Here is a 72,089-nt window from a genome sequence, read left to right as displayed (position 1 = left end):
GTAGAATGATGGTAAACAAGTACAGCTACCTCTCACAAGTAATTGGAGAAGGATTAGCAACATAGGAACAAGATACATAATTTGTAACTAAATAAAACCTCATGTTTTATTTCACTTATAGATTACCAAGACAGAGGCATTGTGGGGAAGGATGAAGAAAGAGGGAACTTATGTGAATTTGTTTGAGAAATGACCTTCCAATTAAGGAAATTTCCAGACAATGAATATAACATTGTGATTCAGGGAAAGAATATGGAAAATTGGGCTTCCAAAAGCATGACACATAGAAGGGAGTAAGGGCATGAAAGGCTGACCCATTCAAGAAGCTAAGGCATGATTGATGACTTCCATTTCCGATGGAGGATGCCTAAAGCATCTTAAATCTCTAGAGTCTAATTATAGGAGAAGATGAACCATAGTCATAATCCAATGTAGGCATTGTCAAAGAAACACACATCACAGCCAGCCCCCAGGGCTTCAAAGCCTAGCTTAAGGAACCTGATATATGGGCCTTATTGGAGTTGAGATGCTACTAAAATAGTTCCCAACAGTGGTAAGGAGGAGAGGTGCAAATTGGCCTCATCACTCTCACCCAATCTAGGCCTCCTCATTCCTATTCCCTGGGTAATTCTCCCTAGATCCATATAAATTTTCCAGCTAAGAAATTTCCCCTCTTCCCTGTGTCTTGGAGTTCTATGGGGAAAGGTCTACTTCTCTCCTGTGAGCTGATAAAGAATATGCATATAATAAAGGGAAGGGGAGGTAATCTAGAAGAGAGGAAGACAGGAAGAAGGAAAGAGGAAAATAGTATAGAAGGAAGGAGAATTAAGTAAGTGAACAGAAAATAAGATAAATATAGACTTAAAACTAGAAGAAAACTTACAGGTTATCTAGTCTAAACAATTCATTCTAAATGATTGTCTGAGACCCAGAGATTTTAAATGGCTTATCAGCACATGAGATTTTAAAAATAGAACCAGAAGGGATTATAGAGATCATCAATATTCCATTCCATCATTTTAAAGTTGAGGAAACTAAAGATCAATGACATAAATGATTTATGCAAGATGAAATAGTGACAGTGACAGGATTTGAACCCTTTTGGGCCCTTGGAATTTAAAAATCAGGATTCTTACCCCTGAATTAAATGTACTTGCCCATGGTTACACAGATGTCAAAGATATTCACTAAATTAATAATGAAAATAATAATTAATTATTGTAATAGTGACATAAAGTGGTTAATGATTCTTATGAAAACTATTATCAGTGATAGTTTATGAGAAAATTCTATTAAAATTATTATAAAGTGTTATGAAGAAATGTGAGGAGCTAAGAGTATAGCATATTTGGAGAAAGAGTAATGATTATGTTTATTTTAAAAAGGGCAAAGAGAAAGGCATTATCCTGAAGAGAAATGTTTTTTAAAATGTTTAATAGACTTTAGTCAGTGATCTGGAATGAGTTGAGTATATGCATATTTTTATTATTGCTTTCATTTCTTAATATTCTTTGTATAGTAATTTTAATATATTTTTAAATATAGCTAAATAAGGATGGTTACTACTAGAAAAGATGTGTTCTATAATTTATGTATAGGGAATTTTTAATGAGAAGATATTGAAATGTATCATTAAGAAATAAATTATCCAACATATTCCTATCTCACTATAGAGCTTGGAATTAACAAATTTAATATACAGCAATGAGTCCAGTGACAGGTTGAAATTTAATAAGTTACAGAGAGGTTGATTATATTCCTGTTTTAACCTGGTATGTGTTCAAAGCAGAGAAAGCTGAGATTTAAAACTTATTTAACATTTTAAAATCAAATTTTTGACTGAATTGCAAAGTCTTAGTGACATGCCACTTTTGTTTGTAAAATTGAGTTTTATTCTACTGGTTTTTTTTTGTATGCAAGAGAGTTACTTTGTTTTATTAAATGGTAAATAAAGTGGAAAAAAACCCCAGAAACTATGAGAAACAAATGAAGTAATGGAATATTTTCAGTCTGGGGTAGAAAAGGTTTAGGGAAGACGTTATCATTGCCTGAAACATTTAAAGAACTAACATGCAGAAAAGATGATTCTTCTCTATGTTTGAAAAATGGAAATAATTGTAAATTAAAGGAAGATCTTATTAGACCTTCAAAGAAAAGAGTTATTTTAAAAATGGAATAGATTGCCTTAGGAAGTAATTGCTTCTTTGGACACTGGAAGTATTTAAACAGAAGTTGGTAGAATGATTGTCATCTTAGGGATCATGCAAAAAAGATGGATGAAATTCTAAGCTCATTATAAAATCTAATATTCTTAGAAATACTAAGTGCAGATTGGAACACTTATTGTTCTTGATTTTTTTTGTGTTGGCTTTTGCAACATGGTTAAACTGGAAATATGTTTTGCATGACTTCACATATATCATTGATACGATATTGCTTGTTTTCTGAAAGGGTGAGGGAGGAGAAAGGAGAATCAGAGGGAATTTAGAGCTCAAAAATTTAAAAGATGAATGTTAAAAATTTTTGAATGTGATTGGAAAGTATATAACAAAAAGAGGTATAAATATGTACATAATTAAGCATTTTGTAAACACAATAGTTAGAGATAATAAGTATAACCAGGAATGAAGAAAATACATAATTAAGCATTTTGTAAACACAATAGTTAGAGATAATAAGTATAACCAGGAAAAAGAACATCATCCAGATGTTCTTCCTCCATCTCTTCTCTTTTCTGGAGTCTTCCCTGCTTTTAACAATGGCCTTTGATCATTTCATGGTCATTTGTGACACATTAAGGTATGCAGCAATTCTCACTAATTCAACCATAATGTTTATTGGTTTGGTGATCTTCATGAAGCAAATAGTCTCCATAATTCCAATTGCCTTGACCTTGAAAGAATTGTCCTTCCATAGAGGACATGAACTTTCCCACCCACTACTACTACCACTCTGAGATCATGTATCCCTGGCTTAGCAGTCTGATTGGCTTATATTTTCTCCTCTCCAACTCCGGCATGGACTTGCTTTTTATCCTCTTCTCCTTCATCCTGATCCTTTGCACCATCCTGAACATCACCTCGCCCAAGGAGTAACAAAAGGCCTTCAGTACTTGTTTTTTTTTCACATTGTTGCTATTGCCATAATTTTTGTGCTCATAATTAGTGTTTCAGTTACACATCATCTATTTGTTACTGCCCCATGAATTGTTTTAGTTATAATGGCCTACAGCTACCTGTTACTCCCACTTGTCCTGAACCCTATTATCTATAATTTCAAAACCAAACTGATTTGACAAGCTGTGCTTAGTATGCTTCAAAATAAAGAAGCCTTGAAGTGTTATGTCTTTGGAGGGACCAATATGTGTTAAAGGCGTGGATAGGAGCAAAGAGTGAGAACAAAAATATGAAGTTTCTTGTCTTAAATTAAAAGATGCCTCATTGTCGCTTAAATAAACAGCTAATTTACAGTTGATTGATCCTAGTCACATCCCAGCAGAATTTATTTAATCCATCTTCTAAATAAGAGTCCTTAAATATTTAAAGATAAAGATCATATAATTACTAAGTGTTTTATTATTATGTCATATATAGCTAATCACAAAAAGTCCTTTGAGTTGATTTTGTTACAGAATCCCTTATATTCATCTCCCCTTCCATCAATATTTTCTTTTCAATGTGTTCCATCTTGTTCTGGTGGATAGAGTGCTGGACAGGGTCAGGAAGATCTTGATTTAAGTTCAACCTCTGCTACGTATTATTTGTGTGTGAACAATATACTTAATCTCTAAAACTCTCTAAATAGGAATAAATTGGTTTGCTAGAGGCACCTGATGTCACTGTGGGTTGTGCACTGAGTAGAGTCAAGAAGTTCTCAGTTCAATTCTATGCTCAGATGTTTCCTAGCTGTATGAACCTTGGAAATTCACTTAACTGCTGCCTGTCTCAGTTTCCTGAAATGCAAAATGGGGATAATAGTGCCTACCATACGGTTGTTATGAGTCTCAAAATAATGTATTTTTAAAATGCTAAGGATAGTGCCTTGATCATAGCAGGTGATTAATAAAAGCTTATTTCCTTCCATCCAGTTCCCTCTTCTATGAAATAGGGACAATATTTATGATTTCTATCTGAAAGAGTTGTTTTTAAATGTGTAGAATATTCTGCAGAATTTAAAGTGTTATATAAATTTCAGTTTTCCTCATATCATTGTCAATAATCTAACAATTGTGTGGCCTTCAGAACTGAATGAAATGCTTCCTATGTGATCTGCATAAGACAGACATATAATTTTGGACACATAGATAGTTGTCAGTCTCATTGTAAACAAAACAAGAAACTGCTTAAACTGTAGTAGCATCTGAGTGAAGTTCTAGTTTTTGTTTTATTATATGTCTTCCTAAAATTAAAAAAATAAACATTTAATTTGGTAATTTAATAGGTGAACCCCTAAGGGGAAAAGAAGGAGTTGAGGGACTTACAGAGGTTTAGTTGTCAGTATCTGTTAGAGGAGGCAATTTAAACTAAGTGTACCTGATTCTGGGGCTCACCATGCTGCCTAGCTGACACTACTCACATATTACATTGAGTTTGTGGTCTCATTTATTTTAAACTTTTTTTTCCAATCCATTTATACTTATTCACTTTATGGGACTCTTGTCTATGTTCTTCCAAAAGTTTAGCACAGAAGATTCACTCAATATATTGGAAGCCTTCCTCATTTTGTTGACATTGAGAGGGTAATAGTTTAACACTCAAGACTATCTGGTAATGAGTTCTCATTCTTGCACATGACCAGCCCATCTTCTTTGCCTATAATAAAATCCCTTGAATTCATCTCTCTACTTCATGTATCATCCTTAATATTTTATGGTGGCTGACTCATATTGATTGTATCTTCATTGCCCTCCATAAAATACTCACCCTTAGTTTTCATACATAATTGATTTTCCATACTTCACTATGAGGAGATGATGTAATAAATTGTTAAAAAGTGTGCTTTGTGAGCACTTAGAAAAAGAAGTGGTGATCACTATAAGTTAACTTGTGATCATCAACAGAAAGTTATGCTCAACATCTCACTTCTTTGTTTCTACCCTCAAGATGATTAGACAATCAGATCAGAAAAATATATGAAATGTAACATGTATGAATTCCAACAAATCAACCAATATTTATGAAGAATTTACTAATGTATAAAATATTGTGACTAGGTACCAAGTATACCTAGGGAGGGAAAAGGTAGAATAGCTGATCTCAAGGAGTTCCATTCTAATGAGAGAGAGAAAAAAACATTTTTGGAAATCAATTCTACAAAGGAGACCAGAGAAGAAAGCCAGATACAATGCTCTAGGAACATTTGAGGAAAGGCAAAAAAATATATCCTTTAGTATATTACAGAATAGGGTGGAACCTTAACTGACCTATGAAGGTAGCTTGAAATAAGGATTATGAAAGGTAAAAATGATCATGGAGTGGTTCTAGACAGAAGAGTAGTTTTTGTGAATGCCTGGAAGTGGAAAGAGGAATCACATCTGGAGAACAGCTATTATTTCAGTTTTGCTGGAACAGATAATATCAGTCTGAATCAACAAAAAAGTTATTAAATAGAGTACAGGTTAGTTCTTTGGAGGGCTTCAGAGTCAGCCAGAGTCAAAACAAATCAAAGTCCTTGGTCTTTAGGGGGAGAAGTGAAGGAGGCAGGCAAACTGCCACACAGCTTGGCAAAGATTTCTCCTTTATTCTGGAGTCCTGAGTCACGAGCCTCTCTCCTCCTTGTCCTGTTACCAAGTCACTCTCCCCTTTCTCCCTCCACTCCCCAATCCTTGCCTCTGATTATCTTAACACCAAACATTCAGCAAGCATCAACAATGAAAAGAGCCATTTATCCAAATATACGCTAATAGAGTCATTGTCTCATGTTAAATAGGTAATTAGCCTTAAGAACTCCCTTGTCTGATTCAAGCATACCTTTTTGGAGTTTCAGCCTTCTACAATTAAGCACAAACCAGGCACTGGGCTAAACAGATACAGAGACAGACAAAGAAACAGAGAAAAAGAGACAGAGAGACAGAGAAAAATTGAATGGAAAGAGAAAAGCATATATCTTTTTTTTTTTCTCAGCCATGCTGACACCTTCACAAAAATTCACTATGTATTCTGGCATAAAAACATTAAAAATAAATGTACAAAAACAGAAATAATAAATACATCCTTTTCAAACCATAATGCAATAAAATTATGATCAGTAAATGAACATTGAAACAGATTAAAAATTAATTGGAAACAAAATTATTCAATGAATGAGTGGTTTAAAAAGGAAATCATAGAATAAATAATTTCATTAAAGAGAATGACAACAATGAAACAGCATACCAAAGTTTGTGCAATTTTGCCAAAGTTGTACTTAAGAGAAAAAATTATACCTCTAAATACATACATTAATAAAATTGAGTAAGAGCAAATTAATAAGTTAAAAAAATAGTTAAAAAAAACTAGAAAAACAATAAATCTAAAATATCAATTCTAACTTCCAATTTAATTGGAAGTCCTGAAAATCAAATTGATTGTAAAAACTAAAGTAATAATTAAAGCAAAGACTTAGTTTTAGTTTTATGAAAAAATAAATAAGCATTGGTTAATTTGATTTTATAAAGAAAGAAGAAAAATAAATCACTAGTATCAAAAGTGAAAAAGATGAATGAATGAAGATGTAATTAATGATTAGGAGCTATTTTACCTAATTGTATGCTAATAAATCTGACAATTTAAAAAGAATAGACAAATATTTACAAAAATATAAATTTTCCAAATTAATAGAAGACTAAATAGAATGCTTAAACATCTTAAAATATCTTAGAAAAATTGAACAAATAATAAATTGGGTCTTCAAGAAAAAAATTTCCAAGACTAGATGAATTCACAAGTAAATTCCAAGTAATTCCAATACTACAAAAATTGTTTGAAAATATAGGCAAAGGAGTTCTACCAAATTCCTTTTATAACACAATTATAATGCTAATACCTCAAACAGAAGAGAGAAAACAGAGGATGAAAACTATAGATCAAGTTTCCTAAGTAATAATTTTAAGCAAATTATCAAGGAGTTTACACCAATAAATCATGATGATTATATACTCTGACTAGGTAATATTTATATTAAGAATGCAAAAATGGTTGAAAAGTAGGAAAACTAACAGCATATATAATCAATTAATTTAAAAAATCATATAATTATCTCAGTAGATGCAGAAAAACATTTTGAAAAAATACAAGACTAATTCTTATTAAAAAGCACTAGAAAACAGAGAAGCAAATGGAACTTTCCTTAAAATAATGAATAATACCAATTAAAAAAAAACTAGTTGAACCAATTAAGAACTTTGACAAAGTTTCAGGACATAAAAAACCCACACACAAATCATCAGTATTTCTACATATTACTAACAAAGTCCAGCAGTAAGAGATAAAAATAGGAATTCCATTTAAAACCACTTGAAAGTCTCTCTGCCAAGACAATCCCACACCTACCCTATCAGGTAATATGACAGAAAAAGAAGGTGATAAATATTGGATGAGGATATGGAAAAATTGGGATACTAATACATTATTGATGGAGTTGTGAACTAATCCAACCATTTTGGAGAATAATTTGCAACTATGAAAATTATAAAGAATTGGAAAGGGCTATAAAATTGTGCATACATTTTAAGTCAGCAGTATCACTGCTAAGATCTGTATGCTAAAGAGATCAAAGGAAAAACAAAAGAACCCTTGTGCATAAAAATATTTATAACAGCTTTTTTTGTGATGGCAAAGAATTGGAAATTAAGAGGATGCCCATCAATTAAAGAATAATTGAACAAGTTGTGGATATAATTGTGATGGAATGCTATTGTGCTGTAAAAAAAGTTAAAGCAGGATGCTTTCAGAAAAATCTGTGAAGATTTATAGGAACTCATGCAAAGTGCAGTCATCAAAATCATGAAAATATTGTACATAGTAAGAATGATATTATAAGATAATCAACTGTGAATGACTTGGTTATTCTCTATAATGTAATGATCTAACACAGTGCTGAAAGACATATGATGAAAAATCTTTCCACTCCCACAGAAATAACTGATAGAGTCTGAGTCCATATTGAAGCATATTTTTCCATTTTCTTTTTTTTTTTTTTGCAATAGTTAATTCGGAAATATTTTACATGATTTTGCATGCACAGTAAGTACTTTTATTGCCTTTTCAATGGGTTGGGGAGGGCTTATTAGGGAGACGGATAATTTAGAAATCATTTTTAAGTGAATGCTAAATGATATGTTTTTAAAATTAAACAGAATGTGGCAATCAAAACTGAAAGCTTAAGACATGTTCTGACCAAACACAGCAAAATTATTTCTTATTCTGGAGTTCATACTTTTTTTTATATTTTAACCTTTTATAGTATCGATTTAACATTTTAGATTACCATTTTCAATTTTCACTTATATAAAGCTTTCAATCTACCATAAGACTTAGATTCCCTCCCAACCTTGTTATATATTACATTAATTTTTCTTTTTCATATTATTCTTATTTTTTTCCTAGATTTATTCACATCATTAATATATGACCTTTGTGTAATAGCTATTTCTTTGGAATTCTTTGGACCAATATTTTAATGTTAAAATATTTTTCTATCCCCAGCCTTCAACACAATATCCTATACAAAATTAGAATTTAACAATATTTGTTGAATTGATTGCCACCTTTAAAATGTCCTATCATTTCCAACCTCTATGACTTTGTTCCAGCTTTGCTTACAGTGTTCTTCATTTCCTTTTTGTTTGCTGAATTCCTTCTGAAATAATTTCCCTCATTGTCCCCATCTTTAATTAATCCTCTTTCTTCTCTTAGAACTCAATCATAGTTGGCTAGAAATACATTTTTAGCACTTAGCACATTACTCAACACATGAGGATGATAATGAAGATGATGAAGATAAAGGTAATAATGGTGATGACAATGACAAAGCATGAAAAATAATAGCATTTATATGATACATAAAGGCTTGCTGAGCACTTTAGACATGTTACCTATCTGATCCACAAAACAGCACTAGGTGGTAATTATTGTCCTCATTTTATAGATGAGAAAAACAAGGCTTTTGTTAACAGAGGTTAAATGACTTGCACAAGATTACTCAAATAGAAAATGCCCAAGTGCAAATTAGACTTCAGATCTTCCTAATTACCCTTCTAGCTACTGTCCATTGTATCAACAAAATGTCTTTAATAAGTGTTTAATGAATTTTGTTGAATTCCATTAACTAGTTGGGATTTATGCAGATACTACATAAAACATAATAGAATAAACACAGATAAATGTGCGATATGTACACATCAGAGGAAAGAATATTTTCCAAATGATTTGTATATTTGTTTGTTTTTGGATGAGAAAATAGAAATTATCCATGGTGAGAGAAGATTGTGACTTCATAAATGGGTAAAGGTTGTGAGATTATTTTGAAGTATCTGAAATTCCTTTAATTAATCAGTACATATATGAGTTTGACTATTGCCTCCACCCCTCTCGTATATACTAGAAGAAGAAATTTCTGTAAAAAAAACAACGCATTTGTATAATAGGGATCTAGGAATCATCAGGGCTCCCTAGAGACTCAAGGTGACCCATGAGATTTAAAATGGTAGTAGAAGAGCTCAAAGTCAGCACTTTGGTCAGGGAAGAAGTGGAATCCTATCAAGAAGAGAAAGGCAGGTAAGAATAACAGAAAAAGAGCACAATACAGACTAATTATGAGTAACATGCAGTAGGAGAAGAAGATACTGAAGAAGCACCTAGGAATATGAAGTGAATTCAGTGAAATAAGAATCAAGGAAATGAGGAATAGGGAATTGAGGTTGCTTAAAACATATATCATGATTTTATTTTTATTTTCAGTCACAAACGCACATACAAATATTATTGCTAAAAGGGTATAAAGAAAAAAGAAAGAAGGAGAAAGAATTGGAAGTCAAAAAAAATAGAATGGGGTAAAAACAGACATACTTTCTGCGAGCAAAGGTATGAACTTCTGAAAAAACTGGCTATTTACAAAATATTCTTTTATTTTTCTAGGTATTTCAGGCCACAATAATCCAGTGAGAATTAGATTTCACATTGATCAAGTGCATTGAGCAGAATATTTTCCTTTGGGTATTAGATAGATAAATAGATAGATAAGTAGATAGATAGATAGATATAAGGTAATGAACAAACAAATACCTAGTTGCCTTTTGTCATCCTTTTCCTTTCAATGCCTTAAGAACTAGAACAAATAAGCAAAAGTTACAAGTGTTTTATCTAGATCAATAAACTCAATTCAACTAACTTTTTAAAATGAAATGTTAATCATCCACTCTGTGGCTAGCAATCTAACAGTAGCTAAGACAAACTGCATTTGATGGTTTAATGGGTCCTAATAATGGATCCTAATAATAATAATAAAAATAATAATAATAATAATAATTAAATAGCCAGTTAGTTTCAGAACAAAATTGACCCCAAAGGTACATTTTACTAAATTCTGAAACACTGTTGAACTTAGTTTTATCCAGGTAAGAGTTAATAACTAAAAAATGTACGTAAGTCAAGGAGACTAAGCTGGCTGAGGAAATCAAGGAATTGAAACTCTGGGGAGGAGTGATGAAGAGAAGGTAATGAAACATTTATTACTATCCAAATTTGCTCTCTTCTTTCCTTTCCTCAACAACAATTCCTTTTATCCCAGAAGATTACTTTTGCCTGTGAATTACCAAGAAAATGTCCAGGAACCGTGAAAATATGTGCTTGTATATGCACAAGCTTCTCTATGACAAAAGTAACTCATAATAGAAAATAAGTAGACAAATTGTTGAGACACATTCCTGGGCCAGCCAGTACCTGGATGAGAGTCAGGATATTGTGACTTCACTGAGAAGAATATAAAGGATAAAATATAGAGATTATAGTGGAATATCTTACTTCTTTAGGGCTCTAAGGTTGATAGAGTACTATTTTAGAGCATTATAGTTAGTTAAATGATTAAAATATCATCTTCATTTATTCCAAAGTCCTATAACTGGTCTAGGTCATAGACAGGATTCAAAATCATATCTTCTTATTCTGTGTCTAGAGCTCTTTTCCACTAATTCATCCTGCTAAGCAAATAATTAAGTCACAGAAACATAAATCACAAGGGTTGAACTAGGATTTTTGTAAGGAATTGTTTCATGGGAATACATACTTCCTACTTGCTAAATCTCATCTCAAGGCTCTCTGCTTTTTCCTCTGTCCTACAATGATGGATAATCACACTCAGAGTTTACCACATGTATATCCCACTTATTCATTTATGAAAGTATATATATATGAATGCATTTAGCTAGCTAGCTGAAGAGGGATGGGATTGATCACTCCATTGAATTTATATGAAGTTCAATAAAATTTGGGGGGGTGACTACCTAGGTATACCTAGATTTATATATGAGTAGATAAGAGTCAATGATTATTTGCTCAACAGGATACCAAAGGGAATGAAAAGTTCCTTTTCAGCTCTCAGTTTGAATCCAGCACCACCTGTCTCTTGGTTTTCTTTCAAAGGAATATAACCATCCATTCAGAAGTCAGAGATCAGACAAAAACTTAAAATCCTCTGTATAAGGAATTTCTATGGCACTTAGTAGTTTCCAATTGACTTCTAAAATGTAGTGTATCTATAAATGGATCAGAGAACCCTCAAATGGGAGGTATCATCAAAAGGAAAAAACAAATTAAAGAAGGGCATGGTCTGATAACAAACACCTAAAAAGAAAGAAACTTTTGTTGAAGGTTGGCTTGGTTGTAGAGATTAAGCTTCTTTGAATGGATAGAATATTAAAGATAAAAAAAAAACTTTTGGCAAGGTAGAGGCTTTCAATTACCTACATATTGAAAGAGCAAAAGAACCTGAAAAGCGTAATTGACAAATAACCCTCAGAGGTTTGTTTTCCATTGAGCAAATAAATAACAAAGCAATATTGCAAAGAGGAATTAGCAGGAAAGGAAAGAGGTAGAGTGTGAGAGTAAGAGGGAAAGATGTAAGGAAATATTCCTTTTATTGTAAAGGAGAGTATTTATACATAGGAGTACATAAGTCCCTTTCTGAAGAAGTGAAACAATATGTAGGCACCCAGGTGATACAGTGGATAAAGCACTAGATCTGAAGTAAGGAAGATTCAACTCCCTGAGTTCAAATCTGACCTCAGATACTTACTAGCTTTGTAACCCAGGACAAGTCACTTAATTCTGTTTGTCTCAATTTCCTCATCTATAGAATGAACTTGAAAAGGACATAGCAAACTGTTCCAGTATTTTTGTCAAGAAAATCCCAAATAGGATTGTGAAGAGATAGGCATAACTGAAGGATAACAACAAACATAAGTGATTATGTATCTCTGTACACAAGGATCAATGAGAGACAGAAACAGGGAGATACAAAGATGGGGGAAAGGCAGAGATAGACATACACGGAAAAGGACAAAAGGAGCAAATAGAAGAACAGACAAGATAGAGGAAGAAAGGGAACAAGAGAGGGAGGAAGAGAGAGAACATACTTTTCTGCATATGACAATTTCATTCAGGTACTAGTATATGTTCCTGATAAAAAATGCAGAATAGGTTTGTTTGTGCATGAAATGTAGATGAGTGTCTGAAAGTGTCCTTATAGACATAAGTATATGTCTATATGAACATTTGCATGTTTCTATGAAAGAGCAATGTGCATTTACTTGTATTTGTTTCACCAGTGAAAACTCACAGATGAAAAATCATTATCATATTCAACTGCGTCTCATCACAAAGCCATTAATAGGAATAGGGCACAGGGAGGTTGCATTAAGTAACAGTGATTCACATTCCTATAGCAATTGACATTTTATGAGATATTTTTTCTCTCAGCAATTCTGTGAGTCAACTAATCAATCTGAAAAGAATGTATGGAGCAACTACTAAGAATTAGAACTTGTGGTAGGTAGTACAAATACAAAGTAAAAGAGTCCTTACCTTCAGGAAGTTTAGTTCTAAGATGTTGGAGAGCTAGAGTAGCATGTGTTCACATAAATTTGTAAAGTATGTGCAAAATAACTGGCATGAGATGGCATGTATTTAAAATTATAGGAAATTTATTAATAATAGAACAAATATTCTAAAACAGAAGAGTAGAGAAAAGTGGGACATGGGCACTAGAAGAATGGAGATGGCACAAATGGCTTTAAGAAACTAAAAAGTGGTTTTCATGGAAGGGAGTTTTGGCCATGACAATATTTTTTGAGTAGAGTCATATACTATCAAATAGTTAAGCTTGTTAAAAAATCAATATAATTACTTTTCTATTAAAATACATCTTATTAGCACGTGTTTTAATTTGCCTAAATTTTCCTCATGTTATCCCATGTATCAAAGAATATTTTAAGAAAAAATAATGAAAACAATAAATAAAATATATCAAAACATCAAGGAAATTATGCAAAGCTTCATGTCTTTTCTTTAGCTCTTGGTTTATTCTTTGTAATCTTGCAACAGAAAATTTCAGTTTTCCATTATTTACATTGTTGTGATCATTGTGTATTTTTTTTGTTCCTGATTACTTGGAACAAAAATACTATTGATTTAAATATTAATCACTGTAAAAGAGACAGATAGGACACATCAAAAGGTCAGATTTCCAGTACCTCATCCTGCTTTATATTCAAAATTGATATGGTAGATTACTGGGTTCAAACTGTAGAAGACAGGCTTATCTGAGAACTCACTTTCACCCAGATAAATTCACCTAAATACTGAATAGATTCTCTCCCTTAGGTTACTCAGGAGGATCATCCCTTTCCTTCTTGGATTGGTGATCAAAATGGTATGAGGTACATACCAGAACACATGTCCAGTTCTGGGTCAGATAGTGAAGACAGAGATTAGCAGAATCCTGAAGTACTATAAATAATACTACTCCCATTTTATTGATAGTCGAGGTCAAAGAAGAGAAGTTAATTGTCATGTAGCAGAGTTAGTCAGAGTCAATATATTTAATCATTCTTTGTAATGTCCGGGCTAGCTTTCTGGAGGATCTTGGGATCAGCCTTGGTCTCAGCAGAATAATCAACAGGAGAATAGTCAGAAATAAAGTCCAAAGTCTTTATTGTCTCCTTCAGTCTCCCAGTCTGAACTAGTCTGCTCCATCTTCTCTTACAGCAGTCTTACTTGCAGTCTGACTGACTATCTCCAGTTACTTCCAGTAATCTGCCAGTCTGCCAGTCTCCCCGATAGTGCAGGAGGCAGGGGAACCACCATGGGGATAGTCAAAGATAGAATGTATTTCTTCCAGTCCTTGTTAGCCCTAATATAGCTTATTGTAATCACATTATTACAACATACTGATAATATGTGAACTTTAGAGAACTATTACAACACCATACTAAGTACTAAGAATATATGTGAACTAGAGAACAATCATCTCATCAATTTCACTGAGTTAACACCTTGTTTCAAGTATACTTCTCCAGAGTTCTGGCTCTCTACAATTCTTGATACCTCTGAATAGTTGTTTCCATTTCTGCAGTAATGGTAGTATGATTTATCCATATGAAAATAGGCCGGTTTCCATAAATTAGTAATGGCATTTATAGAGGAGTCACTTTGTATTTATGTTCACACATAGCAAATGCTTGGAAATGAACATATGTTGAATTATTTGAATTAATAACCATATTAACATGTATAGAATATGTTTAATAATATGTGTTTAAGTGCTTAGGAAATTTTCAAGAGTATAAAGTATATGTATGTTTTTTAGGGAGTGTTTTTAATGGGGAAGGATGTTTTGAGTTAGTATATCCTCAGTAACTTATATAGAAAGTCTGTGTGTCTGCATTCTGGTATTATTTAACTCTTAAGGATTCTGCTTTTCTATTTGTATTCTTATTTTTGCAGACAAACCAAAAAAAAAAATAGTTACCATATTTGAGAGCCCCAAGGAAATGAGACAAAACTTGTCTCTCTTTCCCCCTCTGCCTTGACTTAATTGTACCTTTCTACCTATCCCATAAGAGAATGTTCTTTCATTTCAGGAGCTGCCTCCTAAGCAAAGAAATTCCCTGCTGGTGATACCATGCATACCTGGAATGCCTCTCACATCTATCATCACAGTTTTTTGCTGACAGGGATACCTGGAATGCCAAAGAAGAACCCCTGGATGGCATTCCCATTGGGGCTCCTTTACACTCTCACTCTTCTTGGCAATGGAACCATCCTATCCATTATTAAGCTGGATAGTAGCCTCCATGAGCCCATGTACTATTTCCTCTCCATTTTGGCACTGACTGATATGGGTCTATCCATGTCCACCTTGCCCTTTATGCTCAGCATTTTCTGGTTCAATTCCCCTGAAATCCCCTTTGATGCCTGCATCACTCAGATGTTCTTTATCCACGGGTTTGGAGTGGTAGAATCTGGAGTGTTGGTGTCCATGGCCTTTGATCGCTTTGTAGCCATTCGGGATCCATTGCGTTATGCTTCCATTCTCACTTCTGGAGTCATTGGCAAGATTGGAGTAGCAGTCCTTGCCTGTGCTGTCTTTGTAGTCCTTCCTGTGCCCTTTCTTATCAAGAGACTGCCTTTCTGTCACTCTAATGTCCTCTCCCACTCTTATTGTCTTCACCAGGATGCCATGCGACTTGCCTGTGCTAGCACATGTGTCAATATTCTTTATGGCCTTATCATTGTTATTTTTACTCTGGGATTGGATGTCTTTATTATTCTTTTCTCTTATGTACTCATCTTGAAGACTGTGTTGGGCATTGCCTCATGGGCTGAGAGGCTCAAGGCCTTCAATACCTGTCTCTCTCACATCTGTGCTCTGCTACTTTTATGTACTCCTTATTGGTGTTACCATGATCCACCGCTTTGGAAAGCACTTGTCACCCATTGTACACACACTGATGGCTAATGTGTATCTGTTACTCCCACCTGTGCTTAACCCCATCATCTACAGTATAAAGACTAAGCAGATCCGTAAGAGGATAGTCCAAGTATTCTTTAGGAGAAAGAACACAATTTAGTGCATGCTTGGACTGGGAAGGAGATGAATGGTAATACTGAGTAGGGTAGACGAGTGGTTAGGGTAGGAAAAGCAATAAACCTTTATATCATGCCCACTATATGCTAGGCATTGGGATAAGAGCTTTAGAAATATTATTTTAAATAATCCTTACAGTATCCGTGGAAGGTAAGTGCTATCATAATACCCAATTTGCATTTGAGGAAATAAAAGAAACAGAAGTGCCTTGTCCATGGTCACATAGCTGGATCTGAAACCATATTTTAATTCAAGTCTTTCTGACTCCTGGCTAAGTACTCTATTTACTGGGCCATCTACTGGTTCTTATTTGTATCAAGTAAATAGTACTGAAACTACTGGTTGATCTAGACAATTAAAGGGGAATGAACAAAGAGATGGCTATCAGAATTTAGGAAGTTTTATATTTTATCCCAATATTACTGAATTTATGTATCATTTTATGATTATAAAGATCTTACATATACATGGTTCCATGTGATTTTCATAGATTTGTAGATTCCTACAGTGGAAAGGACTGTTATCTAGGTCTACCATTGAATAAAGCATAAATCCTGGCAAGAATATCTTTGAAAGGAATTTGTTCTGCATTTGAAGAACCTCAATAATATTATGAAGTAGGCAGAACAAAGATTATTATTCTATTTTTTACAAATGAACAAATGAGGAACAGAGAAATGAAATAATTGTCAAATATCACTTTTAGTAAATAGAATAACTAGGATTTACATTAAAATATTCTGACTCCACATAAAGTATAAAGATATGTACCATACTGAGATGCTCAAATGAGCTGATTTTTCTACTGGAAGATATGTGTGTATGTATGTGATATATGTGTATATAAGTAGATATATACAGACACACATATATATGTATACAGACACACATATCCAGTGTGTGTATATATGAACATATATATATATATATGTAAATGCATACATCTATGAGTATGATGTGTAGTATATGTGGATATACACAAATATCTACATAAACAACATGTATATACATACACACCTGTGCATATAAAGTTGGATGAACATCATAACTATCTTCTACATTCCCTGTTCCATTAATAAACTGCAATGTGAATTATTACTGATGCAGGGAATGTTTCCTTAGTTTGAAGTCAAAAAACCTGTATTTTACTTCTTACTGGCTTTTCATATATATATATATATATATATATATATATATATATATATATATATACACACACACACACACATACATATGCCTTCTTATATGTTACATAAATTTAGACAAGTCACTTGGGCCTTATATCCCCTGCTGTATAAAATAAAAATATTTAACTAGATAATATATAAAATGCTTTAGGGTCTGAGCCAAATTTTCTTGAGAGTCAATTAGAAAAGTCCCCAGCATACCCATAAAATGCAGCTGAAATTCATAGGCAGAAAATGGAAATATGGAGCTGAGGTGTTCAAGGATTTTTATGTAGCCTATCAGCATTAAAAGTATTCTAAAATCATGGTAAGTCTGGTGGAAAGGACTGGAGACTTGTACATGATTGATTAATACTATTGTAATACCCAGAATACCTGTCATACCAATGCCTCACACTTTGTTTCACCTTGTACCCCCTAGGCTTTACCATTGGATTGGCCTCTGTAGTGTCTTCTTTTTTAATCCCAGTTGCCCTGAAAGACAATTCATATTTGCTTTGAACTATGAGAAATATCAATAGACTGAACTGTCTTTCCACAAATATTCACTATCATTATCCTATTTCTCATGGATATTAAAACATTAGATTTTAAGAACTCTATTCTCCAGTAAGTTCATGATTTCTTTCTGTGTTATCCCTCTCAAGACATTTCTATTCAGGATTTTGTATACATCCTTAATGGTTTAGCAGCAAGAGAGTTTAAGGGATCTGGAGACAAACTCCAGCTTGCTCTCCCTTCTGTAAAGTTCCTTAGATATCCCCTTACTGCAATTATTAAGATGGATGGCGACATCCATGAGACCATGTACTACTTCCTTTCTATTTAGGCTCTGACTGATATGGATCTCTACATGTCAGCCCTGTCCTCTATGCTCAGAATTTTCTGATTCCATGCTCTGGAAATTCCTTTTGACATTTGTAACACTCAGAATATTCTTTATACATACATTTATTATCATGGAATTTGGAGTATTGGTGTACAGTCAGTAAAGCTTCTGAGACATTACCTTTCATCTGGTCATTAGTCTGCATTTAGATTACCCATTTAAGGGTTAAAACAGCCTAGACTTTGATTAAAATAAGAATTCATCTCTGACCTGAGGGCTTCAAGGAAGACTTAGAAACAGAAATATCCAGATTTTATTCAGTAAAGAAAACTATCTGTCTGATATGTCATATTATCTGACATTCTTAAGCTCTTCCTTTTATGAATAATTCCCTCCACACATCCCTCAATTCTAATTTAAGCAATTGATTTTAGAGTCTAGTGTAACAAGGCACTCACTGGCATTTTGTCTTTTTGGTTTGAGTTTACTTTTACTATGGGTAGACCTGGTTGAGAATCTCACAAAAAATATGAAAAGGATATAACTAGTGTTAGTAGAGGGAATGACTATTCTGAGGAAATCAGGGCTTTGAAATTATTTTGAAGCATATGAAATTCCTTTAATGATTTGGTAGTGTATATAAATCTGTCTTCCCATCTCCACCTCTCCCCCATATGCTAGAAGGAGAAATTTCTGTAAAAAAAATGCCCATTTTGTTTGATTGGGAGCTAGGGAATTATCAGGGCCTTCTAGACACTCAGGGTGCCCCTTGGGATTTAAAATGTTAACATAAGAGCTCAGAATCATCACCTTGGTGAAGGAAGAGGTAGAATTTGTATCAGGAAACAAAAGGCAGGTAAGGATAACAAAAAAGAGCACAATAAAAACTAATGAATGAATAACATGTGATATGGAAATGTGATGCTGAAGAAACATCCAGAAGTGTGAAACAAATTCAGCGGAGGAAGCATCAAAGAGATGAGGAGCTTCAGGAATAAGGAATTGAGGTTGGTAAGAATATACATCATGATATTTTTATTTTCATTTTCAATCACAAACATACATACAAATATGATAGGCAACAGGGAATGAACTAAGAAGAAGAAGGGAGAAGGAACTAGAAATCAAGAACAAGAAAAAATCATAATAGGGGTAAAAGTAAGCATTAATCTTCCTTTAAGCAAAGCTGAGCTCTTGGGGGCAAGCGAACAGGAATTGACTATCTAGAATATGTTCTCTTTAAAAAAAAAAAAAAGATTTCATCCCATGATAATACAGTGAGAATTAAACATCAAAGCAATTGGATATAATGAGCAAAATATTCTTCTTTGGTCACTGGATAACTACGAGGTAATGAACAATCTAACTGACATACAGATGGCTTTTACTATTCTCTTCCTCTCAGTATCTTAAAAAATAGAACAAAAAAATAAAACTACAAAACTGTACTCTTATCTAAGTCAATAAACTCAATTCAAACTACTTTAAAAATAAAAGTCTGACCATTCAGTCAAATAGTGGTTATGAAAAATTGCATTTGATGGGGGTAATGGCTCCTACTAACCAGCTATTAAACAGCCTGTTAGTTTGGGAACAAAAGTGTTCTCAAGCGTACATTTTACTATCCTGCTTAAAGTCTGATGAGCTTAGGTCTAGCCAATTCAGGCTTAATAACAATGAAATGCTTGCAAACAGATGAGACTGAATTAAATTAAAGAGGGTAACAAGGATTGAAACCTTGATGAGGACAGATAAGAAGAAGCTAATGAAACAGTTATTTCTCTCCAGGCTTCTTTCACCCATTCACCCACAATCAGTCATTTTCCCAAAGATTACTGCCTCCTATAATTTGCCAAGAATATACCTAAGGATTGTGAGAGTATGTATATGTATGTGTGTGCATGCATCTCTGTGAGTGTGTATGTGTCTGTGTGACATAGAGACAGAGAGAGAGAGAGAGAGAGAAAGAAAGAGAGAGAGAGAGAGAGAGAGAGAGAGAGAAAGAAACAAAGAGACAGACAGAGACAAAGACAGAAAGAAAGTAATTCTAAGGAAAGTGGAAATCACATAGACAAAATATTGAGACATGTCCCTGGAATAGCCAGATCCAGAATGCCATGACTTCTCAGAAAACAAAGTAAAGGATGAAATGTAGAGATCAGAGTGAACATCTCACTTCTTTAGAATCCCAAGGTTGACAGAGCATCATCTTTATGGCATTTTGGTTAATTAAGTGAATGAAGTATCTTCTTCATTTTACAGAAAAGTGTCAGAGAGAAATGGCAAGGACTTAAGCAAGATCTCATAGCTAACCTAGGTCAGAGGTAGGATTCAAAATCATATCTTCTTATTCTGTGTCTAGAGTTCTTTCTAGCAATCTGTCCTGCTAAACTAAGGATTCAGGAACAGAATCACAACTAGAATGTGTTGAACTAGACTTTTTCCAAGGAGATGATTCGCAGAGATAAGCAGTCTAGCTTCTAAGTCTAACTTCAAGGCTTTCTGCTTGCAAGTCCATCATACTATGAAGCAAAACCACACTCAGAGAGCACCATATGCAGACCCTACTTATTTATTCATTTTTAGTATAAAAGTATGCATCTATTTCGATTTTTTTAAAGAGGGATGGGATGGGTCACTGCACATAACTGAATTTGTATGAAGTTTAATAACTCTTAGCCATGCCTAGATTTCATTCATTAATGCCTAGATTATATTCATATATAGAATCAGAAGGCAATTAGGGGATGCAATAGATGTTGTGCGTGAAGTCAGGAACACTCCTCTACCTGATTTCAAACATGGCATCACACACTTAAAACAGCTGTGTGACACTGGGCAAATGAATTAACCCCGTTTGCCTCAGTTTCCTCATCTGTAAAAAAAAACTTAGAGAAGGAAATGGCAACTTACTCTGTCACTTTTACCTAAAAAAACCCCAAATAAGATCACAAAGAGTCAAAAAAACAAACATAAAACTTAAAAACAGGTAGAATCAATAGGTGCTCAATAGTTTTCCAGAGGTGATGCAAAGTTTCTTTTTTTTCTAGGCCCCAGTCTCAGTCCTGCAACCCATGTTTCCTGGCCAAATACTGAGTACCCTTTCAAGGGGGTGTGGCCATTCATTCCATAGTCAGAGATTAGAGAAAAATTTCAAAACATCAGTGTGGGGCATTTCTATGACACTTAGTATTACAATTCACTTCACTAACATAAAGCACATCCAGAAGTTATAAACAGAGAGTCCTGAGGTAGGTGGATATCACCAAAAGGAAGAAACAAAAGAAAGAAAGGACAGTTTGTAACATCAAAGAAGAAGGAGATTCATCATTGTTTTGCTGAAGGTTATCTTGGTTATGTAGTTCCCATTAATAGACAGAAGATGAAAAAATAGAAATGTAGCAATTTTCCACAGACTGAAAGAGCAGAAGAACTTGAAAAAAAAAAAAAAAACACATAACATATAAATAAACTCCAAGAGATTGATCTTTTCCCATCGATTGACTGCTGAGCAACGAAATAAGAAAGAAAGATTGGTGAGATCTCTTTGCCTTGAGAGAAGAAATAAAAGAAAGGAAAGAAGCAGAGTGTGAAAACAAGAGGGAAACATGTGGGGAGTTTCCTATTGAGATCAAGGAGAGTATTTGTGCATAGAAGTACATAGCCCCTTTGTGGAAAAAGCAGAAGAATGTGGATACTTGTGTTTGAATGTGAATTAGAGAGAAAAATAGAGACAGAAAGACTGACACAGAGAAAGGAGGAAACAGACAAGAGAGAGACAGAGGCAGAAAAAATATATGTTTGTCTTCCATGCATGATAATTTCATTTTATTCATGTATAAGTATTTGTATCTATATATTGTTGATAAAGAACACAGCTGTATGAATGAGAACATTTATATAGGAGCATTTGTAGTTGAAGCAGCTGGCTAGCACAGTGGCACTAGGTCCCAGACCATAAGTAAGAAAACATCACAAATCTGGCTTCAGATACTTAGTAGATGTGTGACTCCAGAAAAATCACTTAATCTTGTTTACCTCAGTTCTTCATCTGTAAAATTACCTGGAAAAGAAAATGGCCAACCACTCGTTTCTTTGCAAAGAAAATCCCAAATAGGATCAGGAAGAGTCAGACATGACTGAACAGAATATGTAGTTGTTCATGAATTGTAAAGGAGAGTCTGAGAGAGACCTTATAGTCATAGTGAGTATGAAAGTTTGTATATTTCTGTGGAATAGTAAGGTGTATTTACTTATATTTGTTTTCTCAGTGCTTAGCCCAGCAATTGACATAGAATAAGAAAATAATTATTTTAAAATGTTTTTCTTTTTCAATCATGCATTCATTTGCTTATTTGTGCCTAGGATGAATCTATCTGGATATTTCTGAGTTTGTGTATGAGAAACTCCAAATGTGTTCAAGTTAATGACATAAATCCATAAACGTGTCATTTCTCAATTTGGTCTTAGTGTCTTGGTTCCCCTCTGATCTATACCAGATGTACTCAACCCTCCATCTAGGATCAGTTCAAATGCTAATCCCTCCATATAGTTTTCTTTAATTATCATCACAAAAAGTGATCTAGTCTTCTCCCAGGTCTTTGCACATGTTTCCACTTAACAATGTATCTTATGCATTTGACTCTATGTCTCATCTCTACAATGAGAATGAAAACTTATGGATCAAAAGCCATTACAAAAGCCACTACATTCAACTGTGTCTCATCACAATGTCATTAGTAGGAATAGAGCACAGAGTGGCTACACTGAAGTAACAATAGACTGTGTTCCTATAGCAATGGACAGTTAATTAGATATTTTTGCCAGCAATCCTGTGAGTCCAATAATTCAATTGATAAGAATTTATGGGGTATCTTCTAAGCACCAAGACCTGTGCAAGCTATAAATACAATTATTTTATTTTAATTTATGAAATCATACAAGCATTTAGAGCATATAGTATAATAATAAAAACGTTGGTTGCCCATGAAGGAAAAGAGTTTTTACCCTCAAGAAGCTTAATTCTAAGATGATAGAAAGGTAGCATAGCATGTGTACATTAAATGAATATAAAATATGTACCACATAACTGGTATAGAGGCATATATTTGATATTACAAGAAGTTTGTTAATAATAAAACAGGTATTATACAGTAGGAGGGTAGAGAAAAAGTAGGATATAGACACAAGGAGGATGGGAATGACAGGAATAGTTTTAGCAAAGGAGAGTGTGATTTCTGTGGAAAGGAGTTTTGGCCATGGCAACATTTTCCAAGTAGATCCATATGATATTACATTGTCAAACCCTAAAAAGATGTAAAGATAAATATTTTTTTCTAATGAAGTATATTTTATTGATATGCTTTGCTTTTAATGTCTAATTTTTTATGCATTTTCATCCCAGAATGTTAAGCCATATCTCAAAGAATATTTCAAAGAAAAGAGAAACATTAATCAATAAAATGGATCAATATATCCAACTAATATGAAAACATATGTCTATATATCTAAAAAGAAAATGAGTGAAATGTCTATTTGTATCTTTTCTTTATTTTATTTACAATTCTTATTTTATTGGTAATTTGTTAACAGACTTTCAACTTTCATGGTAGTCATTTACATTGTTGCCATCATTGTGTTTATAGTTTTCTTGCTCTTGATTATAATATTAGGATGAATATCAGTCACTGTAGAAGGTATGTTTTAGGTATGTCCAAAGGTCAGACATCTGGCAGCTTTTCCTGCCTTATGTTTAGTGCAAATGTGGTAGATAACTATGATTAAACTGGTAATAGAAGTACTTCATCCAGGTAAGTTTTGCCCAGGATACACTTAAATATGGAATAGATTCTGTCCCCTAGATAACTCAAGAGAGGTCTTTTTCTCCCTTCTTGTATTTGTAATCAGCATTGTGTGAGATGAGTTGCAGGATCTCTTTCCATTTCCTGGTCACAGAATAAAGATAAGAGCTATCAGAGTCCTAGAGTAATATAAGTAATACAATCTCCATTTTATTGGTGGGAAAGTTGAGACTAGAGAAGGGAAGCTAATTGTTATGGTAGCCAGATTAGTCCTAGTCAACATACCTCATCATTCTTAACAACTCTGAATAGTAGTTCTTTCCCTTTCCACAAAGCTAGTTGTAGTGTGACCTATTCATATAAAAACAGGCCAGTTTCTGCATATGCAATATAACATTTACAGATGAATAACTGTGTTTATGTTCACACATATAAATGTCTGTAAATCAGTGTATATTTGAATTTGTTTTTTCCTGAGGCAATTGGGGTAAAGTGATTTGGCCAGGGCCACACAGCTAGGAAGCAAGATCAGATTTGAACTCAGGTTCTCCTTACTTCAGGACTGGTGCTCTATCTACTGCACTACCTAGTTGCCCTTATTTGAATCTTTTAATCAATTATCATATGTAAATAGATATATGGGGAATAATTTTGTCTATTATTATGCGTTATGTGCTTAGGAAATTTTCATGAGTATAAATTTAGTTGTGTTGTAGAGATTGTATTTCACGGGGAATGGTAATTTGAGAGACGGTTGCCCTAGTATGACACACTTCAAAATTACTAGGAATTTTCCCTATTGCTTTTGCTATTTCTCTGACAACTTTTAAACTGCAGAAACAAATATGGAAATAATAGTGTCCCTCAGACTTAAATATCCAAGTCCTTGTGTCTGGATTCCAAGAGCTACTTAACTTTTTTTCTTTGTTTTATAATAATATAAGCATTTTCATAACATAGTACAATCAAAAAGATGATTGCAAATGAAATAGCAAATCTACTATGCACAACATGCTATCTCTTTCAAATATACAACAGAATTATCACACAGATTATGTAATAACAGTACATGCCTTTTTCCTTTCCTCCCCTCCTCCTGCCCTAGAAATAATCACCATGTGGTTGGTAGATTGGTTTGTTGTTGTCCTTCGTTTTTCAAGAGGACCAAATTGACATCACTATGTTAGAGTGGAGTTACAGTGTGTCTGACTGTGGTTCATCAGATTAACTAACATGAGGTCATACTGCTCTGCCACAGGTTGGACACAGTCCATAAGAACATTTGTGGTGGCTCTTCTAACTACACATCTCACATTTCTTTTCAGCTAAATCAATTCTGTTTTGCTCATAGAGCACAGCATCTTCTCTTATGAGGACACATCATGCTGGGCAGTTCCATGTCAGTGTCTCCCATATCAGACAATTGAATCTAAAGTTCTTAAGAGATGCCTTGAGACTATTCTTGTATTGCCTTTTCTGACCATCTTATGAGCACTTGCCCTGTGTGAGTAAAAAAAAAAAATATATATATATATATATATATGAATGTATGTGTGTATATAAACACATAATATGTGTAGACACACATAGATATATATTTACATATATTGTAAATTATTCTATACATACTCCATTTAAGCAGTTTTTTCTCTAGATGCAGAAAGTATTTTTCTTCCTATATCCTTTATCTTAAATTTGGATATTTATGAGTCAAAAGAACTCATTACCTCACAGTTGTTTTTACAACAATATTATTGTTACTGTAGACAATGGCTTTTGGTTATGCTCTTTTATGCTTCATTTTTTCATACAAGCATTTCCATTTTTTTTCTAAAATCATTTAACTTTCTTATAATACAATGTTATTCCACACAATCACATACTACTACTTGCCCAATTGATGGGCATTTCTGCAATTTCCAAATCTTTGCCATCACAGAGAGAGTTACTATAAACATTTTAAAATATATATGTTATTTTCCTTTTTCCCTAATCATCTCTGAAAATAAACAAGTAGTCTATTTCTGGGTCAAAGGGTATAAGCAGTTTAATAACTCTGGTCACAATTTCAGATTAGTTTTAGGTCACAATTTTACCAACAATGTATTACTATCCCAATTTGTTCACATCCCTTCCAACATTTGTCCCCTTTTTATCATTTTAGTCAATCTGGTAGGTATACAATATATCTCAAAGTTGTTTTAATTTGTATTTTTCTAATCAATAATGATTTAGAGCATTTTTTCATATGGTTATAAATTTTTTTGATTTTCTCATCTGAAAAGTATTTGTTCATATCCTTTGATAATTTATTAATTGGGGAATGACATATAATTATAGATTTGACAAAATTATTTATATAATTTAGATTTATTTAAGAAACTATTCACAAATCCCCCCTCCCAATTGTCTGCTTTTCTTCAAGTCTTGGCTACATTCATTTGGTTTGCACAAACCCTTTTTAGTTTAATATAATCAAATTTATTCATTTTATACCTAACATTCCCTATTCATAAACTGTTTGCAAATTTATGAATCTAATAAAAATAGGTTCCATGTTCTAATTTTCTTTTAAAATATCTATTTATATCCAGGCCATATGAGCATTTTTACCTAATCTTGGTAAATAATGTAAGATATTGGTCTATATCCAGTTTCTGCCTTGTTGCTTTCCAGTTGTCCCAAAAAGTTTTTATCAAGTAATAAATTCTTATTGAATATTAAGTCTTAAGGATACTGTTTTTCTATTTGTATCCTCATTTCAGACAAACCAGAACCACGAAAGATAGTTGTCATATATGAGACACTCAAGGAAATAAGATGTAAAATCAGGGTTAAAAAAAAAAAAAAAAAACCTTGTCTCTGTTCCCCTTCTTCCCTGATCAAACTGTTCCTTTCTACCTAATTAACAACAGAATGTTCTTTCATTTCAGGAGCTGTCTTCTAAGCAACAAAATCCCCTGCTGGTGATACCATGTTTACACTGAATACTTCTCTCAATCATCATAGTTTTTTGCTGACAGGGATACCAGGAATGCCAGAGAAGAACCCCTGGATGGCATTCTCCTTAGGAATACTATACACCCTCACTCTTCTTGGCAATGGAACCATCTTATCCATTATTAAGATCGATAGCAGCCTCCATGAGCCCATGTACTATTTCCTCTCCATTTTGGCACTGACTGATGTGGGTCTCTGTGTGTCTACCCTGCCCACAATGCTCAGCATTTTCTGGTTCAATGCTCCTGAAATCCCTTTTGATAACTGTATCACTCAGATGTTCTTTATACATGTATTTGGAATCATGGAATCTGGAGTATTGGTGTCCATGGCCTTTGATCGCTTTGTAGCCATTCGGGATCCATTGCGTTATACTTCCATTCTCACCTCTGGGGTCATTGGCAAGATTGGAGTAGCAGTCCTTGCCCGTGCTGTCTGTGTAGTCTTTCCTGTGCCCTTTCTTATTAAGAGACTGCCTTTCTGCCGCTCTAATGTCCTCTCCCACTCTTATTGTCTTCACCAGGATATCATGCGACTTGCTTGTGCTAGCACACGTGTCAATAGTCTTTATGGCCTTATTGTTGTCATCTTAACTTTGGGGTTGGATGTCCTTATCATTCTCTTTTCTTATGTGCTCATCTTGAAGACTGTGCTGGGCATTGCTTCATGGGCTGAGAGACTCAAAGCCTTCAATACCTGCTTCTCTCACATTTGTGCTTTGTTGCTCTTATACATACCCTTTATTGGTGCTACCATGATCCACCGCTTTGGAAAGCACCTATCGCCCATTATACATACAGTGATGGCCAATGTGTACCTGTTACTCCCACCTGTGCTTAACCCTATCATCTACAGTATAAAAACTAAGCAGATTCGTAAGAGAATAGTCCAAATATTCTTTAGGAGAAAAGTCAGGACTTAATAAGAGAAGAAATGAAGTGAAAATATCCAAGTCAGGAGGGTAAGGAGGATAAACATTAATATCATTTATAGAATACCTACATGTACTAGGTATTGAACTAAGTGTCTTACAAATGATCTTCACTCCATCCCTGCAAAGCAGGTGCTGTTGTGATATCCATTTTAAATTTGAGGAAATTATGACACAGATTAAGTGAATTTCCAAGGTCACTCCTCTAGTAAAGTTCTCACACCAGACTCCAGGTCTTGTGCTACCTAATGGTCCCTAGATATTGCTAGTAAATAATACTGAGACCACTACAGTTTCCTTACCATTGTGGGGGGAGAGGAAGAGGGTATGTAGATTACTACCAAAAGTGAGGATAAATTATATGTCATCTTGATATCATAGCATTTCATATCATTTCATGATTATAAGGTTCTTCCACATACGTGCTTCCATGTGATTTTCATAGATCTATATATTCCTACAGTTGAAAGAATTATTATCTAGTTATTTAGGTTAACTAATGCCCAAAGCATAAATCTTGTCAAGAATATCTCTGAAAAGATTATCCATTCTGTGCTTGAAGAACCCCAATAATCTTGTGAAGCAGACAGAATAAGAATTATTATTTCACTTGAATTAATTAGCAAATTGAGAAAATGAAAAGTGAAGTGATATACTTTTACTAAGTAGAAAAGTTGGAATTTACCAAAAAAATTCTGATTCCAAATCCAGCGTATATATCTATCTATATGTACATATAGATAGTATATATGTGTGAATGTTTATATGAACTCATATTTATATACATACCTACATGTATGTATAGGATGTATAATATATGTTTATGTGGATGTATACAAATATGTATATGTATGCAAGGTACATTTTCATATATACTTACACTAAGTTGGATATAAGCTTCATGAATACCTTCTATATTCTTTCTTGAATTAATAAAATATTTGAATTTTAACTGACAGAGGGAAATGTTTACTTAATTTGGAATCAAAAAATCTAGATTTGAATTCTAATTTTTCTTCTTACACTTTATATAATCTTGGGCAAAATAAAATAAAATAATTTAACTAGATTATATCTCAAAGGCTTTCAGTGTTGAATCTCATGGACCAGTGATCTGACTTGTGAACTCCTTGTTATGAATTATATTGGCATAGGGTCAACAAATAATTACCTATCATTGCTGGGAAATGTACTCTATGCTGTAATTCTTGGTTCTCTTTTTAGAATTGGAGGAGTGAAATCAGTTAAGGTTTAAAAAATATTCAAGAGTAGAGAAGAATAAAAATGTTTTATTCTTATGTACTTTTAGATTAAAATCTCCTGAGACCAAAGGACACAAACAGAAAAGTGGACAATGAAAAAAATCTGGTTTTGTAGTTACTGGTAAAGTGATCTTTTTTCTCTTTACCTTTGTTCACTTGCTTTTGTTGAAGGGCTAGATGTGATCATAAAAGTCAGCTTTCATGTATTCATTAAACTCAGTAAAAGTAAAGAATAAGAAACCATTTTCTTCTGTAAGAACTAAAAACTACCACCTGATTACTCCTCATCTCAATCACATACCATGCTTTCACAGCTCCATGTTTTTGTTCATCACTCTCTTCAGTAAGCATGTCCTGCCTCATTTTTTCATATTGATATCCTGCTCATTATTTAAGAACCAGATCAAAGACCACCTATGATATGAATTTTTCTTGGTTCTCTTTTTAGAATTGGAGGAGTGAAATCAGTTAAGGTTTAAAAAAATATTCAAAAGTAGAGAAGAATAAAAATGTTTTATTCTTATGTACTTTTAGATTAAAATCTCCTGAGACCAAAGGACACAAACAGAAAAGTGGACAATGAAAAAATCTGGTTTTGTAGATGCTGGTAAAATGGTCTTTTTTAAAGGTATATTTATTCCTCTGTTGACCTTATTCACATAGTATTTTGTTCAAACTTCTTTTGTATTATTACTTTGTTCTGTATTTAAAATATGGTCTTCTGACAGTTGATCAACTCTATGAATACAGAAATGGTATCATTATTCTTATTTCTTTCATAACAATAGGCACTTATGAAATGCCTTTTAATGGTTTAAATTTTATCAATAAGGAAACAATTTTTCAAATAGTATAAATCTATTAAAGATTTGTTTGGGAATGACAAGTATTAATGATATTCTATAAGATTTGAATGTTTGCATTATCTTTAGATGTTTAAATTGACTATTTAAAAATTAATTCTCCATCCATGATTCAAAAAGTATGTGGAAATCAAAAAAGTTAATAGAATCACAGCTTGCTGAATAGGTGAATGAATGAATAGATAAGTGAATGGATGAAAGAAAAAACATGTATTAAGAAAGCATTTCTGGTTTAATGGGGATAGAAATAAGCATTTATTTAGTGTCTATAATGTGCTAACTACTGGGATAAAAACTTTACAAATATTATCTCAATTGATTCTCATAACAACTCTGTGATGTAGATGCTGTTGTTATTTTGATTTTATCAGAGAGGAAACTGAAACAAATAGAGGTTTAAATGATTTATCTAGGAGGATACAACTGATGCCAAAGGACTGATTTTAATTCAGGTCTTCCTAACTCCAGGCCTCGATGTTCTATAGCAGGGTCCTCAAACTACGGCCTGCGGGCCAGATGCAGCAGCTGAGGATGTTTATCCCCCTCACCCAGGGCTATGAAGTTTCTTTATTAAAAGGCCCACAAAACAAAGTTTTTGTTTTTACTATAGTCCAGCCCTCCAACAGTCTGAGGGACAGTGAGCTGGCCCCCTATTTAAAAAGTTTGAGGAGCCTTGTTCTATAGTGTCAAAAAAAAGCTGAGTAGAGAACTGGTACCAAAATCAAAAAGAGGTGGGTTTATATTCTACCCCTCCATGCTCTGGGGAGCACTTTCAGGCTGTATGGGCAGAGAAGGTACAGATATGCATTGGTAAAGAAGTTTTCTCATCTAGAACATTTGATGAAACATAAATTTCAAGACTGGAAAGATTTTATCCCACCTATGCCAATAAGACAGGACTAGGAACAAAATGCAGAAGTATGAAAGTAACAGGCAGGAAGATTGCAATTTCCATATAAAATAAAATTTCTTAAGTATTATATTGCCTCCAAATGGAACAGCTTGGTTTACGAGATAGTAAACTACTGATCATTGGAGATATTCAAATCCAGACTGAAAATTCTCTTATTCAGGATTAGTGAAGATTTGTCAATTAATTAGAGAAGAGTCAAAGATAACTCTCCAATTCAAGGCCTCATTGGGTGGTGTTAAGAATTAAAGGAGGGAAGTAAGGGAAAATTATGTTTGCTTGTTTTTTCTAATGTTTTAGGGGGTATATAAGGCATTGTTATGATTTTTCTGTCCTGGAAAAATAAGAATGGACAAACAGACTGGAAGTATTATGAATTAAAGAGGGAAAATTGGAGAAAATTAGGATTTGTTTTTTTTGGTTTTTTTGGTTTTTAGGGGTACATAAGTATGTGATATAATTCCTATGCTCTAGAAAAATAGGCACAGTGGAGCCGGAAAATGTGCAACTTTCTCTCCAAAAGAGTTCAACACACATTTAATTCACCTCATTAAATTTTTGCTTCTTGTTCTCTCAAATCTAAACAATAAATAAAATATATCAAGTTCCGTTTTTTATGGTTTCCTAACTTACAATGTACAAGGGTTCACACTGAAAAATTTAAAAATTGGCTTTTGAGAATCAATTTAAGGTGACCAGCAAATTCCTGAAAAATGAAAGTGAAACTATAGACAGCAATGGAAATATGGGTCTAAGGTGTTCAAAGGACTTTAATGTGGAATGTCAGCAATGTTACTGTTCTAAAATTCTGAAGTAAGAATAAAGTAAATAGATGGCTGGAGTTACCTAACATTAAAAGTTAGCAGGATGGAAATGAGAGCTGACCAAGGGCAGAAGAGCCAGAGAAAAATTTAAGGGTGAAGGAAAAGGAATTGAAGTTCCAAGAACAGAGTAAGGAATAGGTAAAAAGGAAAGTGAGCTCAAACAGGCCATCCATGAAATTTTCCTCAACTTCTCCAGCCCAAATGGAATTTTTATTTTCTAATGTGCATAGGTTATATCCCCAAGAGCAGGGCTTCCTAAACTTTTTCCACTTATAACTCCTTTTCACCAAAGAAATTTTTACATGACCTAGGGCATATAAGTATATGCAATAGGTATACAAATCAAACATTCACTGATGATAAACCATAATTTCTTAACTCTTACATTCAGTTGCAAGATCCCATATGAAAGAAGTATGGTTTTGTGATTACATGTTTGCTATGATCTTTTCCAGCTCTAGGATTTTATGATTGATCAGAAGTTTAAGAAGCCCTTCCATTATTCAAATAAATCTGGGGAAACAGTAGAAATTCACACCAGTAATGAAATAAAGTTTCTTTTTAAGTTAACCAAATATGCATATAATAGTCTCATTTGTGATTTTTTCTTACAGAATAGAAACTGCCCTATCCCTAATGAATGAGAAGGGTGGCCATATCCCTCAACAATGAGGGTGTTGGGTTTCTTTTACTTTGTCCTACTAAGTGAAAAGAAAAGAGAAATTTATTCCCTTCATGTCTTCCTCCACAAAACATACACGTTTTAAGTGAGAGCTATCTGTCTCATTGTTTTTCTATTTCTGTCTCTCTTTCTTTCTCTCTCTGTCTCTTTGTCTCTCTGTCTCTCTGTCTCTCTCTGCCTCTCTGTCTCTCTCTCTCTCTCACCCTTGCATACATCCACACATACACACACATCCACATAGACATACACTCTCATACACACAAACAATATCTATAATCTTCTTGTTCCTCGTGTCCATTTTCTTATAATTCCTTGTTTTCTTCAAGGATCAATTCAGGTGTTAACTTATGAACAGAAAATACCTACAGCCTAACTCTAATATTTACTGAACATTTATTATTTTTTTAATTTGACACGTGTACATTTTGTCTACCCTTCATAAAATGCAAGCTCCTTGAGGACAAAGAATTTTTTTTTTTTCTTTTACAACCTCAAGAACTAACATAGTGCCTTGGTAAAGAAAAAAAAACAATTAATAAATGCCTTTTGATTGATTGTTGATTGTCTCCACTCCCATAGAAATCATGCAATAACATATGTGAGAAAAATAAAAAACCTTTATTCTTGACAGTCAAAATTGTTGTTTATAAGAGTGGAAATCTCTCTTCCCTTATTCTTTGCAGGAATGGCCCTAAACCTGTACAGTGATCTTTCTCCGAGTAAATATTTGGATAATCTTCCTTCTGATCTCTTTGGTCTTTACAGTATAAACTATGGGGTTTAACACAGGAGGAACAAGGAGGTAGGCATTGGCCATAAGGGCATGAGTTAGAGGAGATAGATGCTTCCCAAAGCGATGAATAACAGAAACACCAATGAGTGGCACATAGAAGATAAGCACAGCACAGATATGGGAAACACAAGTGTTGAGTGCTTTTAGTCGACCCTCTCCAGAGGCAATAGACAATACTGTGCTTAGGATAAATGCATAGGAAAGGAGGATAGAGAGTGAATCTGAACCTTTAGTGAAAATAACAGCAATAAGACCATAAAGGCTATTGACCCGGGTGCTGGCACAGGCAAGGCGCATGATATCCTGGTGGAGACAAAAGGAATGGGACAGGATATTGGAACGGTAGAAAGGGAGTCGCTTGATTAGAAAGGGTACAGGAAAGACCACACAGACTGCCCTTGTAAGGATGGCTGCCCCTATTCTACAAACTACCCCACTGGTAAGGATGGTGCCATACCTTAACGGGTTCCGTATAGCTACAACTCGGTCAAAGGCCATGGCCACCAGCACTCCAGACTCAATGGCTGAAAAAGTGTGAATGAAGTACATCTGGACCAGGCAAGCATCAAAGGCAATAACTTTATAATCAAACCAGAAGATTCCTAACATGGAAGGCAAAGTGCAGAGAGCCAAGCCCAGGTCTGCAAGTGCCAACATGCACAGGAAGTAGTACATGGGGATGTGAAGGGATGCTTCAGATTTGATGGTAGAGATGATGATACCATTGCCTAAGATGGCAATAGCATAGATGAAACCCAGTGGGAGTGCCATCCAATAATACTCTTTTTCTAGTCCAGGGATTCCAGTCAGGACAAAGTGGAGGTGCTGAAAGAAGGAGTGATTGGTGGCTGACTTGGGCAGGGTCAGTAAAGAGGAAGTTCTTGGAGCATACTCAGCAGCAATCTCCTGAAAAATGGTGCAGAAACAAGGGCATAGGTAGAATACTTCTGGGCATGTGTCAAGTGTTCAGTGTTGCTCTGGACACTGTAACCTGTCACCAAGAATGTTGTTCTCCAGCATCCAGGTATAGCTGCTTATGGAAGGGCACTTTTATTTTAAAAAGTTAAGAGTAGTTAAGGTAGGTATGATTTTTGAAAACCACATAGAGAGCTCATATCCTGGTGACTGTTAATCATCTTTACCAGGAAGTGTACAAACACAGTAAATTTTACCAAATAATTATACATATAATCAGTCAGCTTTCAGGTTGGTGGGGTGGTAAAAAGTGAGGAGGACAAAGGAGAAAGAATGTGGAAAAGTAAGTTTCACTGAGAAGTAATCAAGTGAACTAGATCTTAATTGATCAACTAGTCTGTTATTGCTTCTTCCCTGAATTATTTTGAAGATATGGACAATTGTGGATGTACAAGTTATTTAGTGCAATAGTATATAAAGAATTTGAAGATCGGGAAAGTCTTATTTACTATTCATCCAGTTGATAACACAGTGTCTGGCTTCCACTGACTTTCCTAGTAGTGATAAATTTCTTAATACTTTCATCATATAGGAATATAAACATTTTAATTTTTCTTTACTTTCTGATACTTCACTCTTTCATTAGATATTTATTTTTCACATGAAGGATTATTCTCAGTATTGTACAATGAAAAGAGACCTGGCTTTGGAGTAACAGGAGTTGGATTGAAAACCCATATCTGAAGTTCATTATTTGTGTGATCCCTAGAGAGTACTTCCTATAACTGTTTATCAGTTTCTTTTTCAGTGGTATTTATAGAAGGGCTCCAAATATAAAATAAGTGCTTGGAAACAATAAGATGCTCTGCTCAGCTCAAGGTACATCAGAAACTATTAGTCTCTTACACTCAAAAAGCCTTATATGAATGAAACTTCTTGTTTTATCATCAATGGGGATCCTCTAAACATCTATTTAATGCATTGGAGTCTCAAAATAAGACCTAATTTTTGTAGAGACTGAACACTAACTGACAACATTGACCTTGAGACCTTTTAGAACTCTTGGATGCTACATCTGGTTATTAGTCTGCATTTAGATTATCCATGTAAGGTTTAGAACAACCCAGGTTTTGATCAAAATAAGAACTGACACCTCTGACCTGAGGGGTGAGAGGGAAACTCAGGAAATAAAAGTATTCCTTCTTTAATCAGGTAAAGAAAATTTTCTATGTGCTATATCATACTTTCTGAAATTCTTAAACTCTTCCTTTCAGCTGATTTTCCCTCAAATCTAATCCCAACATCTGAACTATCCTACAATTAATTGAAACAACACTTGCTTCTTGAATTTAGAAACTACTGCAAAGCACTCATTGGCTCTTTGCCTGTCTGGTTTTTAGTTAATTTTAGTATAGGTAGATGAGATGGGATGAGAATCTCACAAAAAATATGAAATGGATGTTACTAATGTTAGTAGAAGGAAGTGCCAGCCTTGGAGAAATCAGGGAACTTTCATATTATCTAAATGATTGACTTCTACTAATTTATAGATGGCTAGTTCTCTCTTGAGTGATTTTCCTCCTTTCACAAGATGCTATGGTCTTGCCCAAGTTTCTCAAACATTCCACTCAAGTTAAATTCATTTCCCAAGTACGTGCTTTCTCTTACTGTTACTATTTGGTTTTTCTTCCTTGTCAGTAAAGACTTATAGATACCAGGCAACTTAAAAACTAAGAATAAAAAGCTATTCCTTTTAATTTTATTTTTCGGGAAAGAAAACAAAATCTCTATGTGAGCAAAGCAGAGTGAAAAGGAAAGAAAGAGGAAGGGAAGAAAAGAAATAGGGAAAAAAGAAAAGGGAGGAAATGGGGAAGAGAAAGGAAGAGAAGGGAGGGGAAAAGAGAAACGAAAGGGGAGAAAAAAGGAATGAAAAAAGTAAATCCTCATCTAGACTGAAATATCTACTTTCTACATTTTGGCTGTATTGGTTACCCAGCCTCCCCTTCCCCCCTTCTCCCACTCTATCCCAACACATACACACGCTGATGCAGACATTGTTGACAAGCACAAGATTCACTAATGAACTTTGTTATTCAGTACAAAAAAAAACCCAATATGAAATGTAAACAATAGGTAATTCCATATGGAAGTTACCAAAAGTGTGGATCAGATAAGGGAGAAAGGAATTGATCCAATATTTACTTACAAATCAATTATACTGGACAAAATTGGGAGTATTCCCTATATTCCTGAGATAAGAAAAGATTGTACCCTAGAAATCTAGGAAGGCATGTTTGCATGTTAATTTATCTATAAATATATATATTTGAGTAGTGCTCTCTTTTTTTAAAAGAAGAACCAGAACACCAATTCCTTTATTAGTCTTACAATTATACCTTGAGCAGGTGGGCATGGTTTCTTAAATCATTTTTCAAAGTATCAGAGAAGCCAGGAGACTTGCTTAAATTTACACAATGCATTAGTGAGTTGAGGGTAGTCAGATGTCTTTCTCTGGGTTTCTTCAATCCCTTCCCACAGTCTCCCCCAAACTGAAAAACACACTTACATATCATTAATAGGAGGAGAAGGACATGAAACTGCTTACTTGGTATGGTTAGCAGTGAAAACTTCATATTCCTAGAGAAGAACTTTCCACTTTCAGGCATGAGAAAAATTGTGGGAGCTAGGGCAGCAGGACACAATTCCATTACCTTCTTTTTACTTCCCCTCAATTCACTTAAACTCAACAAATATTTATAGCATGTCTCTTAGATGTTAAGACTTTGTGTTCAGAGTACTGATGATCAATTTCAATAAAAATATCTGTCCCAAGGGACTTAGATTATTTAGGAGCAGAGTGACAGTATCATGTATACAGATAAGTAAAGAAAATCCCAATGTAAAATACATTAACTTTTACTTTTTGAAAACAGGGCTTAATAGCTGAAAATTAAGAAAAGATTCTAGCATGAGATGACATTTTAGCTAAATCTTGATGGGAAGTAAAGGTCTCAAGAAGCTCAAATTATCCAGGATATTATTATGAGTCTGGGAAACAATTTGTACAAAAGTATGGAGATGGAAGATATAATATTGTATATGGGAAACTTCAAGTAAAAGAGTTTTGCTCCAACAAAGTGGCGCAAGAAGAATTTATCAAATAATCATAGATGGTTTAGAACCCTAGAACTGGAGGAGAATTTATAGATCATCTCATTCTAGAATTCCATTTTAGAGATGAAAAATAAGGTACCAATGAAGTGACTTGCCCATCATCAAATAGTGTATGTATTCCAACCTTTAGTGTTATGTGTTAGTCACTTATATAACATGATTTGAGGAATATCAGGAAGGTCTGCCATTACATTCCTTTGCCAGCCAAAATTCCTTTAAGAGATATCATTTTACAATGAGATCATATGCAAAATGCAACTGTCCCTGTGGCTTGGTGACACAGACAATGACAGTGTGTGATTAAGTGATATCTGAGAGCCATTTGTTGATTTAGATGCCTTGTAAAAAGAGTAAAATTGCTTGATGGCAGAGAAAGATCTAAGATGCTATTTTTTATGCTATGAAATAGAGTGAATACAGATCCTGAGACTCCAGACAGTATTCTTCTCATAAGTGTAATATTCTAACATACTTAATTCTTCCATGAAAGGTGAAGGAAGACTCACATTAAATCCATGGCTTGCCATTCTTCTTTCTGGGGATAAGGTGGTAGCTTGAATATGGCAGGAGAAAAGAGAAGATTTGTCTCGTGTCTAGTCAAAGCTAGAAAAATCTCTGGAAGAGAAGATAGTCTTTCTGGAAAAGAAATTTGGATGATGGGAGGGAAGAAAACAAAGGTATTAAATTTCTTGGCAAAGGAAGAAAAAGAAGAATGAATTTGTATACACAACTAAAGTCAGTGTTGAAATTGCACTACTTTTTAATCCAACCTTGGATGCAACTATGCCTTGTAGCTTACTTGGTGTCCAGAACTGGAACTAAATGCCAGCTTGGAAAGTCTAGCTAAAAAACCCTTGGCTCTCTGAGGAGGCTCATTCTTCCAGAAACAGCTATAAGGTGGGAGGTTTTATTTTATTGTCAATCTATGTCCTCCCCATGGAATTTTTTTTATCCTTCCAGGACCTAAAGAGCCCTAGAAACTATAGCAGTACTTAATTACTTCCTTCAACCTTGGGGAGTCAGATCAGGGAAGGACAAGAGAGCAGTTTAAACCCTGAGCATATGTCATTCCATTAAAATATTGGACGAGATGCTTCTGGAGTTGTTTTCACTTCTAATAGCAATTTTTAGAAAGTACCCTCAAGCTCTTCTAGAGAGTTGGTAGAATAGACAGGGTGCTAGATTTTGAGTCAGGAATGCCTGAGTTCGAATCCAGCTTCAGACAATTCCAAATGACTTCATGAAGAAAAATATTGCCTATCTTCAAAGAACAAAGGAATTCTGATTGCAGATTAAAGCTTATTTTTTCCACTTTATTTTGTTTACTTTCCCCCAACAATATGACTGATGTAGACAAATGTTTGGCTTGACTTCATATGCAAAATGCACATTACATTTCTTGTTAAGTCAAGATGTAATAAAGGAAAAGAGAGAATTTTGAATTGAAAGGAATATTTTTTTTTAAAAAACTCAGATTTAGACACTTAGTAATTTGTGATTCTGAACAATTCAGGTTAACACTGCATCAGTTTCCTTCCATTGTAATATGAGGATAATAATAGCATCTACCTCACAAAGATATTATGAGCATGAAATGAATTAATATTTGTAAAGCATTTAGCACAATGCTTGGCACAGATTAAGTGCTTAATGATTCTTTTTTTTTTTTCTGCTTCTCTCCATACCTAATTTTGCAGTTCTTTAGTAGGCAACCGTAATTATAATACTCGAGTCCTATTTACTTTTGAGTCTTTAATAAAGGTTGTCTTTTACTTGAAAGGAAATTGTCTTTCACTAATTCTACTCCTCTTTTAATCCCTATAGGTTGAGTCTACATTTATAGATTTCTCCCTATATAAGATATATTGAAAGAGAAAAATATTTGTCTCTATATACATGTGTATGGATATGCATGTATACTTATAATATATATTTGTTTGTACACATATACATATATAACATATATGTAAGTTGTGTATAGTGTGTATATAGACATAAATAACCATACCTATTTAGGTACATATTGGAATAGTAGAAAGGGAGTCGCCTGAGGAGACAGATCACAGGAAACATAACACATACTGCCCTTGTCTACCCCACTGGTAAGGATAGTGCCATATCTTAACGGATTCTGTATAGCTACAACTCGGTCAAAGGCCATGGCCACCAGCACTCCAGACTTGATGACTGAAAAAGTGTGAATGAAGTACATCTGGACCAGGCAAGCATCAAAGACAATAACTTTATAATCAAACCAGAAGATTCCGAGCATGGATGGTAAAGTGCAGAGAGCCAAGCCCAGGTCTGCAAGTGCCAGCGTGCACAGAAAGTAGTACATGGGGATGTGCAGGGATGCTTCAGATTTGATGGTAGAGATGATGATACCATTGCCTAAGATGGCAATAGCATAGATGAAACCCAGTGGGAGTGCCATCCAATAATACTCTTTTTCTAGTCCAGGGATTCCAGTCAGGACAAAGTAGAGGTGCTGAAAGGAGTGATTGGTGGCTGACTTGGGCAGGATCAGTAAAGAGGAAGTTCTTGGAGTATACTTAGCAGCAAACTCCTGAAAAATGGTGCAGAAACAATGGCATAGGTAGAATACCTCTAGGCATGTGCTAAGTGGTCAGTGCTGCTCTGGACACTGTGATCTATCACCAAGAATGTTGATCTCCAGCTTTAAGGTATAGCTGCTTATGGAAGGCCACCTTTATTTTAACCAACTAAGAGTAGTCAAGGTGGATATGATTTTTGAAAATCAAACCAGGAGCTCAAGTCTTGATCACTGTTAATCTTTACCAGGAAGTATACAAACAATTTGGTATAATTATACCAAATAATTATAGATATATAATCAGTTGGCTTTCAGATTAGGGTGGGGTGGTAAAAAGTGAGGAGGAAAAAAGAGAAAGTATGGAAAAGTGGGTTCTAATGATTGCCATCTCTAGGGCAGAGGGCAGCAAAAGAAGAAAAAAAGCCACAAGATAATATGATATACATATATATATATATATATATATTATTTAATAGCCTTTTATTTACAGGTTATATGCATGGGTAACTTTACAGCATTAACAATTGCCAAACCTCTTGTTCCAATTTTTCACCTCTTACCCTCCACCCCCTCCCCCAGATGGCAGGATGACCAGTAGATGTTAAATATATTAAAATATAAATTAGATACACAATAAGTATACATGACCAAACCGTTATTTTGCTGTACAAAGAGAATCAGACAATATGATATATTTTTAAAGAATAGCAAGTTGTACATAATAGATTTCTAGTTGATGTATAATTGCCTTTTTTTTCTATTCTACCAGGTTAAGGAAATGCTTATATTATTTTTTAAATTTAAAGTAAAATAATAAAATTTTTAAAAAGAAAGACAAGTCAATATAAAACTATTTAGAATGAATGAGTCTGCCTAGATGTCAAAGTTCTTATCGTTTTTGAGGAAAAAAATCTGTGAATGAATTCCTTTGGTACTAAAATTTAATTAATGTAAATAGGTTATTACTTATTCAACATTCTAAGACAATGTTGTTATAGCAGACTAAATAGTGGAGGGAGAGGGGGAGAAGATATGTCCATAGACTTTAGTTAAGTACATAGATTTAGAAAAAGATGAAGAAGGCTATGTGAGTCAATCATTTTCCAAATCTCCCCAGGAGAAGAAATTGTACCAGGTCACTGAAAATACAGAATCCCTGGTGTAATTAATAACAAGATGTCTGGTTAACAGATCAGGTTCTTGTGAATTTAGTAATCATTTCCTCTGAGTCTCATTTCTCTTGGGTAGGTTGATAAAAATTGAGTTCCTGAGCTGAAGAAGCTGAGAATCAGAGTTGACCCAAAGTAACCCCACCAAAAACCTACGAATATTGAACTTCAGCAGGAACATCAGACTCCCCTGTTCATATTCATCTTTTATCTTCAGTAACACATATAAATAGATGTGCAGGTCACTAATCTAGAGTGGCACAATAATCACTCAGAGACTGAAGATTCAAATAATTATTTTCTTACTAAAAATATATTCAAATACTACAAATTAAAAGTAATTTTCAAAGCACTTAAAAATTGGCTCATGATGCTAAAAACTACCAAAAATAGTAGTAGTAGTAGTAGTAGTAGTAGTAGTAGATCAAAAGCAGTTAGCAAAGGAGTCCCTTGGACTCTTAGAAGCTCTGAATAAAAGTTCCATATCTGTTTTTATGTTCTTGTTGAAAGAGCTCACAGTACATCCCAGATCATTCCAACTGAGTGCAAGGTTAACTCAATCTGCCTCCATTTAACCCCTTAGCTTCTTTGCTTAAAACAGTATCTGTAATGTTGTGTTTGTGTGTAAATATGTTTTGGGAGTAGATGAACTCAAGCTCTGCAACCCATACCAATAGTCTGTTCCCACTCAATAACTAAACCCATAGATGTTAGCTGAATAAGGATAATGAGCAAGATTAGCCCCAGTGAAAAAAAATGAAACTTTCTTCCTACATTGTAGATGTGGAAAACTATACTAGGCAGGTTATGAAGTAGATAAAGTACTGGGTCTGGACTTAGAAAAAGCTGAGTTCAAATTGGGGTTCAGATATTTGCTAGCTGTTGTGATCTTACTCTGCCTCAGTTTTCTCAGTGTACAAAGGGGATATTCTTTGCACATACTTCCTAGAATTCTTGTGATGATTGAATGAGATAGTATTTGGAAATATGTGCCAGGCACATAATATGTGCTTAACAAATGCTTGTTTTCTTCCTTACAATGGATATGGAATATTTGATAAAGTATAAAATGTTTTATCCACTGGTAATTTTTGTTTGAATTTTCTTTTTTTGTCTTATTTTGTAATAAGAAATGGCTTTCTGGGTTGAGAAGTTGGGAGGCATATATTCAAAAGTGATTATGATATAAAAATATAACATTAAGAGAAAAAAGATGTATACCAGAGACACATTATTTTGATGCTGTTGGAAAATGAAACATTATTGTTATTTGTGAACATTTTATTGAACTTTTCATGAAGCTGAAATACAGAGCAAAGGGAAAGTACAGCTATGAAAATAAAACAACACAAATGATAAATATTTATACCATTTATACTACATAAGCATATAGTGATGAATAGTGTATAAATATATAGTATAAAGTATATAAAAAGAGAGAGTAGCAGAGGGAACAAGAAAAATAAAACCAAAAATCATAACTGTCTCCCCTGGGTCTTATTGTTTAATCCTGAACTTCAAGGCCTAGCTAGAATCCCAACCACAGAGACCTTAGACTGTAATCTGAAGCCTCAGAAGAGGAAGGTTGGAAGGAGTCCAATCACATATGGGCACAGATGGACTTTACTATCCTCAGTTACTACCATTGCGTTCCCTTTCCAATCAAAAGAAGATCACAATTTTGTAGCCATGAAGGTCATTAGATCTGGAGCTACTACATTATCAGTGTGATATCCTGAGATTTTTCTTCTAGCTTCCTGGGATGACACAGTTAGATTTTAGTGAAGAAGTCAAACTCAGCTCTAGTTGTGGTAGATGATGATACCTTAAAGGATCCAAACAGAGACCACCTTTTAGTTCAACTCATCACTCTGATATTTAATGGTCTAAATTGTTAATTAGCAATGGAAGGAATACACAGAAGTTCCCTATCCAATGGGTACTTTCTTGAGCACTTGGTCTTTTTGCAGAGCCTTCTATGAGTGAATTTTATTGGATAGAAATAGGTACAAGAGGGAAGTACCACCCTCTCCTCTGTCTGATCACTTATTTATGAAAAAATAAAGCCACAACTGAATTTAAAATATGCATTTAGTATTTACAATTAATAGATGTACACACTAAAGACTGATATCCAATAGTGTAAAATGTAGAATGATGCATTATTGAGCTTTTTGGATGCCCATCCCAATGCTGAGAATTTGGGGTAAGAGAGAAGAGAGAATGGAAGTCCTGCTCTTGAGGACTTTTAAGTTTGCCTAGGCATATGCCATTTATTTGAAACAGGGAAGAAGAAATAATGCCATGTAGCAAATGATTAATTTCCCAAATGGATTGTACAAATAATGTGTACACAACAAATTCATATAAGTAGTCAAATATAAACTCCCTAAGGACAAGAATTATTTTTTCTTCTCCCTTTCCTTTTCCTTATTCTTGTTCCTCTTTCCTAGAGTTTAGTACAGAATGTTGTAAATAATATAGAATAGATATCAGATCTATGGTGTCAGCGTCATGGGACATTCCTAGATTGCAAATTAACTCTACCAAACCAGATAATATATACATAATAATCATCTGTCTGATTAGATTGAATTGGCTATAAGAAAATAATTATTCTGGGCCAGTGATCAAGAAAACTATTGAAGAAGTGGGGTACAATTATGTAAGACCTTTAAAAATGAATTTGCTTTGACAAAGTGAAGGAGATAGAAGTTCCAAACAGATGAAAGTCTAAACAAAGTGGAGAAGGCAAAAATTATAGTCTTTTATGAAGACAATGAGGAAACTGGCCTTTCTGTACCAGAACATTTAAAGATAAAAAAGCAAGAAATTAGAAAACCAACCAGTCAATTTACCAGTCAATCAAAAAGCTTACTATTATTATTATGCTATTATTCTGAATGCTGGGACTAGGGAAAAAAGCAGAAATGATTCCTGTACTCAAGGAATTTATAATCTAATGTCTGGCTCAATTCCCTCACAAATGTCCACTTAAATAATGACTGTGTATTTCCTCCTTTCTGAGGCAGCAAATGGAGTTTGCTTGAGAGTTCTACTTGTAATAGCTTTCTTCCTGATCTCCCTCACTTATGTGTTTTCCTGGGACAACCTGTTCTTTACTGGCTACTAGATTTATGTTGTGATTGTAGTTATCTACCATGCCAAAAATCTATTCTGCCCCCAGATTTGTAAAATCCCTACTTCCTTTCAAAACTAATCTCCAGCCTCAGCTCCTACAGAAGCCTCTCCTGTTATATCCCTGTCTCCCCATCCATGAAAATTATTTTGTATTTACTATGTGCATTATTTGGTAAAGGTAGTGTCTTATTTGAAATTTATTCATATAAATGAATAAAATTCCTTCTCCAAAAAACATCCATATCTATGTATCTATGTATTTATGTATTTACTTATCTGTCCATCTATCTTCTCATATTTATTTGTATATGTACATGTCATTTCCCTAAATAAGATTTAAGCTTCTTAAAAGCAGAGACTGTTTCAATTTTCTCTTTATAGCAGTTTCTGGTACACAATAGGTACTTGATAAATGCCTGTAGGTTGATTATCTGATTGATCGTGCATTATTATTATTCCTAATCAAAAACTTTAGCTTCTTTTTCTCCCCTACCAAATTAAGTCTAAACATATTTGTTTAGCAATTGAGGCTTCCCCAGTTTAGGATCCCAAGATTTCACATCTGAAATGTCATGTAGTCCAAGATTTTTATTTCATAGATAGGTAACTAAAGCTCCAAAAAGCCAAATCTTTGTTTCTTCCTAAGTAATCTTAAAGCTTCTGCACCATCAATTTATTGTGGCTGATCACAAAATTCCGCTACACAAATATACACACATACCAATTTAGCACAGTACTCCTCTACTCTCTAACTTTTCCTGACAACCTTTCCCAATCCTATTATTTTCCCCATTAAAAATCACTCCCCTAAATTAGACAACAGTGGACAAATGTTTTCCTTCTAGACACTGTTTGAAAACACAAACACACACACAAAATTTGGGAGAGGAAAAGAGACTTGGGAAAGCCTCAGCAAGTAGTAGCATTATTGGCATAGTAGCATAAATTTCAAATATAAAATTAGGACATTATAACCCTGGCAGAGATTATTCACCTTGAGGATAACATTCAGGTTACAAGTTTTTTTGTGACTGAAAAAGGGCTACAGTGAAAAGGACCTGAGTTGTGAAAACTTAAAGATAATGAGCCAGACAAGGCAGGCTTTGGACATTAAGAACATGAGGAATAGGGAAATTATTTAGAAGCAAAAGTTCCAAAACAAAATTTTAATGATCCCATTATCATCCCTCCTGGGCTAGTCCTAGGGGCTCCCAGAGTACCAAGATTAAAGAAAGAAATGACTAGGGACACGTAAAGGAAGGATGGAAATTTTATCTTCTGATGAAGGAGATGATAAAGCCCTGGGGATAGAAAAGTTAACTTCCTATTTTCCTGCCTCCAGGAGCCTGAGAGGGTGTTGGAGTAACAGAGACTGGAAGAGTAGTAGAATTTAGAGACCGGATCTGGTTACCGGGCTGGCTGCTGAGGATTATGGACAACAAAAACATCCCTGTTGAGGGGGAGGAGCAGGCAGGAGGGCATACAATGAGGCCATGGGTGGGTGTTAGGGATGCTCCAAACTAATCCATATCCAGGCCACAGAAGGAAAATGTAGGGGATGCCTTAGAAGTAGGGAGTTCTAGAAGATATTTGATCTGTTGGTAAATAGCATTAGGGAGAAGAGGGAGTTATGAAAGGGATTGGGAGTGTCCTGAAGATGTGAGAAGAAAAGAGAATAAAAAGGCCTGGGGGAGGGTGGGAAATATGAGGCAGGAGTTAGGTAAAGAGGGAAGTCTATTGTTCACCTCAATTGTGGTACCATATGCAAGCATCTTGCATGCTCTATTAAGCAAGTAGGAAAAATATGATAAGAATCAGGAATCAGTCTGTGACTTAGATGTTTTCTCTGTTTGAGATTACTTGGTCTACATAGGAAAGATGCATTTAATTTTGGTCCTGTTAATTTCCCTCTAGTTAATATTCAAACCAAAATCAAATGACCTCAAGACAAAATTATCTCCCAAAGGGAAAAGTCTGGAGAGAACCTTCTCAGTTTCCTTTTTTGTATAATAAAAATTATAGTACTCTCCACAGAGTTTATGAGGTTTATATATGATGATTTTTATAAATTTCTTTGATAATATTAAAATCCTGTGTAAATAATTCATACCATATTGCAGTGGATCAAAAAATAACAAATAGGAACAACATGACTGACTCATAAACTCATAGGTTTAAAGTTGAAGGATACTTCAGATTTCATCTAGTCCAACCTTATATTTTAATGAAGTAGAAAGGGAGGCTCAAAAATTTAAGTGATTTGCCTTTGGTCACACAAATAGTAAGCATAATAAGAGCTAATATTTATATAGCGTAAGGTCTGAAAGGCATTGTACATGTCATTTCATTTGGTCTTCACAACAATCCTGTGAATTAGTTGTCATTATTCTCTTCACCTAATAGATGAGAGAAATGAAACAGAATAGTCAAGTGATTTGCTTAGAGTTACACAGCCAGTAAATCCTTGATGCAGGATTTGAAATCAAGTCTAGTGTAGATTCTAAGACATCTACCAATCAATAATGGGAATTGAGCCTAGTTTATTCAAGATCCCTTTTGCTTTGCACTATACCATGTTTTCCTCTTTGGGCTTTTGGCTACAAGAAGTATTGAAGGGGTAGAAGCTAGGGAGTTGTCACATGATTACTCCAAGATAAACATCACCCCAGTTTTCTTAATGACTTGGGGGACTATGTTTATGGTCACACAGGTGATGAGCATAAGAGATAGGACTGTAATGTAGGTCTACTGATTCCAGTTCCAGAACACTTTCCACCACATCACTGCCGCTCCTGAAATTTTCTTGAGACTTCCTCAATAAGGTCTTTCCTTTTTCTTGCTATGGGGTTCTGAAAAATAAAGAGTGGATCAATACATCTGGCTTGTCATCCCGGTTCAGCTGCCCCATCCTGTATTCCTCTAGTTCTATTCCCTTAGGCAAGAAATTTGCAGTAGTAACAGAGGTATGTAATTTAATTGACTCACATTTTTGGAAGTGAAGTGCTATAATAATTAACTCAAAAAGGGAGAGTTGATGGTAAAGCTGAAATAAATAGTGACGCTTACAGTAAGATTGCAGAAAGCAATTAGAAAGATCGAGGAAGAGGAGGGAGGAAGAGAGGGAAACGAAAAACAGAAACATAAGGCAGAGCACATTTATTAAACATCGACAGTGTGACAGGCATAGTATTATATGCTAGAAAGAAAGGCAATGTCAGCAGGATGATTTCAGAGAGGCCTGGAGAAACTTACATGAACTGATGCTGAGTGAAATGAGCAGAACGGGGAGATCATTGTACATGGCAACAAGAAGATTATATGATGATCAATTCTGATGGATGTGGCTCTCTTCAACAATGAGATGATTCAGACCAGTTTCAATGATCTTGTGATGAAGAGAGCTACCTCCACCCAGAGAGAGGACTGTGGGAACTGAGTATGGTTCAAATCATAGCATTTTCATTCTTTTTGTTGTTGCTTGCTTGCATTTTATTTTCTTTCTAATTTTTTCCCTGGTCTGATTTGATTTTTCTTGTCCAGCAAGATAATTGTATAAATATGTATGCATATATTGGATTTAGCATATATTTCTACCATGTTTAACATATGTTGAACTACTTACCATCTAGGGGAGGAGGTGGGAGAAGGGAGAACACAAGGTTTTGTAAAGGTTAATGTTGAAAAATTATCTATGCATATGCTTTGAAAAATAAAAAGTTTTAATTTAAAAAAAAGGAAAGGCAATGAAACAGTTATTAATCTCAACAATCTTATATGTTGGCAGGGGAAACAGCATAAAAACAACTGTTTCTCCAAGACATACATAAGATAAATTAGACATTATATGAAGAATTATATAAAAGAAGACACAAAGGCCTCTTGTCAAAGATGGAATTTTAGATGGGACCTGAAATTAGGTAAGTCAGCCAAGTCAGCCAAGAAATAGAAAGAGTGAAAGCAGTCTAAGGATGGGAGAAAATCACTGAAAATGCATAGTGTCAGGAAATGGAATGTCTTATATGAGGAATAGCAAAGAAACCAGAGTCACTAGATCAGAGTAGAAGGTATATACAAAGTAAGAAGACTGGGAAGAATGTAGAAAGTGTGCTGGTTAGGAAGGGCTTTAAAAATATAATTATTTTATACTTTACCTCAGAAGTAATAAACAGCCCATTGAATTTGACTAAGGTGGTGACATAATCAGACCTGCACTTTAGGAGTAGAGATGAACTGAAATGGATAGAGCTTGAATCGGGCAGACTGAACAGAAAGCTCTTGTAATAGTCCAAGTGTGAAATAACAAGGATCTGCCCCACAACAATGGCCATGTCAGAGTGAAAAAAGATTTTTTTATAAAGGCAGAATAAATAGATTGCACTTCTTTTGGGCTAGGAGCCATCTCAGAGACAGTGAAAGACCCTATCACAGATGTGAAAGGAGATCATTTTTTAGAGGAAGAATGAAGCTGTAGAAATAGCACTCAATTTATTCAACATCAACATGTTACTGACTAAGAGACTAAAACTAAAAATCATTACATTATATTATCTGGGCCATATGACCATTTTGTGATCTCCTGTGCTTGAAATATACACATTATTAATATTGATCTGTGATAGTTGGGGGAAAATAGGTGTGATAGGTGAAAGGTAGGGGGATGGGGGGAGGGAATGGAGGTCAGTTGCTCAGATAATGTATACACAAAGACATATGAGAGCTTCTCAAAGGCAGTTCAGTGCTTAGTATTCAAGAAGCTCTCCTAGAAAGATGATATTAACTGGAAGACAGATGGGAAACTCTCAGAGGTCTAGAGGGGTTCTCTGTTGCCTTGGATACTCAAGTCTGTACTCCTTGCTATCACCACTCCCATCTCCCACAATCCCATCAGTTTGTTCTCCCTTACTTCCAGTGGAGATTTGTGGATTTGGCAATATAAATCCCCATAAAGAATACTTTCTTTATAAGGCTAAACCTCTATCACAGAAATGGTTCAATTACACATAATGTTCTGCTGTCTGTTAGTCTGGGCTTGGCTTGGGGGATGGGCTTGGCACAAGATTCTATTGTCATTTATGGCCAGAGACTAACAAGCTAATTCAGTGGGTTAAACTAAAATTCATCTTCCTTTGTCCCTGTTTGGAATGCCCTTCCCAGGGCTCACGCTATCTTTCACTGTAGCCCCTGCCAAGGCCTATCTAGAAACCTACCTAGTTCTTGCAACAAAACTTTTCCACCCTCTGTCCCATTGCGCTCAGGATCATGTTCTCTTATTTTCAAGGAGACATTGAAACAACCTGGTAAATAAATAATAAATAGGAAAATGTTATTCTCAGTCTCCTCCCAGTTCCCATTCATTTTCCCAGCAATTATGTTAGTATAGCATCCCTGGCATCCTTGACTAATCTAGGAGAATGATGAAGAAAGAACATTCAGACTGGAGAGGATATGTTTGGATGAAAAGGTAAGTTCAAAGTTACCTGAAAATCTCTTCTAGTACAGAGTATGTATATTGAGGAGAGAAAGGGCACCAAGATAGAAAAACTGAGAAATATGAAGTTATTGATAATGTTGTCTGGAAGCTTAATTATCTCTGTGTGTGTTCATATGAGAGCTGGAATTTTATGTATGCATGGTTAACTAGGATCAAGTGAATGAAAATAATCTCTTTATGTAAAAATATATGTAACTATCTTGACTTCATTATTAATGATTGTAAAACAATAAAATGGCATGTGGTATCCATGATACATGCCAATATATTGGTTTCTGTGGGCATATATAAGCATCAATTCATGCAATTATATGTGTTTTAAATGCAAAGATACATAAAAGTATAGTCATATTTTCAGGTGACTTTTTATATAATATATGCATATCTCTATACCTTTATACATACTATAATTATGATTGTTTCTATGTAATCATTTATTTATACATATGTACACATAAATATACATGAATGGATGTGTATATAATAGATTTTTTCATACATTTTATATTGGAGTATATTTTAAGTAAAGGTAAAGTTATGAAATTAGAAAGGATTCCTTGTATGTATGTATGTATGTATTCTCACATCCATTGTGTATGCATAAATATATGTTTGTGTTGGCAAATGTGTGCATTTATTTATATGCACATATATTTATTAATATATGCAAGTGCATATATAAGGAGAGGCATTCTGGGAGGATGACTGTGAGGAGATAGAAAAGATATATGAAGGATATTCAGAATTTTTTGAGGTCTTTCTGCTTCTGTATAAAATATTCTGGAATCCAATCTATAGGTAAGGGATAGAGCAGGCATCTATCATAGGTCCCTAACAAATTGAGCAGCCTAAAATAGCAGAGCAGATATTTCCATGTATTCATGGATATCTGAGTAAGCATCAGTATAATCTTATGATCATGTGACTTTATGCATTTTCATGAATGGCCTGTGACTGAATACATAAGTAAGTATGAAAGTATATTTATGTGCATGCAATCAAATAGACAGTCTGTACACCTATGTGTAGTTTTGTTGCATTGTATTTTTGGGTGGATGTAAGAATGGTTGTATGTGAAATGGATGCTTATATATTAATGTAAGCATATGCACACATGTGTGATTATGATCAAGTGCATCATTACATTTGTGGATATCTAAGAGTCCATGTTTCTTTAGGAAAGGAAGAAGAGAGTTAATGCAGTTGGTCAAAGTTTAACCTGAGGCAGCAAGAAGGTAAGATTGCTCTGAGAAGCCTGTTTCCCATACTTAATCTAAGAAGGGCCAATAAAGTTCACAGACTATTTCTACTCAACTGACTTCTATCACACTATACTCAGCAAGGATAAGAATCTTGCTCCCAGGCAATAAGGACCTTGGAGAGAATATAGAGAGGATTGAATAACATATATATGCACTGAATATATATTCCAAAACTGAATAACAAGGTCTCTACCCCAACCTTGTTTTAGGAATGGGATTTGGAAAGAAAGAAATAAAGGAGAGAGGAATGAGATAGACAGACACTATAGGAGAATGAGTTAATAGGAGTCACTAGGTAAAGAAGATCAGCTCATAAAATATAGAGGTTAGGAAAGCTAGGAACAGTTGTTACGTAGGGAATGAGGCATGCACAAAATTAGGAGGAAGAAATTTGGAATGTGGAAAGATGATGAAGCAAGTGTATCAAGGAGACATTTTAGGCAGTAAAGACAAGATCAGAGAAGACACTGATGAGTAGGGACTTGAGATCATGATAGACAACACAGGTGGAAGTACAGTTACAAATGATGGGTATTAAGTATTGAACAAAATAATGATGGGAGAAATATTCCACTTAGAAGAAACTAGATTGAAATTGACAGAATATAGAAGAAGGATATGGGGTTTAAGAAAATATTAAAAGGAAATAAAAGGGTAGAGGTTAACTACATGGTCAAGAAAAGAGTGGAGCCCCAGGGATAACCAGTATTATAACCAGTTTTAGAAAATCAGAGATGGGGGAGATATGCATCATGTAGAAGTAAAAGCACCAAACTAAATTTCATTGATGTTTTTCTTTTCTTTCCCAGTTTTTGGAATCCACTTCTGAGGTGTAGTGTGTCTTAAAAACCTTTCACACTGGCAAATCCCAGCAACAATACATCAATGATTCCTACCTTCCTGCTGGTAGGCATCCCAGGACTGGTGACTACACCATCATGGTGGGCCCTAATTTTTATTGCCATTTACCTCCTGTGTGCTCTGGGAAATGGAGCAGTTCTCTGGGTTATTGCTGTGGAGCCCTCACTCCACCGCCCAATGTATTACTTTCTCTTCCTGCTGGGTGTGTCAGACATGGGTCTGGTCACAGCACTAATGCCCACATTGCTGAAACTTTCCCTTTTTGATTCCCACACAGTTCCAGCATTTGCCTGCTTCCTCCAGATGTTCTTTATTCATTTTTTTTTCTGTCATGGAGTCCTCTGTTCTGCTTGCAATGGCCTTTGACCGGGCACTGGCTATCTGTCATCCTCTCCGTTATTCAGCTCTACTCACAAATAGTGTAACTAGCAAGATAGGGCTGGTCATCATCTTCCGTTGTGTGAGTCTCCATCTACCCTTGCCATTTCTTTTGGCCTGGATGCCTTACTGCCATCCCCAAGTCTTATCCCACTCTTATTGCTTACATCCAGATATTTCCCGGCTATCCTGTCCTGGGGCCCAAGGTGCAACCTACAGCTTCTTTGTGGTCTTGTCTGCTATGGGTTTGGACCCTGTCCTCATCTTTTTGTCCTATGCCCTCATTGGGCAGGCACTTCGTGATGTAGTTTCACCTGAAGATCGTCGTCGTGCCCAGAACACCTGTGCTGTACACCTCTCTGCTGTGCTTCTTTTCTATGTACCTATGATACTTCTAGCATTTACTGACCGACTGAGGTTACCCATTCCCCATGCTGCCCACACTTTTCTCTCCTATATCCACTTCCTTCTTCCACCTCTGCTCAACCCCGTTCTCTATAGTGTCAAGATGAGAGAAGTCAGGGAAAAGATCCTCAGACAGCTTCAACCTATGAAAGTCAGATCTTTTCCATGAGACAGGAAATGAGACAAAAGTCAGCAGGGATCTAAAAAGATATATTGATTCACCTTTGAGATTCCAGTGCCAAACACTGGCATGGCTCTCTTCCCAGTAAAATGCTTAACAATATATACAAGTATATATATATTTGCCCATATGTGTACTTGCTTATGTTTGTTATTGTATATATCAAGTGCCTACATGAATAGATGGGCATATGTCCATATCATGTTATTCAATCCTCAAAGAGAAAAATCATAAGCATGGCCAAAAAAAAAAACAAAAAAAAAAACCAACTATTCAGGTTCACTGCCTTTAAGCTCAGTGTGCTTTCCAAATACCACAATGAATTCCATGTGAAGAAATAAGGAAATCAGACAGGGATAAGATTAAAGGAAAGTAGAAAGGAGTGGGACTTTATACTCCTGCATATGTATAGAAATTCAGATATTGACCTAGAAATGTATTTGAATGCTTGCAGTTATATAGAAAAGGCAATTTTTAACCTCCTCCCCTCTTCCCCAAACTCCTCTTGGAATCAGTGTCTCAGGATTTCCCCATAATCTCTCATGGGAACACAAGTGAAGGCCAAAACCCATCTGGATGAATAAATAGACATATGGATACTGGAAGAATAAGTAGGTCTAATGCACCTCCCACCTCAACATGGACATATCTGTTTACTGACAGTTATAGAGACAACATTTAATTACTTACTTTTCAGACCCTTCTTCCCTACTCCTTTCCCAAAACACTTGAATGAACTCATGAAAATAGAATTTTGCTCCTTTACTGGAAAATAAACTCCATAAGGACAAGAAATAAATCTGATCTATACTTTTTCATCTCTGATGATTTTAACATCACTCTATATGCAATAGTTAATGTTTGTTGAATGAATGGATGAATTATATAGCTAGGTTGACTTTATTTAGCAAGGGATTATAAGTCTTGGTCAAATGATGATACTGATTGTATGGATAACATTGGTGTTCAAAGATGGCACAGGATTCTTTGAAGATGTGACTTTGTGCCTTAGATGTTTGCCTGTGTCTCAGAGAAATTAAATAACTTAGTCATGGTCAGTTAGTCTCAAAGGCAGATTTAAACTAATTTTACTTACTAATTTTAAGTCAAAAATTTTGTCTACTACATCACATTATTGTTTAGTTGGTATTATAATCTAGGAATATAGAATATCTTAATTTCTAATCACATCCACTTCTTTAGCTGGACATAGGGAAGGATTGTTTTGAGGATTCATCTAAAATATTGACACAGATTCTATGCTGACATATTGTTCCCAAAAGCCCACTTAATTTTATCTATCTACCATACACTGCTAATAATACCCACAAGCTGATTGACTGACCATTGACCAAACCTCTTGTTTTTCCTATTAGCAAACTGAGGCCCAGAGAAATACAATAACTTGGCCAAAGTTATGCAGCTGATAAGTGCCATAAGTGAGACTCAAACATTTTTCTTTTGACTCATAAGCCAGTGTTTTCCCTTATACTATCTTGCAAATGCTGAGACAATCCATTTATATGATCGTTTGGTGTGATTCTGGGTTTCGTTATCTTTAGCCATTTTTGTGTCATTGATCTAAGGTAGGAAACATCACAGGAGTTGGACTAATATATTTTCTGAAGGGTAGCACCCAGAACAGTACTACATTAAAACAAATTATTTTTAATAATGTTGATTATGGTGGTGAAAATATTATATAATTATGTAATTTAAAAAGATAATTATGCCATATTAATAAATAAAAAACTGAGCATGCAGAAGTAAGTATAATGATCAAATAAAATACCAAAAAATTGTAGTTTATTAAGTGACCTTTCAATTTGTTCTTTTTTGTTTTTATATCTTATTGGTTTTCAAATATATCTCCCTTGGCCCCTTCTCTTCTGAGAAAACCCTCCTTAAAAACAAATCAGATAACATGTTTAAGAATCTATATGAAGACAATTGTGTTCTGTAAAGGCCAGGGAAAGGGAATTTCCACTTTCCAGAATGACCTCAACTCCATCCTTCTTGTATTGTCCAGATCCAATAGGCTCTGGACTAGGATCCACTGAGCTATCAATCTGACAACTACTCAGGGCAGACCAAATTATGTGTCTGTCCTGATTAAGGTTGGACTAACCAATTCCTTTCCCCGAATAATAGATAGACTGCTTCCCATGGGTAAATGTCTTTTGGATCATGAAATGTGATTTGAAATTTTTAACAGAAATGAGTTGGTTGATGTCAGGAATTGCCAGTCCTCTGTGAAGCATCATATATATATGGATTCTAGATTCATCATCTGTAAATTGAAATTGGTCTGAGCATTTTACTGGATCACAAAATCAAAAAGTGTGATATGACAGAAAGCATTAAGATTCATTAACTGCAAAATCAGCAATAATAATCACAATAGAGGCAGAATTGCATAATAGAAAGAACCCTGGACCTAGCCTCAGGGAGCCTAGATTCAAATCCTGACTCTTTTGTGACCATAAAGAAGACATGACTACCCTGTCCTTTAGTTTCCTCACATGTAATGCACTCTGAAGTCCATTCTAGCTCTATGATCATTTTATTAATTTTAATAATAATAAACTACAACTCTAAAAATAGTTATAATAATAAATGTATATAGGACTTTAATGTTTATAAAATATTGTTATATATATTACCATTTTATCTTCTTAAAAGCTTTGCACAATAAAATATAATCCCTCTCATTTTATAGATGAGAAAAACAAGATTAAGATGTCAAATAGAATTTGTTCAAAATCACACAGCAGATAAGTACTAGAATAGGAATTTCAGTACAAATTATTATGAGACCAAGTCTGATGATTTTTTTTGTCCCACAATAGATTGTTTTCTGACACAATAGAAACTTAGTGTCCAATGTGAGTGAATTTATAGTTTTTGTAAATCATGGTTCTTAACCATGTGTGCATGTGTATGTGGGGGGGGGGGGAGAGAGACACACACACACACACAGAAAGAGAGAGAGAGACAGAGAGACAGAAAGAGAGAGACAAAGACAGACAGAGACAGAAGAGAGACACATCGAGAAGCAGAGTGTGTGAGATGGAGGGCAGACAGACAAAGAAGCAGAGAGAGAGAGAGAGAGAGAGAGAGAGAGAGAGAGAGAGAGAGAGAGGCAGAGAAGCAGAGACAGAGAGATAAACACAGATAAAGACATTCAGAGACACGGAGAGACATTGAGAGGCAAAGTGTGTTAGATAGGGAGACAAAAACACACACACAGAGACAGACAGAGGCAGAGGCAGAGAGACAAAGACACAAAAAGATGCAGAGAGACAGAGATAGAGAAAGAGACAGACAAACACAGACACAGATATAGACAGAGAGAAACAGAAGAGAGACACATTGAGAGACAAAGTGTGTGAGATGGGAGACACATAGGGAGAGGAAGAGAGAGAGAGAGAGAGAGAGAGAGAGAGAGAGAGAGAGAGAGAGAGAGAGAGAGAAAGAGAGAGAAACAGCACTACACTTTCTTTGGGAAACTGGTGAAGTCTATGAACTCCTCAGAATAACGTTTTTGAAGAATTGAAGGAAATACTAAATTTAAGTTTAAGGTTAGTGAAAAGAAAGATGTAATTTTCCTATCCACCCTGAAATTTATTTGGGGATACTTTGGAAGCCAAGATTGAAAACCTTGCTCTACATTCTGCTAGAATTAAATAGCAGAATGGTATCCCACACTGATTTTTTTAGAAGAGTATTGACAAGAGAATACATACAGTAAGGTGATAAGGGCATGTAAATGGTCAGAAATCATTCCATATGATTATCAGCAAGAATATATATAACTTGAAGAAGAGGGTACACAGAAAAACAATATGCTATATTCAAATATCTGATATGTTATCATGACCTAATAACAAAATTAATTTTTTTTGTTGTGATTTGCTTTTTTTCTGGACTCAAAAGACAAAATAAAGAGCAATGGATATAAATGAGAGGAAAGTAGATTAGGTAAAAAGCAAACAAAAACTCCCTAAAGATTATATATTTAGAATTTTTTTCATATTTGCTTTTTTTATTTTATTCTTTACATTTACATTATTATAGTTACTTTATATATTGTTTTCTTAGCTCTGCTTAATTCACTGCATCAGTTCAAATAGCTCTGTCCTTGCTTCTCTATATTCATTGCACATCATTTCTTGCAGCAAAGTAAAATTCCATTACATTCTTGTTCAACAAGTTTTTAGCCATTCCCTAATTGATGGGTATCTACTATATTTCAATTCTTAGCTATATTTTGGAGTGTATGGATTTTTCCTTATCAATAATTACTTTGGGGTATAAATTGAATAATGGGTTATCTGGTTAGAAGAGTATGGAAAATAAAATCCAATTCATTTGAGTACAATTCATTTGCATAAGTTCAAATTGCTTTTTTTAAATGGTTGTGCTGTTTCACAACCTCACACAATATATTAGCATACCTATATTTCTAACCCCTCAAACATTTACTGTTACTTTTTTTGGTTATTTCTGCTAATTTTCAGGGTGTGAGGTAAAACCTCAGAGATGTTTTGATTTGCATTTATCTTATTATTAGTGAGTTGGAACTTTTTGTTAAATGTTATTGTGAATACCTCAGAACTCTTTAGCAAATTGTTTATTCATGTCTTTGACTATTTATATTTACTGGACAATTGGGAAATAGCTATTATACATACACACACACACATACACACACACTCACACAAACATACTATTTGTATATAGTATATACATATACATATATACACAGACACCAGATGTTTATGTATGTATTGTTGTTGGTTTTTCAATAGCTTTTTATTTACAAGTTATATGGATGGCTAATTTTACAGCATTGACAATTGCCAAACCTTTTGTTCCAATTTTTCCCCTCCTTCCCCCCACCCCCTCCCCAAGATGGCAGGATGACCAATACATGTTAAATATGTTAAAGCATAAAGTAAATACAAAATAAGTATACATGTACAAACCGTTATTTTGCTGTACAAAAAGAATCAGACTCTGAAATAGTATATAATTAGCCCGTGAAGGAAATCAAAAATGCAGGCGGGCAAAAATATAGGGATTGGGAATTCTATGTAATGGTTCTTAGTCATCTCCCAAAGTTCTTTCGCTGGGTGTAGCTGGTTCAGTTCATTACTGCTCTGTTGGAACTGATTTGGTTCATCTCATTGCTGAAGATGGCCAGGTCCATCAGAATTGATCATCATATAGTATTGTTGTTGAATTATGTATGTATTGTACATATATACGTGTGTATATATAACACTATATATAAAACACAGTATGCAAACATGTATACCTATAAATATTATTTATATATAAAACACAATTATATATAAATACATACCTGTATATCAATAATATACGTATATATGTTTATTTGTGGTATATATATATATATATTTATACCAAATTCTAACTAGATAAATTTTATAGTTTTTTCCACTTCAAATTCAACCATTTTCCCCCTTCTCCTAGATGCATTAATGCTATTAATGTAGAAACTGTTCAATTTTAAATTCATTCTTCTGCTATAAATACAAGTATATGTTGCTTCAGTTACTTTAATATGATTTTTTAAAGTGGTCCTGTTCCAAATGGCTTTCTTCTCATCCCTGATCCCTTCTTTTCATTTGTTATTTCTTTTCCTTTAGATCTTTTCAATTAGTTCATTTTATTTTCTGGTTTTTATCTAATTATATTTTTCTCCCTCTTCTTTTCCCCCTCTCAGACAAATAAATTCACCCTTCCTCACCTCTCCTTCAACTATTAGTATTCCTTAGTTTCTAAATTTCATTTTGTATCCCTGTTCATAAAGGAGTTGTCTTCATTATCCATCTTATCTTTCTGTTTATTATAGATTCTCATTCCCTGATTCATGACCCATATAATTATCTTATTTTTCTTTCTCTTTTTTCACTCTATTCCTCATACAATCAAAGTTTCCAAGGTATTCATTCTAGATTCTCTCTTCTAAGTACTTCCTGCCTCTGGCTTACAGGGCTTACCCCATGGATTCCTCTTTTTTCCATTATGCATCATTTCTGGAATAATATTTCAAATGTCAAAGGAGACACTGCACCATAATATGAAGTGAACAGAACCAGCAGAAACTTGAACATAGTAACAGTAATATTGTATGATGACCATCTGTCAATGATTTAGCTGTCCTTAGGAATACAATGATCCAAGATAATACCAACAAAGTCATGATGAAAAATCTTATCCACCTCTAGAGGAAGAATTGACAGAGTCTGAATGCAAATAAAAGCATACTATTTTCACTTTATTTTTCTGTTACTTTTAGTCTATGTCTGTCACAACATGACTAATAAAGAAATATGTTTTATATAATCACATGTATATAATCTAAATAAATTATGCTTATTGTATCAGAAAGGAAGGTAAAGAGGGAGGGAGAAAATATAGAACTTTAAAAATTTTTTAATAATCCAAATTGTTTTTTACATGTAATTGATAAAAATAAAATAAAAATACAGAACCTAAAGTAAAAATTAAGGTTCCTTCTGTGCTATAAAAAAAGAAAAACAATTTCAACTACAATCTCTTTACTTGTTTAGAGTATGCTCTAAGCTTATAGGTTCTTATCTCCCTTTTAATCACTGCAATTCAAAAAACATTTATTAAGCAACTACTATATGCCAGGCAGTGTATTAATCTCTGGAGATATAATTTTTTAAAAACAAATCACATAAAAGAGGCAGGAAAGGGGTGAGGGAACCCAGGGGAGTATCTTGTTTTGTGGAGGTAAAATGAAGCAGAATAGCATATGCAAAGAATGTACCCAAAAGTTCAGCTTTTGCCCTCTATAATGGAAGGCATTGGGAAGAGATTGCCACTCCATCTTTCAGGCTTCCAATCAGAGGGGAAAGATGGCTAAAAGAGGTGGTCTCAGTCAAGACTTTAGTAGAGTTGTGATGAGATTAGAGACGAAGTGCTTAACCTGGAAGGAGCATCTTGTTCAGTAGAGTTAAAAGTAGAAAAAGCAATAAATACAATATTCAACAAGCAATAAATAAATATTTTTCAGTATTTATTCACAAATTCCTTCAGATCTGGAGGTCAATTGTGCCTTCTGTTGTTTTTCTTATTGATTTCTATGTTTCTGTTCAACATCTTGAGTTTTCTTCTTCCTGAGATCTCTAGTAATTTTGGTCTTCTCTCTCTCCATTTATTTTTCTTTCATTTACTTCCTGCCTTTCCCCGCATTCATGGTTTTATTGGGAACTAGACTATTGAGGCATCTAAGCCTCTTCCCATACAGGTCAAATCAGAATACATCAGCCTAAATTAACTTTCTGCCCTACGTGACTTTTTGGTTTGTCAAAACTAGTTCCAGATGGCTAGTGTCCTATTTTCCTCAAGTGGAATATTGTTCAGCCATTCACATGGGAGGTGTGATATCCCAGTAAACTTTCTACTTTTTTTATTTCTAACTTCTCAGTCTCTGCACCAGCACTTCAGTTTTGCAGCACTGGTGTTGAAGGTTACAATTCCAAAAAACCTTTTGCTCCTGAAGGGCTGTGGTCAAACTGGCTGTTGAGACCTGAGTTAATTTCTACAACCTGAATTCAAAATCATCACAGGGCTAGAAATAGGGAGGGGGAACTGAAGGATAAATATGGGTTTGATATACTTCAGTATCAAGTCCTTTAAGTGCAACAGTCCTAAGTGATTTCAGAGTAGATTATTATCAATTTCTTTTTAATTATTTTTTTTATTTTGGATTCTAAGCATCCTAGATCATGGAGACAGTTAAAGTTGTTTTATCTTTGGTGAACATTTCTATTTTGTAAAGGTCTTAGAGATCATGAGGATCAAAGAAAATGCCTGGTCTACCGTCATGCTACTCAAATGACCTCAATCATGGAGAAAAAATTTACTGGAGTAGGGATAGACTTGAGATGAAAGAAACCAATTAATAGGTATTGCAGTTATAATGAGATGATAAGATCCTCAATTTGGATCATTCTAAAGGATTCAAAAGATTTTGTGGAGGTAATAAGAAAGAAACAAGACTGGGCAACCAATTGAATATATGGTCTGAGTGAATTAGGAATCTAAAATGAAAATGATGTTTTAAACCAGGTTAAGTAGAGGAGTAATAGTACTCTTGACAATGATAGAAATAAAAGGTCTATTAATTCTGATACAAGGAGAGAGACCTACTTTAGGTCCATGTCTTTCGAAGTGAGAACTTATCAAGGGCAGGTTCCATTTCTGGCTTTTTCTAGCTAAGAGAGGTAAGTAAGTGGCTCAAGAGATAGAGTGGTAAATTGGGGAAAAACTGAATTCAAATTCTGATATTTATTAGCTATAGGTCTCTGAACAAGTCAGTCTATTTTCTCATCTATAGAATGGGTATAATGATCTCATCTAACTCATAGAATCATTATAATGCAACCATTATGATGAGATAGTGTATATAAAGAACTTTATAAATCTCAAAATGTAATATAAATGCTAACTATTATTATTATTTTATATAGTTGAGGACTAAAAGATATGGTGGTGGTGGTGGTGCTGATGGTAATGGTGATGATGATCATCATCATCATGATTTTATTTATGATTTTCTTCTCTTATTGAGAAACATTATCTTTGTCCCTTGATCAAACATTTTCCCAAACTTGACCTTTATTTTTCTCACTTAAATTTGAGTCTTCCCAGAACCTTCTCACGTATTTGCCGTGTCTTCACACAGTATACAATAGGATTCATTAAAGGGGGAACCATCAGAAAAACATCAGCAATGATGATCATTGCCAAGGGAGACTTATGCTTGGCAAAGCGATGCATAGCAGCCAGGGTGATGATGGGCACATAGAAGATTAGCACAGCACATATGTGGGAGATGCATGTGTTAAGGGCTTTGAGACGTTCCCCATGGGATGCAATGCTCATTACTGTTTTTAAAATAAATATGTATGAAATCACAATGAACACTAAATCAGACATCATGCAGAGGGCAACAAAAAAGCCATAGATAAAATTGATCCTGTTGTCAGAGCATGACAATTTCATGACATCCTGGTGCAGACAGTAAGAGTGAGATAGAAGTCTTTTTTTGCAGTAGATCAGTCTATTTAGTATGAAAGGGAGGGGAAGTACTAAGAGGATACTCTTAACAGCAAGCACTAATCCTAACTGTGTAACTCTAGTGCTAGTGAGAATGGAACTGTATCTTAGGGGATAGCAGATTGCTAAAAAACGATCAAAAGACATGATCAGCAGCACTGAGGACTCCATATCGGTGAAGCCATGGATAAAGAACTCCTGAGTAAAACAGGCATTGAGGGAGATTGCAGGATAATTGAACAAAAAGATCCTTAGCATGGTGGGTAAAGACGAGAAGGACAGGCCCATGTCAGAGAAGGCCAGCATTGATAGGAAATAATACATGGGCTCATGAAGTGAGGGTTCTGTTTTGATGATGAAGAGGATAGTACAGTTACCAAGGACAGCAGTTATATACATGAGGCATATGGGGATGGATATCCAGATGTGAATATGCTCTAGTCCTGGGATTCCAATAAGGAGGAAAGTAGAGACCATGCCTTCAGAAATATTCAAACTTGACATGATGGTAAGATATGCTTCTGAATCTGAAATGATATTCACAAAAATGGTTATTTGTTCCAGTTTCATTTTGGGATATATGTATGGTAAAGGATTTTTTTACTGGGAAATATATATGAGTTAAGGAAGAGAAAAACATATTAAGAATATTTATATAGACATATAATCCATTAAGGAGTGTGTGTGTGTGTGTGTGTGTGTGTGATGTTTATCAGACAACTAGATGAATAGAATGCTGTGCCTGAGATCATGAAGACTCATCTTTGCAAGTGCAAATCTAGCCTCAGACTTATCTGTGTGATCCTGGGCAAGTCATCTAACTCTGCTTGCCTCGGTTTCCTTATCTATAAAATGAGCTAGAGAAGGAAATAGCAAAGCACTCCAAATTATTTCAAGAAAATTCCAAATGGGATCATAAAGAATTAGTCGTAGCTAAAGCAACTGAACAAGTATGTGTATATATGTATGTGTATTTTTTTTGTGTGAAGTAGAATAGGGATAGGTAACTAGGCCTGTGGTTTTTTGATATAGAGAATTTCATAGCAAAGAAATTCCTTCCTCCAATGAGAAACAGCATCTTCTATAAAACTTAAAGTCTTAGAAGTTGCCTAGAACATTACCCAAAGACCCATAGACAATAAAAACTATACTTGAACACAGATCTTCCCAGCTTCAAGGCCAGTTCTCTATCCATAATGTCAACAAGGTCAAACTCAAATAGAAATTGAGCTCTGAAGCCCACAAATTGACTTAGAAAAACACAAATTAACATATTTTGTTAATGTTAATATTGTGTTTTTATCTATTTTGCTAAACTTAAAGGTTTGCTGCTAGGGAACAGGGGAGATTAATTGTCTTCTGTAGTTGCGTTGGAGGTCTCATAGATCTCCATAGATTAGCACAGTCTACTAATCCACTGGTGAAATTTCTAGAAGTTAAAAAAAATCAGAATAAAAATGGAGTGAAGAATTGATATTTCATAATTCTTCTTTTTGAAAAGGACTGAAAAATTATTGGACTGTCATTCAGTAAGTTCAGCACTTGGAAATCTAGCTCCTCACTTGGCCTGGACTTCCTCAACAGGGTGACAGGGGCTTCCCACTGACTGTGTCGGGGCTGGTGACTCTGAAGGCTTCGCTACTGCATTGGATAGACCTGGCAAATCTGGCCTGTTATTCTGGAGTTTTCAGGCTCATTAATTACTCCTCAGTAATAAGCAAGTTAGTCTTGACACAAAGCACACTGCTATGTTATGTAGTTGATTATTATTAAAATTGTTAGAATAATCTTAGAGCTAGAATGGACTTCAGAGTGCAGTCTAGATGAGGAATTTGAAGATCAGGGTAGTCATGGCTTCTTTATGGTAACACAGATAACAATAGAATCAGGATTTGAATCTAGGCTCCCTGAGTCTAGATCCAGGGTTTTTTCCACTGTGCTATTCTGCCTCCGTTGCGATTATTATTACTGATTTTGTAGTTAATGAATCTTAATGCTTTCTGTCATATCCAGTAATATGCTCAGACCATTTTCAATTTACAGATGATCCATAAACATGATGACAGAGGACTGCAACTCCTGACTTCAGCAAACTCATTTTTATTATTATTCTACTATTGAGCAACTATATGTCTTAGTAGAGTGCTGGACCTGGAACCTATTGAGTTCAAATAGTCTGATCCCATAGGTAGTTAGATACATGTTGCCTTCCCAAATTAGTTAACTACTCGAGAGTACGTGGTAGCTTGCCTTTTTACTCCAAGCACTTAGCAGGATGCCCAACACATAGTAAGTCTTTAATAAATGTTTGTTGACTTGAATGAAGATCATGAAAAAGAATGAGGATATTAGGTCAGTTATGGGAAAATCCTACCATTCAGAGATTTTTGGAAAGGGGAACCAGAGTTCATGCTATACAAAGGCAAAGAATAATAATAATAAAGATAATATTAAGAATTTATAACTGAAATTATATAGTCCTTATGTGTAATGTATTTTGTTCAGTGCTTTACAATTATTAATTCATTTGTTTTTCACAACAGTCCTAGTAGGTAGGGGATATAATGAACTTCATTTTATAGATGAAAAAACTGAGCCAAATAGAGCTCAAGTAACTTTCTTGTATCACACAGCTAGTCAGTGTCTGAGGTTGGATTTGAATTCTGGGGGAAGGGGGGAAAGAAGAGTTGAGTGGAGGACATCAGATGGTGGAGGGTGGGGTGGAGAAAAGAGGTCCAAGGTGTCAAATTTATCACATATATGAAAAAAAAAAAGAGGAAGAGAAAAATCATCAATGCAGAATGTGGAAGGAGAAGGATTTGAATCTCTGACCTATTTTGAGTAATAGAAGTTAGATCTGGAAAGATCATTCTTTGATAAGAAATCTATTATAATTCCCTCCATATATAGGATAATAAAGTACATTAATGTCAGAGTTAGGGCCAGAAGTACATTTTCTGATTCCCACCTAAACCATCCAGAGGTAGGAGTGTGTGTGTGTGTTTGTGTGTGTGTGTATGTGTGTGTGTGTGCTTGTGCATGCGCTTGTGCATGTGCATGCATGTGCATGCTCATGTGCATTATACTTTCCTGGGGCTAAAAAAAAATCATTTCAAACATTCAAACACTTAGTATAAACACTTTTTTCATGCAACTAAACTGATAACAAATTAGTGATACTGATAACAAATATTACAATTTAATATATGCTACTCATATAACAAAGTGTAATGGAACTCTAAGCTCTGAACCCTTCCAGTGGGCTACCACATAGTCAGGCCCACTTTCACCAAGGACCAGAAGAGCAGAGGACTCTTATCCATCATCCTTTTACTACTGTAAAGTTTACTTTAAACTTTATGGATGTCAATATCTCCATGATGAGTCTTATTGTCCTTTAAAAGGAGACAATAATGAATGCATACACAGAGAATGATGAATTTTTGTTTCGTTAACATTTTCTATCATAGAAGTTTACAGCTAGAGAGGATCTTTAGCAGGGATTTGAAATTAGGTTGGTCAATAATATAAGTTAATAGTATATTAGTTTGTTTTAATTTGAAGAAGTGAACTGTAATAGAGTTTTATTCTAGAAGTCACTATTTGCTTTCTATGGATAGATGGATGTTTGGATGGATGGATGGGTATACATAAAGAACATAGAGATAAAGATAGATATATAGATATACACATGTATAATGTATGTATGATGTAGATAAAGATATTTGTACCGCATCTGTGATTTTATGCCCTCCAGTGGAAAATCCCTCTAATAATGCAGATCATCAATGTCTTTGCAATTTATGTGTGAATGGCTGTTAAAAATTAGGATGAATACATAATATACAGTCCCCAAACTGTGAATAACTGCCATTTCTATTGATACTATTAATCTTTTGTCTTGAACCTGATAAATATTCCCCACATTACACACACGCACATATACACCCCATACATATCACATACACACAGTTCATAACCCCCACCACATAAGGAAGGAAGAAATTAGCTCAAGAGAGAGGGGGGGGAGGAGGAGAGAGAGAGAGAGAGAGAGAGAAAGAGAGAGAGAGAGAGAGAAAGAGCTCATTTCTTCCTTCATATACATAAGCATTCTTAATCTCCACTTGAGCTCAGCCAGCTCCTATACTGTATCTGATATTTCTGTTGCTAAGAACTCATCTTTGTGAATCAGATTCATATTTTAAGGTCATTTCTTTGCTGTGGTACTTACTTGGTTATAGTCTCTGTATCTGGAAATGCAGGTCAGTCTTGTTGAGCTCAGTCTATTGACTTTACTATCTTTCTTTGCTGCAAAACTGCACTAATATTTATCACTCATCTCTTCCTATTCCACAGTTGGTCCCCTGGGATAATAGGTACCTGTATCACAAGCATTATTTATAAATGGGGAGCTCTCTCTCATGGGTAAATATCTTCTGGGAAATATCCAAGGTTTTGGCTGGCTTTGGCACTGGGGGTAGACACATATAGGTATATTTGTAGATTCAGGACTATCCTCTATGCCTGAACCCACCCAGACCCTGTACTTTGCATCCTGGACCAAATACAATTCTCTCTTAGATTTCACCTATAAAGAGATTTTCATACTCTTTCAGCAAAATCTCATTACACTAGGTCCAGACATGAAAAAAATAACAAAAAGTGGAAGATAGAGGCAGCATGAACAGAATGAAAAGTAGCCTGAACTTAGAGAAAAGAAAACCTTGGCTCAAATCTTGTCCCAGACACACAGTGGTTCATGACTTTGGGCAAGTCATTTAATCTCTTCATGCTTCATTTGTAAAAGGTGGAGGGGTTAGAATTGATGGTTTTATTAGTTTTTTATTTATTTTTTTTTACTTCAGCTTAATTATGAGGGCTAATTCCTTTTAAAGGAATTTAATCAACAGGATTTTTAAAATCCTTTTTAAAAGGAACTTAATCAAACTAAAATAAATAAAAATAATTAACACTAACAGAGATTATTCTTTTCAACATACTCAAAATAAAGGGATCCAAGGCAGTATGGGGAGATCTCAATGCTTATATCAATTGTTGTCCAGTAAGCTGTAGCCCTTACAATTATGGGTAACAGCAACAATGTAACAATGTGACAAGGTTTTTTCATAACAGGACTTCATGATCAGAACTTGTATGAGCTCAAATAACACCTGGTGCTGGTCAAGACAATGCCAACAATTATGTGATTTTGCCAGATAATAAGATCATTCATAGAGTGAGCTCAAAGGATGTGTTGTGGTGAGAAGCTTCAGACAAAGCTATGAAAAGCAAGGTATTGCCTCACATCTTAACATTTCCCCCTTTTGGTCAAAGGGAGGGAGTCTAAAAGAACTCCTACCTTCCAGTCAATAATGGAAAATTAGGTAAAAGCCAAGATGTCATGAGAGGCCAGGTGAGCCAGCAGAAGCATGTTTTATCCTAGGAGGTCAGTTCCTTGAAGGGACCTTTTGGGAAAGTATGACCCAGATATCATTGCTAGCCACTGTTTGCTTACAAGGAGAGAAGAGAAAGGGGTCAAGAATGAAGGGGGAGAACATGTGAACACATACTTTAATTAGGGTTTTGGTGGTTGGACATCTAACAAAAGGGGAAAAAAGAAAAAAGAAAAACTAGGACAGTATACTTAGCCTATTGTCCAGAATCTTAGGACAGCTGTCTCATCTGTGTATCAATTGCTTCTGGATGTGTATAAGATGAATCTTGAGGTTCCTGGAGAGCTCTGCCAACCACTCAGGAGATGACATTCATAAGTTTGACAGCTGCAGGTGTACTTAGAATAACCTGGTAGGGGTCCTTGGAAGACATGTAAGTTGACAATTGTAAGAAAATTCTTTGTATAAATCTTTGGATATGAATTTCTGGTCAATATACATAGACCGTTGATTAAGGATCTCTAAACATCAGGTAGAGATGATCCAGTTGGCCAGCCAGGGCTTGATTTAAACAATGCAATAAAGTTTCCTCATAATCATAATTACATTGTAAGATCACATTAATGTCATGTTACAGATTAGACTGCTTAGAGGGCTCACAATGGAATTAGTTTTGGGAAGGGAGGTTGACATGTCACCAGAGTAACAAAGAAAACTTAAATATAACCAAAATCAAATCGTCTTGTGTTCTAGTGACCCATCCCCAATATTCATTTAACCAGCGCATTTTAAGACCCAGATGTCTTATGTACTCAGTCATTTGGTCCTTAGATATGTTTTCTTTAGACAATAGGTTTATTCTCAAGACAGCTTTGATCCACTTCTCTGGTTCCAAATCTAGAATTTCCTGGATAATTCTGACATACTATAATTTATTATAATTACTTAAATATGGTTCTTTAATCTTCAACTTTAGAGAATTTCAATTTATATACCATTTGTTATTTCTAGCCTTACCTAAATCCTATACCTAACATAAGAATCTTTCAAAAATTCATGAGGGTCCAAACATAAAATGAACTCTTCTGCCTTTTTTTTTATTATTATAATAACTTTTTATTGACAGAACCCATGCCAGGATAATTTTTTACAACATTATCCCTTGCACTCACTTCTGTTCCGATTTTTCCCCTTTCTCCCTCTACCCCCTCCCCTAGATGGCAAGCAGTCCTATATATGTTGAATATGTCGCAGTATATCCTAGATACAATATATGTGTGCAGAACCAAACAGTTTTCTTGTTGCACAGGAAGAATTGGATTCAGAAGGTAAAAATAACCTGGGAAGAAAAACAAAAATGCAAAGTTTACATTCATTTCCCAGTGTTCTTTCTTTGGGTGTAGCTGCTTCTGTCCAATCATTGATCAATTGAAACTTAATTAGGTCTTTTTGTCAAAGAAATCTACTTCCATCAGAATACATCTTCATACAGTATCATTGTTGAAGTATATAATGATCTCCTGGTTCTGCTCATTTCACTTAGCATCAGTTCATGTAAGTCTCTCCAAGTGTCTCTGTATTCATCCTGATGGTTATTTCTTACAGAACAATAATATTCCATCACATTCATATACCACAATTTACCCAACCATTCTCCAATTGAGGGCATCCATTCATTTTCCAGTTTCTAGCCACTACAAACAGGGCTGCCCCAAACATTTTGGCACATACAGGTCCCTTTCTCTTCTTTAGTATCTCTTTGGGGTATAAGCACAGTAGTAGCACTGCTGGGTTAAAGGGTATGCACAGTTTGATAACTTTTTGAGCATAATTCCAGATTGCTCTCCAGAATGTTTGGATTCGTTCACAACTCCACCAACCAATGCATCAGTGTCCCAGTTTTCCCGCATCCCCTTCAACATTCATAGTTATTTTTTCCTGTCATCTTAGCCAATCTGACAGGTGTGTAGTGGTATCTGAGTTGTCTTAATTTGCATTTCTCTGATTAATAGTGATTTGGAACACTCTTTCATATGAGTAGTAATACTTTCAATTTCATCATCTGAAAATTGTCTGTTCATATCCTTTGACCATTTGTCAATTGGAGAATGGCTTGGTTTTTTATAAATTAGAGTCAGTTCTCTATATATTTTGGAAATGAGGCCTTTATCAGAACCTTTAACTGTGAAGATGTTTTCCCAGTTTGTTGCTTCCCTTCTAATCTTGTTTGCATTAGTTTTGTTTGTACAAAAGCCTTTTAATTTGATGTAATCAAAATTTTCTATTTTGTGATCAATAATGGTCTCTAGTTCATCTTTGATCACAAATTTCTTCCTCCTCCACAGGTCTGAGAGATAAACTATCCTATGTACCTCTAATTTATTTATAATCTCGTTCTTTATGCCTAAATTATGGACCCATTTTGATCTTATCTTGGTATATGGTGTTAAGTGTAGGTCCATGCCCAATTTCTGCCATACTAATTTCCAGTTATCCCAACAGTTTTTGTACTTCTTTTATTTATTTTATATTATTGTACTTCTTAATTATTGAAATTTGCCAGAGAAGGAAAAGAAAGGACATTGTTCTAACAATGTGATAGAGGGAAGGAACTCCCTTAGCTTTGTGAGATTCCAGGCATAAGTCATATTAAATAGTCAATTATGTAGTAATAGTATATCAAAAGGAAGGCTCAGGATTAACAAGATAGAGAATTTTCATTTTCAGAAAGGATGGGGAAATAGGATTCCAAGCTGAAGTCATCCCTAAAACATTACCCAGGCACAGACGTCTATCTTTAGTAGTTCCCAGACTGCAGGACATATCATTTTTTACTATTAACTTTGTGACAATTCAAACAACTATCCCTATAATCAAAGCTAAAAACAATAATAAATTATACTCCATGGAATTTTTACCTTAAATAACAAAATTTCACCAACCACAGCTTAGGGCTTGAGTATCTTTCCTGATGTTTCCCTAATGGGTAATATTTCATTTGTCTTTTACTTATAAATTAAAACTACCCATATTCTGGAGCTTTGAACATTCAGCAAATGCCTGATAATTGACACATCATTAATATGTTGAAGTTATACCTTTAAATTACCTTATACAATTTGAAAATAGCCAATGTTTTCAAATAAAGTTTACTATTATGAATTATAATCTATTTTGTAATAAAATATATATTTAACAGTCTTCATTTACTGATTTAATTGCATCCCTTTAAAAGCCCAATTCATGTATAACATCATCCAGATTAAAAAGGCATTTGTCTAACAACATTTCTGTTGATAGTCTTTCAAATGTTACAATATAAGAGAATTTATAAATACAATAAAAACATAAATAATATAATGTATTTAAAACAAGAAACAAAATTTCAGATGACTTCAACTGCATTTTCAAATTATCACCTATAAAAATCAATGATTTTATTACCATTTTAAAACCATAATATTTTAAAACCAATTTAGAGTTATCAGGTATTGAACAATTATATTCAATTAAAGAAATAATAAAAATTTAGTGTTTGATATATTCTAGTCACTGTATTAAGCACTTTATAATCACTGTATTATTTTGATCTCACAACAACCTTAAAGGCGGATACCATTACTATTTTGTCTTTTTACATATCAGGAAATTGGGCCAAGTAGAAATAAGATGACTTGCCTAAAATTACATAATTAATAAATTTCTACAAATAGAATGTAATTCAAGTTCCCCAAAATTTTCCAATATTGTCTTCAATGCCTTTATTTGGGAATCTTATCTAGGATGAGGGAGATTAACAGGTAGAGGGTCTCTGACTTGGGGGAAGAACAGGAGTCTTTTTGGTTTAAACAATTTTTATTCTCTTTTCATGGTCAGAAGTATCAAGAAAAGATTAACAAAAGGTACAAAATGTCCACCAATTTTTTTTTTCTTTTTTCCCTCTGGGATAACGTCTAAACTAATTGCCTTCATTATCCTAAAACAATAAAGCTAATAACTTTGCAATTTATTTTTAAAACTTTAAAAATTTAATCCTCATTCTCCTTAAAAGAAATTCTACCGAGTGGTATCTCAAAACTTCCTAAGATATTTCAGAAAGAAATATCCCAAATCACAGGAATTCTCCTTTACAATCTTAAAATGATCAATCTCCAAACTCCTTAATCTACCAAGTTGTTTTCAGCATTTCTACAAATTTTGCTTTTCTGACTTTTTTTTTCTACTAAGGCAATTGGGGGTTAAGTGACTTCTCCAGGATCACACAGCTAGGAAGTGTTAAGTGTCTGAGACCAGATATGAACTGAAATTTCTCCTGACTCAGGGCTGGTGCTCTATCTACTGTGTCAACTAGTTGGCCCTTCCTCCTTTTTTTTTTTTTTTTTTTTTTTTTTTTATCTAATCTTTAGTGGAAAGCCTAAAGAAAGTGTTAGTACTGCAACAATTGCTTCAGGTATGAAAGTTTGTTAATCTTTCCCAGTATCCTAAACTCTGACTATAACACTGGTAAGTTTTTCTGGTATTTTAAATCTTCGAGATAGCAGAATCTAGTTCACAACACAAACACAGACACAAAAACAAACAGAATAACAAGACAAATACAAATAGACACAGATAGTTTTAACAAAGTATGCACTTACAATCCATACAGAAACATACAGTTACCAGGGCATGCAGTTTCAACTTTACAGAGATGTACAGTTCAAAAAACAAGAGGTACATAGAAAAGCCAATTAACAAAGGTGGGCAGTTTAAGAAAATATATCCTTCTTGGAATGATCCAGGATAAACTGGATTCCCAGAGGACCAGAGTTTTCCACAAAGAATGGAAGGCTTGACAAAAA

General features: G+C 34.5%; 5 protein-coding genes across 5 annotated transcripts; 3 read left to right on the top strand and 2 right to left on the bottom strand.

Moving 5' to 3' along the window:
- The first annotated feature begins 15,156 nt into the window (after positions 1-15,156).
- Positions 15,157-16,105, top strand: LOC100923860 (olfactory receptor 51H1-like). The gene is given in 2 exon segments (XM_003764759.2): positions 15,157-15,908; positions 15,910-16,105. Coding segments are annotated over 2 exon segments (948 nt in total).
- A 10,709-nt stretch (positions 16,106-26,814) lies between these two features.
- On the top strand, positions 26,815-28,575 carry LOC100924124 (olfactory receptor 51H1-like). Its single transcript, XM_003764760.4, has one exon. It carries the CDS (start codon positions 26,914-26,916, stop codon positions 27,859-27,861), a length of 948 nt encoding a protein of 315 aa, XP_003764808.3. The 5' UTR covers positions 26,815-26,913; the 3' UTR covers positions 27,862-28,575.
- Positions 28,576-32,391: 3,816 nt separating this feature from the next.
- Positions 32,392-47,065, bottom strand: LOC100924387 (olfactory receptor 51H1-like). The gene is made up of 4 exons (XM_031961473.1): positions 47,033-47,065; positions 39,389-39,859; positions 33,139-34,110; positions 32,392-32,424 (listed from the first exon to the last, which is right to left on the bottom strand). Exons 1-4 carry the CDS (start codon positions 47,063-47,065, stop codon positions 32,392-32,394), a joined length of 1,509 nt encoding a protein of 502 aa, XP_031817333.1.
- Positions 47,066-51,734: 4,669 nt separating this feature from the next.
- LOC100924648 (olfactory receptor 51S1) lies at positions 51,735-52,954 on the top strand. Its single transcript, XM_012545403.2, is given in 2 exon segments — positions 51,735-52,089; positions 52,091-52,954. Coding segments are annotated over 2 exon segments (927 nt in total). The 5' UTR covers positions 51,735-51,795; the 3' UTR covers positions 52,724-52,954.
- An 8,387-nt stretch (positions 52,955-61,341) lies between these two features.
- LOC100923336 (olfactory receptor 51A7-like) lies at positions 61,342-62,359 on the bottom strand. The gene has a single exon (XM_003764757.2). It carries the CDS (start codon positions 62,357-62,359, stop codon positions 61,424-61,426), a length of 936 nt encoding a protein of 311 aa, XP_003764805.1. The 3' UTR covers positions 61,342-61,423.
- Between the last annotated feature and the right edge of the window lie 9,730 nt (positions 62,360-72,089).

This window comes from Sarcophilus harrisii, chromosome 3 (genome assembly GCF_902635505.1).
Source record: "Sarcophilus harrisii chromosome 3, mSarHar1.11, whole genome shotgun sequence".
NCBI lineage: Eukaryota > Metazoa > Chordata > Mammalia > Dasyuromorphia > Dasyuridae > Sarcophilus > Sarcophilus harrisii.
This window is presented reverse-complemented; position numbering and strand designations above follow the sequence as displayed.

Excerpts from the sequence above, each read along its gene's own strand:
- LOC100924124 (XM_003764760.4), top strand. The coding sequence starts at position 26,914 with ATGTTTACACTGAATACTTCTCTCAATCATCATAGTTTTTTGCTGACA.
- LOC100924387 (XM_031961473.1), bottom strand. The coding sequence starts at position 47,065 with ATGGGGCAGCTGAACCGGGATGACAAGCCAGAT. Across the intron at positions 39,860-47,032 it reads ACCGGGATGACAAGCCAGAT|GAGTTTGCTGCTAAGTATAC; the intron begins GTATTGATCCAC and ends ACCATTTTTCAG. Across the intron at positions 34,111-39,388 it reads GCACTATCCTTACCAGTGGG|GAGATTGCTGCTGAGTATGC; the intron begins GTAGACAAGGGC and ends ACCATTTTTCAG.
- LOC100923336 (XM_003764757.2), bottom strand. The coding sequence starts at position 62,359 with ATGTCAAGTTTGAATATTTCTGAAGGCATGGTCTCTACTTTCCTCCTT.